The sequence below is a fragment of the Bos indicus x Bos taurus genome, chromosome 5 (assembly GCF_003369695.1).
Source record: "Bos indicus x Bos taurus breed Angus x Brahman F1 hybrid chromosome 5, Bos_hybrid_MaternalHap_v2.0, whole genome shotgun sequence".
Classification (NCBI taxonomy): Eukaryota; Metazoa; Chordata; class Mammalia; order Artiodactyla; family Bovidae; genus Bos; species Bos indicus x Bos taurus.
In genome coordinates, this window is record NC_040080.1 from 82500059 (window position 1) to 82572147 (window position 72089).

The following is a 72089-nucleotide window of genomic DNA, read 5'->3' on the forward strand; positions in this document are numbered from 1 at the left end:
GGAAACCCAAAGGTAGAGGTCATGCCTCAAGAGGCCCTTAGTCCCACATATCAAATCCCATCAGTGAGAATGAGCAGCAGGTCACTAGCATGGGTAATACAGTCAGAAGCTGGGGCGATCCAGGATAGAAAGGAAGGAAGTGGGCAGGTGACATAGATAATGAGCAATGAGAGGTACTAGAGTGAATCTGGTACATTTCATCAGATGTGGTTATGAGACTAAATGAAACTCTATGGGATCTGTAATTTACAACCTGTTGTAATTTTATGGGCTTTTAATTTTACATCTCCTCAAGGTGTCCACTAGAAATATTTCTTTTATGCTATTTTCTTATACCCAAGTTAGAGATTGGGGTGTGTGACAGCAATATTATACCCTATTGAAATGCATTGAATATTATTATGCATGGCTCTGAATATTGGTGGTGTGCTGTAGTAAAGATATGTAAAGGAAGATGTGTGAAAATGAACAGAAGGTCAGTATGCCAGTTTGAAATGGTCTATCAGTTTAATTTAAAAAAATCAACATGATATACTTTCTGCTTAATATTGAAAATATGTTGTTTTCATTATGATAGTTACCATTGTTATTGGTTTGTTGTTTTTGAATCCATAGAATCTGTTAATGGTGGTGGTTGTTGCTTATTATTGTTCAGTCATTGAGTTGTGTCCAAATCTTTGCGACCCCATGAACTGCAGCACGTCAGGATTCCCTGTCCTTCACTCTCTCCCGGATTTTGCTCAAACTCATGTCCATTGAATAAGTGATACCATCCAGCCATTTCATTTTATGTTGCCCCCTTCTCTTGCGCTCAGTCTTTCCCAGCATCAGAGTCTTTTCCAATCAGTTGGCTCTGTGTATCAGGTGGCCAAAGTATTCAGCTTCAGCATCAGTCCTTCCAATGAGTATTCAGGGTTTATTTCCTTTAGGATTGACTAGTTTGATCTTGTTGTCCAAGGAGCTCTCAAGAGTCTTTTCCAGTACCACAATTCAAAGGCATCAATTCTTCCTTGTTCAGCTTTCTTTATGGTCAAACTCTTACATCCATACATGACTACTGGCAAAACCATAGCTTTGACTAGATGGAACTTTATCAGCAAAGTGATGTCTCTGCTTTTTAATATGCTGTCTAGGTTTGTCACAGCTTTTCTTCCAAGGAGCAAGCGTCTTTTAATTTCGTGGCTGCAGTTACCATCCACAGTGATTTTGGAGCCCAAGAAAATGAAATTTGACACTGTTTTCACTTTTCCCCCCATCTATTTGTCATCAAGTGATGGGACCGGATACCATGATCTTAGTTTTTTGAATGTTGAGTTTTAATTTTCCTCTTTCATCTTCATCAAGAGGCTCCTTCATTGCTCTGCACTTTCTGCAACTAAGGTGGTATCATCTACATATCTGAGGTGGTTGATATTTCTCCCAGCAATCTTGACTCCAGCTTGTGAGTCATCCAGCCCAGCATTTCATATGATGTGCTCTGCATATAAGTTAAATAAGCAGGGTGACAACATACAGCCTTGACATAGTGTTTTCCCAATTTCCAGCCAGTCTGTTGTTCCATGTCCAGTTCTAACTATTGCTTCTGGTCCTGCATACAGATTTCTCAGGAGGCAGGTAAGGTGGTCTGGTATTCCTATCTCTTTAAGAATATTCCACAGTTTGTTGTGATCAACACAGTCAAAGGCTTTAGCGTAGTCATTGAATCAGAAGTAGATTTTTTTTGGAATTCTCTTGCTTTTTCTATGATCCTACTGATGTTGATGGTAGTGGAATGCTATTATAAATAGAAATCCAAGATAGGCGCTACCAATATATCTCTTCCTCCCAGACCTGCTGGGCAAGGATTTCAGTGAGGAATGGCACTGACCTCTCACTCACTCACTCTGTCATTCCTTGCTCTCCAGGCTTGCTCAGGGATTTCACTGTTGGAAACCCTCCACTTACTCTTCTTCCCTTCTTCCCTATTCCCTAATAGTCCTAACTCCTCTCTGAGCTCAAGCTTTTCATTAGAAATTTTCAAAGACAAAAGGTTGGGAATTAGCATTCCTTTCACACCAAGCACTGTATCTCATTCTGAAGTAAAAAGACATTTCCAAATAAATCTTACCTATTTTTAAAAGCAGATCATATAAATAGCTATAAAGAACATGGTGTATTAGTCTAGATTGAGTTAATATATTTTCTTAAGTAAAGAGTTATACGAAAGTTTCAATTAGTTATTCAGAGTTATAAAGGCCACCTCAAATGATGAATAAGAGAACTGTCAACAATAATATAAAAAGCAAATAGTGATTTAGAGTAAGTATAGGAGGTAGGTCCCAGTGTGTGTTGTTTTTCATAAAAGAGAAAAAAATAGATGGAGTTTTGTAAACCAAGGAGTAGAGATTAAAGCATTTTATCTAATGTAGTAATGGAAGCTCCTTAGAAGAACCAAGGCTAGAAACCACTGAGTGGTTTTCTTAGAAAAGTGGGAGTGGGAGTGCCAAGGGGAGAGAGATTTTTTCTTTTAACTGGTACAATTCTGTACTCTGATTTTTTTAACTTATTGTGTAAAGTCTTTCTTTTATTATAAAAACAGTTTAAAATAAGTGGATAGACAAATGCACATAGCATAAAGATATCAATTATAATGACAGGAATGAATATTTAAGAAATTAAAAGTACTAAAGATGGAAAGTGAATACATTCATAATTTCTTCAGCTAAAGAGGAAATCAAAACTAAATGTATTGTACTCTTCAGAAGTGACAAACACATCTTTGCATAGAGCAGCTGTACTGTGCCGTTACTGGTTATATTACCGCATTGCTATTGCTATTGCTAAGTCACTTCAGTCATGTCTGACTCTGTGTGATCCCACAGACGGCAGCCCACCAGGTTCCCCTGTCCCTGGGATTCTCCAGGCAAGAACACTGGAGTGGGTTGCCATTTCCTTCTCCAATGCATGAAAATGAAAAGTGAAAGTGAAGTCGCTCAGTTGTGTCCGACCCTCAGTGACCCCATGGACTGCAGCCTTCCAGGCTCCTCCATCCATGGGATTTTCCAGGCAAGAGTACTAGAGTAAATAGCTCTATTCACTAGTTAATGGGCATCTGAATTGTTTTTAGTTTGAGGCTAATACAAACATCTTATTTATTTACTTATGTAAATGTCCTAACCTACATAATATATGATTTTCATTCTACCTCAAGGACTTCAACATTTCTTATGATGGGGGTTTGCACGTGTGCTAAGTTGCTTCAGTTGTGTCCAACTCTTTGCAACCCTATGAACCAGAGCCCACCAGTTTCCTCTGTCCACAGGATTCTCTAGGGAAGAATGCTGGAGAGGATTGCCATGCAATCCCCAAGGAATCTTCCTGACCCAGGGACTGAACCTGGTTCTCTTATGTCTCTCCTACATTGACAGGTGGGTTCTTTACCACTAGTGCCAACTGGGAAGCCCCATGATAGGGGTTTGCTGCTGCTGCTGCTGCTAAGTCGCTTCAGTCATGTCCGACTCTGTGCGACCCCATTGATGGCAGCCCACCAGGCTCCTCTGTCCATGGGATTTCCCAGGCAAGAACACTGGAGTGGGTTGCCATTTCCTTCTCCAATGCATGAAAGTAAAAAGTGAAAGTGAAGTCACTCATTCATATCTGACTCTTAGTGACCCCATGGACTGCAGCCTACCAGGCTCCTCCATCCATGGGACTTTCCTGGCAAGAGTACTGTAGTGGGGTGCCATTGCCTTCTCCTAATAGGGGTTTATTAGTCATCAAACCCATTTTTCAAGCTTTTGGATGTCTGACAGAGACATTATTTAACCTTCATGTTTGAAAGACATTTTCACAAGATACACAATGCTAGGTTGGCAGTTGCTTGCTCTTAGTTCTTTCAAGGTATTTATCAACTGTTTTCTTCTTTGCATTGTTGCCAGTGAGAAATCTTCTGAACTCCTTATCTAGGTCCCTCTGTGTATAATATGTCCTGTTTTTTCTCTGACCACTTTTAAGGTGTTCTATTTATCACAGTTCTGGATTAACTAATTATGATATACATTGGTGTAGTTTTGTATTCCTTTTGTATTTTTGTATTCCTACAACTTTTGTATTCCTACAAATATTCTTGAACTTTGTTCAGGAAATCAGATAATTTCTATTACTGTATGTTCATGTTCACTAATGTTTTCTTCTTCAGTGTCTAGCTTGTTATTCATTACATTCAGTGTATTATTCACATCAAACATAGTTGTTTAAATCTTTAGAAGTTTGAATTGTGTCTTTTGTATATCTTCTATGTCTTGACTTAACTTTTGAATGTATGGAATAGAGTTATATTTGTTGTTATTGTCCATGCTAAAGCCTTTTATTATGTGGATCACAACAAACTGTGGAAAGTTCTTAAATAAATGGGAGTATCAGACCACCTTACTTGCCTCCTGAGAAATCTGTATGCAGGTCAAGAAGCAACAGTTAGAACAGGACATGGAACAACAGACTGGTTCCAAATTGGGAAAGGAGTATGTCAACACTGTATATTGTCACCCTACTTATTTAATTTCTATGCAGAGTATGTCATGTGAAATGCCAGACTGGATGAAGCACAAGCTGAAATCAAGATTGATATGAGAGATCAATAATCTCAGATATGTTGATGACACCACCCTTATGGCAGAAAGCAAAGAAGAACTAAAGAGCCTTTTGATGAAAGTGAAAGAAGAGAGTGAAAAAGCTGGCTTAAACTTAATATTCAAAAAACTAAGATCATGGCATCCGGTCCCATCACGTTATGGCAAATAGATGGGGAAACAATGGAAACAGTGACAGACTTTACTTTCTTGGGCTCCAGAATCACTGCAAATGGTAACTACAGCCTGAAATTAAAAGATGCTCCTTGGAAGAAAGACTACGACAAACCTAGACAGAATATTAAAAAGCAGAGACAGTGCTTTGCTGACAAAGGTCTGTTCGGGCACAGTGCTTATAGTCAAACCTATGGTTTTTCCAGTAGTCACGTATGGATATTGAGAGACCATAAAGAAAGCTGAGAGCTGAAGAATTGATGCTCTTGAACTGTGGTGTTGGAGAAGACTCTTGAGAGTCCCTTGGACTGCAAGGAGATAAAACCATTCAATCCTGAAGGAAATCAACCCTGAATATTCACTGGAAGGACTGATGCTGAAGCTGAAGCTCCAATACTTTGGCCACCTGATGTAAAGAACTGACTTATTGGAAAAGACCCTGATGCTGGGAAAGATTGAAGTCAGGAAGAGAAGGGGACGACAGAGGATGAGATGGTTAGATGGCATCACCACTTAATGGACATGAGTTTGAGCAAGCTTTGGCAGTTGGTGATGGACAGGAAAGCCTTGTGTGCTGCAGTCCATGGGGTCACAAAGAGTCAGACATGACTGAGCACTGAACTAAATTGTTATTGTTCTTGTCTGCTAACTCTATATGTAGGTCAGGTATTGTTGATATCAACTCTTCTCTTCGTCATGGGTTACATTTTCCTGCTTCTTCCCATGCCTGATCATTTTTGATTGGTTGCCAGATATTGTGGAATTTAGATCCTTGAAGGCTGGATATTCTTGTAAACCTTTCAGTTCAGTTAAGTTCAGTGGCTCAGTCATGTCCAACTCTTTGAGATTCCATGAATTGCAGCACACCAGGCCTCCCTGTCCATCACAACTCCCAGAGTTCACTCAAACTCACATCCGTCGAGTTGGTGATGCCATCCAGCCATCTCATCCTCTGTCGTCCCCTTCTCCTGCCCCCAATCCCTCCCAGCATCAGAGTCTTTTCCAATGAGTCAACTCTTCACATGAGGTTGCCAAAGTATTGGAGTTTCAGCTTTAGCATCATTCCTTCCAAAGAAATCCCAGGGCTGATCTCCTTCAGAATGGACTGGTTGGATCTCCTTGCAGTTCAAGGGACTCTCAAGAGTCTTCTCCAACACCACAGTTCAAAAGCATCAATTCTTTGGTGCTCAACTTTCTTCACAGTCCAACTCTCACATCCATACATGACCACTGGAAAAACCATAGCCTTGACTAGACGAACCTTTGTTGGCAAAGTAATGTCTCTGCTTTTGAATATGCTAACTAGGTTGGTCATAACTTTCCTTCCAAGGAGTAAGTGTCTTTTAATTTCATGGCTGCAATCACCATCTGCTCTTTTAAATATCTCTTCTATGTTTTGACTTAATTTTTTGAACATAACTTTTAAAATATTTTCATGTACCCATTCTAACATCTGTATCAGTTCCCAGTGAGTTTTCTGATGTTTTTTTTCCCCTCCTTAGGAGTCATACTTTCCCTTATTATGAGTCACATTTTTCTGCTGTGTTGCATGCCAGGGAATTATTTATTGGATTCCAAACATTATATTTTTTACCTTTGTGTACTAGATACTTTTGTAGACCTATCATTTTGGGCTTTGATCTGGGGTGTTATTAGGTTACTTGTAATCAGTTAGTATTCATGGGTTTTGTTTTTGAGCATCATTAGGTATGACCAGAGCACTGTTTAATCTAGGGCTAGATATTTCTCACAGCTGATGCGAGTCCCTTCTGAGTACTCAATCACTGGCAAAAATAATGTATTTCAGTCTAACTAATGGGAACAGAAACTTTTTCTTGCCCTGGGTGATGCTGGGTAGTGTTTCCTCTAATCCTTTGGGTAGTACTTTTCCTGGCCTCAAGTTTTTTTTTCTTTCCCATGAATTTGCCCTGATTAGTATGGTACTGACTCAAGGTGACCTCTGGAGATCTCTGGAGTTCCTTCCTGTACAACTCTCTTCTCTCCAGGACTCTGAACACCTTGGTCTCCATGGACTATTTATTTTGTTTTCTCAAGTCAGATAGTCCACCAGCCTCTGCCTAGTGTTATGCATTTTTCTGTTCCACTTCTTGAAATCTTTCTCAGGGAAGTAAGTTAGTGCAATCACAGTGCTCCCCTCTTTTGTTTTCCATCTCTGCCCCAATGTCCAGTGTCTTGACAACTGCTGTTTCAGTTTTTTTTTTTTTTAATTTTAGGCAAGAGGGTGCATCCAGTTCTTTTTAATTCATTTTGGTCAGAAGTGGAAGATAATAAATTCATTTTAAAGTGTTAATTTTAGGAAATATTTCAAGAAAAATGTCCTGAAATAATAAGGTAGCAAAAGAAGTATGTGATCTTGCAACTGGACACTAAATTATTCTAGACTGGGTCTACTGTCAGATATTTACTTTTATGAAGATAGAGACTTCATATAATTTTCAAGCTTTCCCCAAAATGATCTGTAACAACTGTAATAACTGTTGAAGTATGAATAATACACCTGTGTATTATTTGAGTATACTAAATGTAAAAACAACTTACATAAGAATCAAAATATCTAGATTGAAAAATCAAGCCTGATTAGTTTCAGGCATCTTATTTAAAGCATCAATCTCTTTTAGATATATTTCTTTTATAATTTCCTTTAACACATTGTCTTTGATTTATAAAATTTGCTGATAACACTAGAAATGAAACACATTTATTAATTTGACATCACTTTAGGGTATTTCAGGACATTTTTAATATATATGAAATGGAAAATAGTATGAGGCATGCCCTATAGCTTGTTAAGTGTATATACCGTGAACTGAGTTTTGATCTTTAATAATGGGCTATGTGAATTTGGGGCTTCCCTGGTGGCTCAGTTGGTAAAGAATCTGCCTGCACTGTGGGAACCTGGGTTCAATCGCTGGGTTGGAAAGATCCCTTGGAGAAGGGAAAGGCTACCCATTTCAATATTCTGGCCTGGAGAATCCCCATGGACTGTATAGTCCATGGGGTCATAAAGAGTTGGACACGACTGAGTGACTTTCCCTTTTATTTGAATTTAGTTGTAAAATTTACATGTTTTTTTTTTGTTTGTTTGTTTCATATATTTTGTGCAAAATGTATGGATAAGATACAATAAGATATCAATTAAAGTGATACATTATACATCAAGAATTATAAAGTAATTTCAGTTTGAAATCAGCTTGGCTTGAAACATTTCTGATTTAGTACCTATAAAGTGTTTAGAACAGGTTCTGGAATGTAAGAGTTCAATAGAGGGTAGAAAATGATTTCCTCCTGCTTGATTATTTTTTGAGATGTGTATGTTGAAGTGTAACTACAGTAATGAAGTAATGATACTGCTTCTGTAAGTTACTGGATCCTTGCATTCATTTACCACTAATCAGTGTTTGACTTCAGATGAGACCAGGGTGAGCCACATGTCAGTGTGGAGGCTTTTTGTCTCGTTCACTCCTTGTTGATAGTTTTTCATTTTAATTCCTGTTCCTGTGGTAGAGCTTTCACTCCCAACTGACGCTGAGTGAGGAAGAATATTAAGATAAGTTGCTGTTAGCAAAGAGGGAAGTAGAGAATAGATATGTAAGGAAGGAAGGACATTTCTACAGAGGAGACAGGGGAGCCGTATAGAATCAAGACTCATTTCTTGTAATATTCACTTTGCCAGAGATTTCTCAGGGGAAATACTTTACCTGGAAATACAGTTAGGAGACAGAGAACCCATGGAATTTTAAAGCTGGAATAAACCTTGAAGTCTGCCAGATAAAAGTAATTTAAACCCGTGAGAGTAGTGATTACAAGAATTGTAGTGGAACAATTAGTGTAAGAAGCTAGCAATCCAAGAACAGCCCCATTTGTTGAGCCCATACTATATGAAAGTTTATTTGCTATGTTTATGTTATAATTACAGTATTTTTTTCAATTTTTAAAAGTTGAAGTATAGTTGATTTACAATGTTGTGTTAGTTTCAGGTGTACAGCACAGTGATTCAATTCTATCTCATCATTGTGGTGCTCAGTCCTGTCTAACTCTTTGCCATCCCATGGACTGTAGCCCACCAGGTTCCTCTGTCCATGTAATTTTCCAGGCAAGAATACTGGAGTGGGTTGCCATTTCCTCTTCCAGGGGATCTTCCCAATCCAGGGGTTGAACCCACCTATGAAAAAATGCTCAACATCACTAATTATTGAAATGAAAATCAAAACTACAATGAAGTATTACCTCATTCTGCTCAGAATGGCCATCATTTTAAAAAATCTGCAAAATAATAAATGCTGGAGAGGGTGTGGAGAAAAAGGAACTTCCTTACACTGTTGTGGGAATAGAAACTGGTGAAGCTACTATGAAGAACAATATGGAGTTTACTTCAAAAGCTAAAAATAGAGTTACCATTTGATATTACAATCCCACTCCTGGGCATATTCCAGAGAAGGCTCTAATTTGAAAAGATACATGCACCTCAGTTTTCATAGCAACGCTATTTTACAAGACATGGATGCAGCCTAAGTGTCCATTGACAGATGATGGATAAAGAAGATGTGGTGTATAAATATACACAATTGAATATTATTCAACAATAAAAAGGAATGAAATATTAGTAACACCATTTACAGCAACATGGATGGAACTAAAGATTATCATGCAAAGTGGAGTAAGCCAGACAGAGAAAGACAATTATCACATGTTATCACTTATATGTGGAACTTTAAAAAGAGATACAAATGAACTTATTTACAAAACATAAATAGATCCACAGACATAGAAAACAAGCTTATGGTTACCAAAGGGAGATGGGGGATGGCTAAATTAGCAGGTTGGATTTAACATATACACATTACTATATATAAAATAGATAACCAACAAAGGACTACTGTAGAGCAAACTGGATTATTTTTTCAAATTAATTCTTCTTTTTTTTGGTAAAGTTGATCCTATATAATAGGTAATATAGTCATTATTTGACACGAATAATGTTCTATTTCTTTTCAGATACAGCATATCAGTGTTTCCCCAAAATTGTGTTTTCTACAATCAATAGCATTGTCAAAAGGGAATCATTGAAAAGTTATCACCTTTCTGCAATTTTTGGACAGTTGTGGGGCTATAGATTCTTCTTTATACTGAACTTAGTTATCTCTCTGCTATATTCATCCATTGTAGTTCAGTATTTTTTGGAATGAAACAGAATAATCCTCATCCATTTCAGGTTTCGAAGATAGCTGTGTAACCCTCATTACCCTTTAAGTTTTCATTATATGACATGCTCCCTCTCCCCTCAAAATCCTGATTATCTTTCTAGATATAGAACTGATTGCCATCGTCTATCTTGAAAATAGAGAGAAGGAAGAAACATTAAATGTGTTTCATATCATTAAAGTACTTATGAAATATTGATTTTTCCCCCCAATGCTTATTGTGTATTGTTATGCCCAAGAGGTGTGACAAGTTAAGAGCTACAAAAGAGGAATTCTAAAAAGTAAAATCAGTTTAAGGGGCCTGATGAATTCTAAGTGGCAGTGAAAATTTGGCAACATGTGCTGCCCAGACATAAATGTCCCAGTAATAAAGGACAGATGTCAGTGAACTAACTCATTCAAAAATTATTTTATTCATCCATTTAGTCTTGAAATATTTCTCAAAATGTGTTCTGGGGCCCATTCTGCTGAGAAAAGCTTTCTGTTGTTAGGTAAACTCTACACACTATGTTGCCCCTTGAGATTCTCTGTAATAATTTTCACCTAAAAGATTCTGGTCAATCCTACAGGAAACTCCTTTAACATTGTTTCAATCAGCTTTTCCAAACTTTGTTTTGCTATGGAAAATTTTGTGTGTAAATTCATTGCCTTTTTTTGCTGCACATATTTGGTAAAACACTGACTTAAAACACTGAACCACAGAGTTGACTGGACTTTGTATTCCAAAAATTTCAATGTGACTATAGCCATTTTAAATGAAAAATGGTTCTTATTGAAAGATTGGCATCTGAACTTGAGTCCTATTTCCGCAGAAGATTTATCACAAAACCCCATGAGAAGGGAACTGAGAGGTCTATGTAAGAGAGGAAACCAGTAAAGTGTGGCAGCATGTGATTTGGGGGGAAATTCATGAAAGAGCTAGCAGACAGGAATATCATAAAACTGGCAAGAATCCTGGGTGATTTTTGGTTGTATTCTGTGTATTTTCTTTAATTAGGACAGTATTTCTTAAACAATCATCCATCACATAAGATGTGGTATACTGTAAGTCCCCTACATATGAACCTTTAAGTTGTGAACTTTCAAAGATGCGAATGTGTGTTCACATGTCCAATCATGTCAGTCCAATCATGCAGCTTGCCCTCTGTCTCCTATTGCTGACGATCCTTCAGCTCTACCATCTCCCACCTCCTCTCCCTTCTCCGCTCATTAACTCCTCTTTCCTGTTCACTCGATACCAGTCCCTGTGTGCCAGCTGTTGTACTGTACTTTTCAGGGTACTGTACTGTGAGATTAAAAATGTTGTCTTTATTTTTTGTATTTTTTTTTAATGTATTGCTTGTGTGAAAAGTATTATAAACCTATTATAGTACAGTACTATACAGCTAATTGTGTTAGTTGGGTACCTAGGCTAACTTTGTTTGACTTATAAACAAATTGGACTTAAGAACATGCTCTTGGAATGGAATTTGTTCCTACAGAGGGAATTTACTGTAAATATACAATAGGATATTACTCAGCCATAAAAAGAATGAAATAATATAATTTGCAGCAACATGGGTAGACTTAGAGATAATCATACTAAGTGAAGTAAGCCAGACAGAGACAAATATATTGCATAACTTATATGTGGAGTTAAAAAAAAAGACACAAATGGGCTTATTCACAAAACAGAAGTAGATCCACAGACATAGAAAACAAATTTATGGTTACCAAAGGGAAAAGAATGGGAGGGGAAAATTGTGTGTGTTAGTCACTCAGTTGTGTCTGACTCTTTGTGACTCCATGGACTGTAGCCCACTAGGCTCCTCTGTCCATGGAATTCTCCAGGCAAGAACACTGGAGTGGGTTGCCATTTCCTTCTCCAGGGGATCTTCCTGACCGAGGGGTCAAACCCAGGTCTCCTGAACTGCAGGCAAGTTCTTTACCATTTGAGCCATGAGGGAAGCCCCAGGGCAAAATTAGGAGATTGGATTAACATATACATTGGAGAAGGAAATGGCTACCCACTTCAGTATTCTTGTCTGGGAAATCCCATGTACAGAAGAGACTGGTGGACTACAGTCCATGGGGTTGCAGAGTTGGACTGCTGCTGCTGCTACTAAGTCACTTCAGTCGTGTCCAACTCTGTGTGACCCCAGAGATGGCAGCTCACCAGGGTCCCCCATCCCTGGGATTCTCCAGGCAAGAACACTGGAGTGGGTTGCCATTTCCTTCTCCAATGCATGAAAGTGAAAAGTGAAAGTGAAGCTGCTCAGTCGTGTCCGACCCTCAGTGACCCCATGGGCTGCAGCCTTCCAGGCTCCTCTGTCCATGGGATTTTCCAGGCAAGAGTACTGGAGTGGGGTGCTATTGCCTTCTCATGACTGAGCAACTAACACTTTCACTTCCAGTGGTCATGTATCGATGTGAGAGTTGGACTGTGAAGAAAGCTGAGCATCGAAGAATTGATGCTTTTAAACTGTGGTGTTGGAAAAGACTCTTGAGAGTCCCTTGGACTGCAAGTAGATCCAACCAGTCCACTCTAAAGGAGATCAGCCCTGGGTGTTCTTTGGAAGGACTGATGCTAAAGCTGAAACTCCAGTACTTTGGCCACCTCTTGGGAAGAGTTGACTCATTGGAAAAGACTCTGATGCTGGGAGGGATTGGGGGCAGGAGGAGAAGGGGACAACAGAGGATGAGATGGCTGGATGGCATCACTGACTCGATGGACGTGAGTCTCAGTGAACTCTGGGAGTTGGTGATGGACAGGGAGACCTGACGTGTTGTGATTAATGGGGTTGCAAAGAGTCGGACACGACTGAGCAACTGAACTGAACTGATAATATAAAATAGATAACCACCAAGGACCTATTGTATAGCACAGGAAACTATGCTCAATATTATATCATAACCGATAAGGGAAAAGAATGTGGAAAAAAATATATATGTATGTATAACTGAATCACTTTACTGTATACCTGAAACTAATCAACTGTATTTCAATTAAAAAAAACACAAAACCAAAAAAACAAAACAAAAACAAAAACCCACCCAAAACCAATCAGTCATCATGAATGTATTTGATAAAGTTAGAGCATTTACATAAATTATTTAAAGGATAGGAAGCTCAGTGGTAAAGAATCTACCTGCCAGTGCAGGAGAAGCAAGAGACTAGAGTTCCATCCCTGGATTAGGAAGATCCCCTGGAGAAGGAAATGACAACCCACTCCAGTATTCTTGCCTGCAAAATTCCATGGACAGAGGAGCCTGGTGGGCTACAGTCCATGGGGTTGGACATAACTGAGCACACACACATATCTACAAGTGATATAATTGGAGACAAAACTGTTACACCAAAGAGCTTATAATTTAACCACAGAGAAAACATGTATATCCACGAAATAATCAGATAATGATATAAGGAATTATGTAACTAGTTGTTGAGCTGAGTAGCTTAAGTTATAAATACCCTGGAGTGGAAAGAAGGAGGTTATCCCGGTGAATGGAGTTAGAGAAGGTTTTCAATTTTTAAGAACTCCTCAGAAAGGAGTTTTAATTTGTTTTGGTAACCATTTTTGCAAGAGAATAACCATGGAATTTTTTTCTGCTTAAAGAAAGAGGTATTTATTGTTGTGAAAGTGAAAGTTGCTCAGTCGTGTCTGACTCTTTGTGACCCCATGGACTATACAGTCCGTGGAATTCTCTAGGCTAGAATACTGGAGTGGGTAGCCTTTCCCTTCTCCAGGACATCTTCCCAACTCAGGGATAGAACCCAGGTCTCCCGCATTGCAGGCAGATTCTTTACCAGCTGAGCCACAAGGGAAGCCCATTTATTGCTGTAGTTCATATAAATTTCTCTTGGTGAGGCTTCAGTGGGAATAGAGAAAGGGCATCTCTGAATAAAAGAACAGCATTGCTATTAGAACATCTTCAGGAAAAGATCATTGTAATTCTCTCTTGTTATCAGAGGGCTTTACAAAACCTATAGATCTGTACACAGACAATATACAGATTTGCAATTCAGTGATAGCATTTGAAATGTGAGATGACTTCAGAGAACAGCTGGGAAAACGCGAAGAATTATGATAAGAAATAAGTAAAAGCCAAGGTGGAATCTAACAAAGGCAATTTGGTGAAAGAATCAGAAAGAAAAGAGCTAACAGGACATATGTATTTAAGTAATAAAAGAAGATAGAAAAAAAGACACATAGGAAGCAGGTCCATGGGATAAGTGGATGGCTGAGATTAACATATGGACACCAGACAGCAGGATGGATCAGAAGAGAGGAACAGCCACCTGGGATATATATAGCAGTAGATAAGAAGGAATGGAAATATTGGATGGGGGATTTGCTTCCTCTTTTGGAAAGACGGGAGGGGGGCAGGGAAAAAGAACTACTACATTAATTTAAAAATTACATACTTCCCACTTTCTCAAAAGGATTGTGTAATTTGTAAATACTAAAGCACACCTTTAAAAAAACACTGGCATCACTTTCCATGTTATTTTTAAACACCTTTTCATTCATTAGACACAATTAAGCTATTAAGTCCTCTGTTTTAACTATGCAGAGCACAGTTCTCACAGCTAGGAGTTGACTGAGGTTTAGAGACATCATGAACAATTCTGAACTTGCACAAAATATAATTGGCCAATTTGGAGACATTGTTTTGCACAGTATTATATGTCTCATACATTTTTCATATAGAAGCAATGCATTTTATGAGACACACAATAAGCATATGGATGTACATGCCTTCTCAGGAGGCTAAGAAGAACAGTAGAGGGGATGGGCGACCAGGAACTGAGCTGAGCCTGGGGACAAGATTTGTGAGCTCTGAAACGTGACAAGCTTGGAAAAGACTATTCTAGGCAAGCTTTCTAAGGTACTTAAAATGCTAATTATATCTGGTGCCTTCCATTTTTTCCTTGCTATAATTTCTTTACTGGTTTTAATTAAGTGCTTTTAATGTCTGTTAGGAAGGTGGAGGAACCAGGAGGGTGAGAATTTGCTCAACCAGACAAGTTTCGCCCTGCCCGCACTCATTTCTTGCCCCATCCAATCTGCACCTCTGTTAATCTTTCATATGATTACCTACATTTCTACTAATTGATGGCTTTTAAAATTCATTTCTTTTGCTAATTCTACAAATTAAGGTTCTACCTAAATTAAGGTTCTTAAATCCAAATCAATATCCTCTTTTGACTGCGTATTAGAGTAAATGGGTAATACTCTTGTTGATTGATGTGAGGATATTCAACATTACTGATGAAGCTTGAAAGTGTCTTTGTAAAGAATGCCTACGAAGTGCTGAACTGTGGTACAAAAGGCCCCGTGGAGGATGAGCTTCTATTTGTACAGACAGCCTTGGATCTGGAGTGCAGAAGGAGGACATGGCTCCATCCAGTTGTTTTGGCTGAGTCACCACTTCCTGACCACAGTGTTTGGTACAAGCACCCTTGTAATTACTTGAGAAGTACATCTGAAAATTTAAAGCTGAACATACACATTATAGCATTTAATATGTACAGGCCACTTATCTTTAAAAAGAAGAAAGTGTTTAATTTTTTTCTTCACACAATCACCCAATATAACTTGGCTACCTACTGCATGAAAAGCAGTAGAATTGAATGTATAAACAGATGGAATGAGAGCACCTCCAGAAGCTGACATTCTAATAGGGAAGAGAGATCATGTATAGAAATAACCATCTGAGACATTCATTCATTTATTTTTCATTAAGCTTTTATTAGCCGACTACTCTGTGTCAGGAAATATGCTAGGGGATAAGAATATGAAGATGAGAACACAGTATTTGTTCCCAAAAGATTGGGTAACTGGGACAGGGCCCAGATATGTAGATGAACGATTGGAACAATGCATAATTGCTATTATATATTTATATAAAGAAGTGCTAAACTCTGCAAAGAAGAGTCAGTCCTGGCACCCTGGAAATAAAGAGAATCTTCTCAGGGTGGTTTGGCTCTCTCTTTCCAGTTTTGCAAATAATTCCACTTCCTTTTCTGCTACAGCAAGTTTCAGTTGGATTTCTGTAATTTACAGTCAAAAGAATCCTGTAAAATTTTGAGTCAGACAGAGTCTGGTGAGTGTATCGTTGCAAAAGTGTTTGGACAGATACCAAGGAGGCATGGCAGGATACATATTTTGTCTTTTTACCAGAAAGATGACTTCATTTACATTTAAATTACCTTCTTGTACATATACAATCTTTTTCCCTATTTTTTTTATTTGAATTTGTTTCTAGTATTTTACTGTGTTTTTTTTTTTTTTTTTTTTGCAGTGGTTTCCGTGCCCCACCGCCCTCCTATTTTGCTATTTTTTACTGGACGGATTACATTTTCATCATTATCTGCTTTCTCTTTACTTATCTGGAAGTTAAACATTCTATTTCTGTTCTTTTTGTAGCTAGCATTAAATTTTTTAACATCAAGTGTTAAGTAAAAAACTAGTCTGTATCTCTACCCTTCTCTCCAATATAGGTACTTTATCATTAGTTATTATTGCCTTTTGGATTCCAAATAATTGTTTGGCATTGTTTTTACCCCTTTCCCGTTATTTTATTAATAATATTACTATTATTATAATAACAACCTATGCTTGTGTAAGTTTACTAAAGGCTTTAGATTTTTGTTGCTTGGTAAATTATCTTTAACCTATAATTTTCTTTTGGGATTATTTTATTTATTTTAAAATACATATATTCTTTGCCAGCTATTTCAGGTATCTGGTACATAAAGATCACTAGTCTTCATCTGGAAAAATCTTTATTTTGACCTCATATTTGAAAGTTTAGTTTGTACAACATTCGGGATGACAGTTGGACTGGATATCACCCTTTCGTCTAAGCAGACTCACTCTCCACTATTCGACATCATTCTCACTGATCAAGAAGCTGAGCTATAGAAACTGAATCAATATCTCTGACTTCAAATTGGTTAAAGCAATGGATGGGTCTGGCATTGGAGTCTCTCATTGGAGGGAGGAGGAGGATGATTGGATATTTATTTCCTCCACTCTTCTCTGATGGAGTTACTATAGGTTGACTGCTTCCCTTGACCAAAGGCCAAAGCTACCATTAGGTGAACTTCCCCACCAACTTTCTACAGGTTCCAATAATTGCTTTTCTCCCTATTTCTTCAGGTTTAAGAGGTGTATAATTTCCAGATGTTATTAAGCCTAAGCCTGTGATGCTATAACATTCCTTGATGTTTTTTTCTAAATCCTACCCTTACTTTTGTAGCTAGTTCCTTCACTGAAATTTCTTCAATTATTGAGTTGAATTATGTCACTTTTCCTGGTTATAATTGTTATTTTTCCATTAACATTAAAGTTTATTTTTCATTATCTTCTAGGTTCTATTATGGTCGGTGAGAATTCTGCTACTGCGCTAACTATGGTTCCTTTTTTGGTTATCGGTCTTTCTTCTCTGGTCACTATTAAGATTTTTGTTGTATTGGGGAGATCAAGATGGCAGAGTAAGAGGGTATGGAGTTCATCTCCCCCCAAAAAAACTTTAAAAATACATCTATATGTGGAGAAATTCTCACAGAAAACTAACTGGAAATTGGCAGAAGGACTCCTATACAGCCAAAACTGTAAGAAAGAAACACATGTAAGTGGGTAGGATGGGAAGAAGAGTATTAGGTCAGGACATGTGCCCCTGGGAGGAAACCAAGAAAAAAAAATGAGATTGCACAAGTAGATACTTGCCATGGAGAGAGAGAGTAGAGCCACAAACTGGGCATCCAGGTCCTAAGGTCCCATGTGTAGGAGACAAGCCCCCTTGTCTGATGGCAGAACCACTGGGACAGATGAAAAGGCTAGAGAAGCCTAGACTCCACTCAAGAGGAAAGCCTGGGCTCTATCTTGCCCCCAAACAGGGCAGAGAGAAATCTTACCTAGCAACTGCTGTCTTCCTAAGCTCCCCAGTATGGGATGAGTAAATGTCATGGCCTTGCTCACCCCATGCCACAACTTGGCACTGGATCTAGGATGGCCAGGACTTAGGAAAAGAATCAACCTAGTAATTCAGAAGTGATCTGTGGGGCTGGGGTGTGGTCTAGATGGAGTGGCAGTGGCCACTGTTGGTGTTCACTCAAACAATGCCTCAGAAGCAGCCCAGACTCTGATGGTAGTGCAGCTGCTTGAATTCCACAACCACCATGCCATGTTCTCTAGTCCCAGCAAAGCAGACGCTTCAGCCCTGCCTAATCCACACCACAGTCTAACTTTAGATCTGAAGTGACCACGACAGAGGAAAAGATGCAAAGTGGGCTGCATCTGAGCAGAGCTACACATGCCTACAAAGACAGTGCATTGGACCTCTGTAAGTGTATGAGTCCCACTTGCTTCAGCATTCCCCTCCTTTAGGGCAAATGCCTCAGTGTGGGGAGAAGGAAAAGCACACACTTAAAGGGAATAGAGTCAACTGAACACAACCTTTAGGGCTTCCACTCCAGCAACTTGTGAGCAGATTGTGCCCCTGATAGGGTGGCACCTCATACTCTGTGCAGGCTCTAGTTTCTCCATCATAAGCCATACCTCCTACCAAGGTGATAGCAGCCAGCACACCCTGAGAAAGAATGTGACTGGCATCTACATCAAACCCAGCCCTCCCACCAAAGAAATGGGATACATGCAGTCTACATAGGGACATTGCCACTTAAGAACACCCCTTTAAGACCACAAATTCACTGTTCATGGGAACATGGCGTGGTGGTTGTGGAATTCAAGCAGCTGCACTACCATCAGAGTCTGGGCTGCTTCTGAGGCATTGTTTGAGTGAACACCAACACCTAGACCACACACCACTGCCACTCCATCTAGACCACACCCCAGCCCCACAGATCACTTCTGAATTACTAGGTTGATTCTTTCCCTAAGTCCTGGCCATCCTAGATCCAGTGCCAAGTTGTGGCATGGGGTGAGCAAGGCTGTGGCATTTACTCAGCCCATGCTGGGGAGCTTAGGAAGACACCTAAGTTCTTCATCTAAATTCAGACAGACAAAGACAGTTAAGTAAAATGAAAAGGCAAAGGAACTACTTTCAATTGTAAGAGCAGGAGAAAACTCCTGGGAAAAAATGCCTACCAGACAATGAATTCAAAATATTGGGAGTAAAATTGCTAATTGAATTAGGAAAAGAACTGATCTAAGCACAGAACAAAGCTAGTGGAGGTGATGGAATTCCAATTGAGCTATTTCAAATCCTGAAAGATGATGCTGTGAAAGTGCTGCACTCAATATGCCAGCAAATTTGGAAAACTCAGCAGTGGCCACAGGACTGGAAAAGGTCAGTTTTCATTCCAATCCCAAAGAATGCTCAAACTACTGCACAATTGCACTCATCTCACACACTAGTAAAGTAATGCTCAAAATTCTCCAAGCCAGGCTTCAGCAATATGTGAACCGTGAACTTCCTGATGTTCAAGCCGGTTTTAGAAAAGGCGGAGGAACCAGTGATCAAACTGCCAACATCCACTGGATCATCAAAAAAGCAAGAGAGTTCCAGAAAAACATCTATTTCTGCTTTATTGACTATGCCAAAGCCTTTGACTGTATGGATCATAATAAACTGTGGAAAATTCTGAAAGAGATGGGAATACCAGAGCACCTGAGCTGCCTCTTGAGAAACCTATATGCAGGTCAGGAAGCAACAGTTAGAACTGGACATGGAACAACAGACTGGTTCCAAATAGGAAAAGGAGTACATCAAGGCTGTATATTGGCACCCTGCTTATTTAACTTTTATGCAGAGTACATCATGAGAAACGCTGAACTGGAAGAAACACAAGCTGGAATCAAGATTGCCGGGAGAAATATCAATAACCATGTTTATGCAGATGACACCACCCTTATGGCAGAAAGTGAAGAGGAACTAAAAAGCCTCTTGATGAAAGTGAAAGAGGAGAGTGAAAAAGTTGGTTTAAAGCTCAACATTCAGAAAACGAAGATCATGGCATCTGGTCCCATCACTTCATGGGAAATAGATGAGGAAACAGTGGAAACCATGTCAGACTTCATTTTTTGGGCTCCAAAATCACTGCAGATGGTGACTGCAGCCATGAAATTAAAAGACGCTTACTTCTTGGAAGGAAAATTATGACCAACCTAGATAGCATATTGAAAAGCAGAGACATTACTTTGCCAACAAAAGTTCATCTAGTCAAGGCTATGGTTTTTCTTGCATCATGTATGGATGTGAGAGTTACACTGTGAAGAAAGCTGAGGGCCAAAGAATTGATGCTTTTGAACTGTGGTGTTGGAGAAGATGTTTGAGAATCCCTTGGACTGCAAGTAGATCTAACCAGTCCATTCTAAAGGAGATCATCCCTGGGTATTATTTGGAAGGAATGATGCTAAAGCTGAAACTCCAGTACTTTGGCCACCTCATGCGAAGAGTTGACTCATTGGAGAAGACTCTGATGCTGGGAGGGATTAGGAGCAGGAGGAGAAGGGGACGACAGAGGATGAGATGGCTGGATGGCATCACTGACTCGATGGATGTGAGTTTGAGTGAACTCCGGGAGATGGTGATGGACAGGGAGGCCTGGTGTGCTGCAGTCCATGGGGTCGCAAAGAGTCGGACATGACTGAGCGACTGAACTGAACTGAAGCACAAGTCATTTTGATGAGGAGCTAGAGAATATAGAGAAGACTCAGTCAAAAACAAATATCCAGACTAAGTGATAGACTAAATGACACAGAAGAAGGTGTTAGAGATCTGGAAAATAGAATAATGGAAATCATCCAATCAGAATAGCAGACAGAAACATGAATAACAAAAATAAGCAATATAAGGGATCTATGGGATAACATAAGACAGGACAACATTCACGTTGTAGAAGCCAAAGGAGAAGAGTGAAAGAATGAGATAAAAATATATTTGAAGAAGTTATGGCTGAAAACTTCCCACGCCTAAATAAGGAAACAGATATCCAGATAAAGGAAGCAGATAGGGTCCCAAACAAGATAAATAGAAAAGGCCTCACACCAATATATATCATAATTAAAATGACCAAAGTTAAATCTAAAGAGAGAATTCTAAAGGTAGAAAAGAAAAAAACAAAGAATCATATATACATGGGAATCCTCATAAGGCTGCCAACTGATTTCTCTGCAGAATCCTTGCAAGCAAGAAGGGAGTGGCATAATATATTCAAAGTCTTAAAAGGGAAAAAAAAGCAACCTAGGATACTCTACCCAGCAAGATAATCATTTAGAACAGAATTTCTGAGAGAAGCAAAACTAAAAGAAGTCAGCAGTAGTAAACTTACCCTAAAAGAAATGTTAAAGGGTCTTATGTAAGTGGAAAGGAAGTAAGAATCTATAGGAAAGAGAAACTCCCAATAGGAACAGATAATGTATAATAAGGGGTGTGTGTGTGTGTGTGTGTGTGTGTGTGTGTATTAGTCAGTTGTGTTCACTTTTTGTGGTCCCATGGACTGTAGCCCATCAGGCTCCTCTGTCCATGGAATTCTTTAGGCAAGAATACTGAGTGGGTAGCCATTCCCTTCTCCAGGGGATCTTCCCCACCCAGGAATTGAGTCTGGGGCCCCTGCATTACAGGTGGATTCTTACCATCTGAGCCACCAGGGAAATCCATAGTAAGGGTTGAAGATCACTTAAATAATCCACATAGATTAAAAGATAAAAAGTGTAAAAGCAGCTATAACTACAATAACTAGTAAAAGGATAAGCATGAGGTGTAAAATATGACATCAAAAAAACAAAATGTGGAGGAGGGGAGTAAAATATGGAATATTTTAGAATGTTTTTGAACTAAATGACTATCAGTTTAAATAAAGTAGATAAAACTATGGATCAACCTATATGAACCCATTCTTCTCAAACTATTCCAAAACATTGAAGAGGGAATACTCCCAAGTTTATTTAACAAGACTGTCATTACTCTGATACCAGAAATAGACAAAGACACTACCAGAAATGAAATAACAGGCCAATATTTTATAAATAAGCAATAGATGCAAAAGTCCTCAATAAAATATTAGCAAACTGAATCCAACAATATATAAAAAGCATCATACACCACTATTAAGTTGGATTTACTCCAGGGTCATAAGAATGTTTCAACAAACTCAAATCAATGTAATGCTGATCTACCACTTTAACAAAACGAAAAATAAAAATCATAATCATCTCATGGTAGTTCTATTTTTAGTTTTTGAAAGACCTCCATACTGTTTTCTACAGTGGCTGCACCAATTTACATTCCCTCCAGCAGTGAACGAAGGTTCCCTTTCCTTCCACATCCTTGCCAACATTTGTTATTTGTGTTCTTTTTGATGATACCCATTCTGATAGGTGTGAGGTGATATCCACTGTGGTTTTGATTTGTATTTCTCTGATGATTAGTAGTATTGAATATAGTTTCATGTGCCTGTTGGCCATCTGTATTTTTCTTTGAAAAAATGTTTGTTCCGTTCTTCTGCCCATTTTAAAATCAGATTCTTTGTTTTATTGATGTTGAGTTACATGAACTATTTATGGATGTTGTATATTAATCCCTTATTGATTGTTTCACTTGAAAATATCTTTTTTCCCCATTTACTAGGTTGTCTTTTCATTTTGTTGATAGTTTACTTTGCTGTGCAAAAGCTTTAATTAGGTCTCATTTGTTTATTTTTTCTCTTCTTTTCTTTACTTTAGGAGACACTCAAAAAATATATTGCTGCAGTTTATGTAAAAGAGCATTTTGCCTATGTTTTCCTCAAGGAGTTTTATGGTTTCCAACCTTGCATTTATGTCTGCAATCCATTTTGAGTTTGTTTTTGTATATGGTGTTACATATACATATATTCTAATTTCATTCTTTGTTTACATGTAGTGATTCAGTTTTCCTAGCATCACTAATTAAAGAGATTGTCTTTTCTCTGTTGTATATTCTTGCCTTCTTTGTCATAGATTAATTGAGTGTGTGGATTTATTTTTGGACTCTATCCTGTTCCATTGATCTATGTGTCTGTTTTTTGTGCCAATACCATACTATTTTGATTGCTGTAGCTTTGTAGTATAGTCTGAAGTCAGACCATGTGCATTCCCAAGTCTGTTCTTCTTTCTCAAGATTGCTTTGACTATTTGTAAGCCTTTGTGTTTCCATACAAAATTTAAAATTATTTGTCCTAGTCTTATGAAAAATGCCTTTGGTATTTTGATAAGGATTGTATTGAATCTGTAAATTGCCTTGAGTGATATGGTCATTTTAACAATATTGATTCTTCCAATCCAAGAACATAGTATATCTTTCCATCTATTTATGTTGTCTTTAATTTTTTTCATCTTATAGTTTTCAGAGTGCAGGTTTTTACCTCCTGAGGTAGATTTATTCGTAGTTATTTCTTTTTGATTTGATGTTAAATGGAATTGTTTCCTTAATTTCTCTTTCTGATACTTTGTTGTTAGTGTATAGAAATGCAACAGACTTTATATATTAATTTTATATCCTACAATTTACTGAATTCATTGATAAGCTCTAGTAGTTTTCTGGTGGTATCTTTAGGATTTCTAATGTAAAATATCTTGTCTTCTGCAAACAGTTTTACTTTTCCTTTTCTATTTGTATTCCTGTTATTTCTTTCCCTCTGATTACAGTGGCTAGGACTTCCAAACCTATGTTGAATAAAAGTGGCAAGAGGAAGGAGGTTTCCTTCAAATGCAATTAATTTGAGAATCTAGGCCCTACCTATCAAGCTGTAATACTGTTTTGTTTCAGGCAAAGGGATGACAGAGCTGTTTCTTTTATACAGGATAAGACCCTAGAGCCAACTACCTCTGAATGGCTGAAGAAATATTTGTAGTTCTTATGCAAACTAAAAGGTGCTTTCTTCTTTACCTAAACAATATCTCTCTCCTCTACTGTCCTTAGGGCTTCCCAGATGGTGCTAGTGGTAAAGAATCTGCCTACCAATGTAGCAAACATAAGAGATATGGGTTCGATCCCTGGATTGGGAAGATTCTCTGGAGGAAGACATGGCAATCCACTCCAGTATTCTTGCCTGGAGAATAGCAAGGACAGAGTAATCTGGTGGACTACAGTCCATAGGGTTGCAGAGATTCAGACACGACTGAAGCAGTGGATATTCATTCATTCTACCATCATTTGCCTTGTGAATTCTAGCTGCTTGGACCTCTGTGGACAATCAACTCTGTCTCCTCAACTCAGGGCAGCTCTGGGACTCAGCCTGGTTTCCTCCCTTGTCCCTGTACTGCAACCCGGAAAGGCTCCCAAGGCCGCAGTTTGGGACAATCATAGGGTCTCTTCTCACAAATCACTCCCATGTGTTGCCTGATGCCCAATGCCTTAAGAGTCAAACTTTTAATTTTTTAAACTTATTTGGCCTGTTACTTTAGGAATATTTCCATCAATGTTGCATCTCTTTCCTTCCTACCTTGATCCTTGTAATTTATGAGGAATCTACGTAGTTTGCATTTGAATAACATCAGTATACTTTAGTTCCACTTTTTTATTTGACTCTAATTTGACACTATTTTCCCATAGTCAAAAAATTTTAATCAAGTTAATAGTAAGCAGTTAAAGTGCAATTACATGAAAAGTCCTATATTTTATGTGTTTAAATTGTTTTTCATTGTCTTTACTTGTAAGGTGTTGAAGCAGGAGCCCACTCCTGACTCTTCTTTCTGGTAGAATAAACTACACACTGTTCTGAGAGTGCCAGTTTGATGCTTTTATGGTTTGTCCAAATAAACTTACCAGCAGTTGTGGTCTTATTGTTGGAGGGTCATTGGTTGTACAGAGAAGCCAAGGAAGCCATGCTGGTAGCGCCATGCTTCTTTTCACATCCCATGATATGGTTTTGCCATTTATTTCGATAGAGTGTATGACCCCTCAGTGATGGTCAAAAAACTGTTTATTGTCTTCAGAGTATTTATTTCCGTATTTGTCTTCCCCACTATGTACCAGTCCTCACATCATTTGCCCTGAGGAAAATTCATATGTTGCTGCTGAGGTCGCCATGGCCTCTGACCTGCTGCAGCCTGCATTTAGGGCTCACAGGAGCTCTGTCATGTCCTATGGGGCCAGCTTCCAGGGTGCACCACACAAAAACCCATTTGGGGAAGCCACCAGGTTATGTCTTCTTTTGTAAGAATTAGAAGTTGGGTTTTATGCATTTAAAACTAATTCTTTTCATTGTCATAATAAAAATTTAATTTAGGAAACACATTAGGATGAATATACAAATGTATATTTTATAGCAAAATTCTAAAACTTAGAATGAGCAGAGCAGGGAAGCAGAACCTTCTGGAAAATGAAGCACATTTTGACAAAGCACATTCTGACAATTCTTATTCTTTCTGGCTATGTTTACTTTACAAAATAGCATTCAAACAGCAAATACTTCAGTTTTAATGAAGTCTCAAACGGGACAACTCTGACTTGGGTTTCAGTTTAGTTCAGTTCAGTCGCTCAGTCATGTCTGACTCTTTGCGACCCCATGGACAACAGCATGCCAGGCTTCTCTGTCCATCACCAACTCCCAGAGTTCACTGAGACTCACGTCCATCGAGTCAGTGATGCCATCCAACCATTTCATCCTCTGTTGTCCCCTTCTCCTCCTGCCTTCAATCTTTCTCAACATCAGGGTCTTTTCCAGTGAGTCAGTTCTTGGCATCACGTAGCCAAAGTATTGGAGTTTCACCTTCAGCAGATTTAATTATATGAAAAAAACTGCTGAAAATTAATAGAGTTTGAAATTTTTGAAATACACTGTCCTGGGCTACTGGTAATTGTAATGACAATTGTTTTTCAGTTGTAGAACCAAAAGTTTATATGAAAAATATGCTATTAGAACTGAGGGAAAAAATCAAGAACACTGAGATACCATGAGGACCAGGAAATTGTTTTATATCCCCTGCTGCTGCTGCTGCTAAGTCGCTTCAGTTGTGTCCGACTCTGTGCGACCCCATAGATGGCAGCCCACCAGGCTCCGCCATCCCTGGGATTCTCCAGGCAAGAACACTGGAGTGGGTTGCCATTTCCTTCTCCAGTGCATGAAAGTGAAAAGTGAAAGTGAAGTCGTTCGGTCATGTCTGACTCTTAGCGACCCCATGGACTGCAGCCTACCAGGCTCCTCTGTCAGCAGGTTTGGCAAAATGTCTTGTAGATTATTAGACTCAAATACTTATGAAATAAAGAATGAATGGAAGAATGAAGTCTGATTCCTTGAAGGCAGGGACCGTGCTTGTCTTGTTCACTGTTAAACTTAGAATAGTTAGTTTTGGGTCTGGCACATTGTATTCAATAAACATTTTATTGACTGGGTTAATGAGTGAATTAAAATTACATGGCCTACAGCTAATATCATTATGTGCAAATTTGAAAATATATTTTCAATTTTGGGAATTTCCTTATATAATTGAGAAGTTATACTAAAAAAAATGGGAGACAATCTGAGTCAATGATATACTGGTTAGAGGAATTTACGTATCTCTTCCAGTCTAGTGATGAAAGAATTTATGTTGCAAATAAGAGTTCTGTTGCAAAAGCTGGGAATGCAAGAGTTCTTGTGTTGAAGATCCCTTTTTTTTCCATTTCTGTTTGAAGTACATTCCATGGAGAAGAAATGGAAAGACAAAAATGCCAAGAAAGCAGACACAGGAATTTAAAGAGAAAGGAAAATTAGTCAGCAGCCCTGCACCACAAATCACTACTCAAAACAATGAAGACTCATGAGATCCAGAGAAAAGATGATGCAAATCCAAGGGTAGACCTCAGGGAACAGATGGGGGCTAGTTCGAACATTTCCCTGCCTTTCTCCCTTCCTCTCTCCCTCTCCCTTTATAAGACTTTTTTCACAAACTCCTTGTTCATTATGAGTAAAAATGACCAGTTTTGTTCGAGCCCCTCAAAACTAGTTGTGGTGTAAAATGATCATGCTGTCAAGTCACTGTGGAGGCCCAGCTAACGTCCATGGATGAAAATGCCAGGAGAGAGCAGGCCAGGTCAATAGCACTTCAGTTAGCTGCATTTCTGTTAGTTTTAGTCCTATATGGGTGTATGAGAGGCTATATTAGCCTCCCATCAGGAAGCAACTGCCACAAAACAAGACTGCCTAACACGAGAAATGCTAATGTTATAACTGGATCATTTCAGTCTTATTCACTGATGTTAGACTCCAGCTATTGATGGAGGTACCTCTAGGTAGTTAGGCTAAAACACACACACACAACTGCCCCTAGGTCATTCCCCCTCCTCCCTCCCCTGCCCGGGATGTTGGAGAATCTGTGTCAGCTTGAAACACAGCAGTAGCATCCCCTCTCTTTTCCATTTGGACCCCAAGCAAACAGTAAGACCTAGTTTGTGGGGACTTTGCCATTCCTCCACTGAGCAAAAGACAATTTCCTCTGTGTTGCAACTTTCTATTTGGCTAGAGGATAGAAGGGTTGGCAGGACTAGAGCTGGCTACTAAAAGCAGGCACAGTGAAACCTCACAATGATTTGCCTCTTTTTCAGCTTGGCACATCATGTTAGGAGCTGGAATAGAGACACATTTGTAATAAATTGCAGTTGGGAGAGGGGCAGTGGTGCTTCTGTAGAAGTCTTGTGTTTTTATCCCCTCCCCCTCTTTGGGTAACATAGTTATGAGCCTCACTTTTGTTTTTCATATTTTAAATTCAGCCTGTACTGAACTTGCCACAGAAATAGATCTGCGCTGACACTCCCACACTCAAGCTGCCGGCTCTGCGTCACAGGTTTGACATGGCTTGAGCCAACCCAGAAACTAGAAAGTTGAAGTGGCGTGAAAGATGTAGTTGCTTGAAGAGATTCTCTTCTGGGTTGGAAAACCTGGATCGTATTTCATTTCCATCCCGAAAGTCTTACAAACCTTTAACATCGACACTAGGCTCATCACAGTGATTGCCCACACTTACAAGGTCATACAGGGAATTGCTTTATGACACAGGCTTTTTTTTTTTTTTTTTGCCTAAGTGAAAGGGTACAGCAGGACTCTTTCTCACTTGGACAAGCTCTCCTGCAGATGCCTGATGCCTGGAAGTCAGATTAATGGAACTGCTGGGTGAGGGCCAGCCGACAGAGTGGGAGGTCAGCATCAAGGAGGCCTAGAGGGAGGCAGCAGGAGGTCCTGGCAGGAGACGTGGACAGAGCATTAGAGGTGGAAGTTGGAAAGGCAGCCCATGATGTCAGGGACCCTTGCCAGAGGGGACCTCACTCCAGGGCTGAAAACCAGAGCAAATCTTCAACTCTTGAAGGAGTCCAAAGATGGAGTGGGAAGAAGGAGAGCCTAGAGCTCTATCCCTACAGACTCGTCATATCAGCCAGCATTTATGGAGCAACAGAGGCAGGCACTGGGCTGCAATGTTCTGTACACCCGTCACTGCTCTTGTCATAATGCATGTCATCTGTTTATTCACTCGCGTGCATGTCACAGGATAGCGAGTTCCTGGAGAGAAAGGTTTGTATATGCCTTGATTACTGAACAGGGTACCTGGCATATAAACCTTTGGTAAATGTTTGTTGATTGAGTGAGTGAGCGTACATTTTTCAACAACCCTGTGAGGTATCATTATTCCCATTTCCTGTGAGTGTCAGAGAGATGATGAGACAGGAGAGGCCCCAGATTCTGCAGGTACTATGTGGGAAATTTTTCAGATCGGAAGTTCTGGGGATGGTGAAGGTGGAAACAGCACTAGGGCTGACTTAGTATAAAATCCCTGAGCCACTAAGATTCTGCCAATCCCACTCCCTGGGCCCACCCTCCCTCCCTGCCCATCCGTGCCAATGCCATAAGGGTAAAGTTGCCAGACAGAATCTAGGACACCCGGTTCATTTGAATTTTAGATAAACAACAAATAATCTTTAGTATAATTATGTCCCAGATATTGTATGGATGTACTTAGATTTAAAAAGTATTCATCGTTTATTTGAAATTCAAATGTAACTGGCATTCTGTGCTTTTATTTGCCAAATTTGGCAACCCTAGGTGGTCGTTGATTTTTCAGGGTGCAGGTGAGAATCAGGAGGTAGGTTAACCCACCTCAGCATCGGGGTGCTCCGTGGGGAGAAGGAGTGCTAGAACCACTGGGTTCTGATTTATCAGCAGTCCGAGTGCCCTTTTGTTACCTTCTCAGAAGGGGAGCCCACTGGGTGCTGCTTTTCTTCCCCCGATCCCTGCTCCCCGTGCATCTTGCTGTCATATTTCCCAAGAAAGCATGTGGCTGGGCTAGTTTGTCTCTGTTCAGTATGGATCACCTGCTACAGAACAGGTGCTCAGTAAATATTTCTTGAATGAATGAACAAATCAGTTTTAAAATGTGTCACCTCCCAAGTGGTTGATTTCCTTTCTTCCAGCCTGTCCACAGCCAACTTTGGCTGCATATTCTCAGGTTTAATTGGCTGTGGCTGAAGTATCAGGGCCGTAAATTAGGGTCTCAGTGCAATAGCACAAGAGTATTTTTCTGAAAGAGACCCCTGGGCTACTTTCTCAGTAGGGATCTGTAGGTGTGGTAGGCAATCTGATATTTCATCCTGTCAGTAGGCATGGCTCATCATGGAACTTGACCTGTGCAGTCAGCCTGTCTGAGAAGCATGGCTTGTCCAGGATGCCAGCCTTAGAGCATGAACAACCAATAAGATCTAGCACATCAATGTCAAGGTGATTATATAATTTATTATCTAAATTGAGATACTTGATGAAGTAAGGAGAATGAATGATTAAATTCATAGTCCCGCAAGACACTTATGTCTTGTGCCATAAGACAAATGGCATAAATTCAAACTGGGATATACTGTGAATAATAAACATCCCCTGGGGTCCCCTGTACACTGTGATCTCCAAATGCCACTCTTTGGGCACAGTAACCAAATTACCTGATTAGCTGCATATATGCCCTGAACTGTTCTTCCTTGAGGCTTTTTCTCAAGAAAGTTTATCAAGAGAGACTCTACGAGTCTGTTTTCCTCACATATCTGACTTATATAATACTTTGCTGAGTATATTTCTGTCTCCATCACAGATTAGAGTCTCTTAAAGATGATGGTCCATGCCATTTACCTTTATATACCAGCACATGGCACAGTTCCCGGCACCTGGAAAGTATACTTGGATCAACAGTATAGGCTGTTATGATGGTGCAGTAATAAACCACCCCCACCCTCAAATTTTGGTGGCTTGTAAGAAAAAGAGTTTTTATTTTTTGCACCACATATCCAGAGTTGGTCAGCTTGGGCGCTGTCCCACCTCCTGTTTAATCTGGAACCTAGACAAATGAGCATTTTTAAAATCTGGAATGTGGCAGGTCTCATGGAAGAGAGAAGAGAGATGTTGAGTCACAAGCTGGGTCTTAAAGCTTCTGCTCAGAGGGAGAGTTACCTTCACTTGCTTTCCATTGCAAAGCCAGTGAGGCAGCCAAGTCTGCTTCAGTGAGGAAAGGAAATAGAATTCTCTCACAAGGAAGAGCAGCACATGTTTTGAACAATAGTACCAAATCTCCCGTACACCCAGGATATGTGAACGGAATTCAGTTTAACATCATTATTTAACTCTATACTCCAGACTTTGCAGACATGAAGAAGGGGTGAAGTGGGATGTGATGGGGATGGGGTAGGGGAAAAGTACACTTCGTGTGCATCCCGTGAGAGGCCCAGCCTGTCTGCTCACCTTCCTGCTTTCTTTTAAGGCACATTTGCACCAGGGAGGAACAAGGAAAGCTTCAGTTCTAGACTTTTCCTTCCTCATCGAAAAGGATTCTTCTTCTTCCCTGGGTCATGGCTGGGAAGAGAGTCTAGCCATTCTAAAAGGTTCAAAGAATAGTAACTCTGATTTCAAACCATGCCAGCTCTGGGGTTAAATGAATTACCTCAATTATTTGACACCTATCAGCTACCAAGTACCAGGTACCAGACACTGTCTAGGGGCTCACAAAGGTTTCAGTAATGTCAAGATTCTTGCCTTCAGGAAGCATGCACTCCAGTAGAGGAACAAGACACGCACAACTAATTCTAGGTGAGGTGGCATATGTCAAGCCCTCAAAGCTTGGAATTCCTGTGTCCCAGCCCACTTGAGTCTGATTGTGAGTCCTGGCCAGACTGGGTTTAACCAGACATACCAGGTGCCGATGGAGTCCCAGTGGTTATTAAAGTGAATCCTGTTTCTTCAGAAAGCCTTTCTCAACTAAGGTAGAGGACGTTGATAATTCCTACCAGACTCAACTTGACCCCCTTGCTCTCCCTCCTGTGATGTGCACCTTGAATATAATTATCAAGATATTTAATTGATTTATTGTGTAATATTTGAGTGCACCATGACCCCTGTGATCCAACCCCCAAAATACAATTATACAAATTCAGTTGGATTTTTCTTGGTGATACCACAGTCTAGGGGAGAGCATTCTATTCTGAGGAGCTAATTAGACAAGAAAGGAAAGGAAAGGAGAGCCCTTAGGACCCACCCTGGGCAGACCTCAGGCATTCTCACCAGTGACAGTCCTGTTCTAGGCCATCCTAAAGACCACAACATTGCTTCACAGAGAGTCAGTTAGCTCCTAGGTGAGCTGTTTCATCATCCATGTCTCATTAAGTGGTTTTGAGAAATTTAGAATTAGCCAAGTTCCCAGGATGGGCTTCTAGGTGGCTCAGTGGTAAAGAAACTGCATGCCAATGTGGTAGATACAGGTTTGATCCCTGGGTCAGGAAGATCCCCTGGAGAAGGACATGGCAGCCCACTCCAGTATTCTTGCCTAGGAAATCCCTCAGACAGAAGAACCTGGAGAGCTATAGTTCATGGAGTTGCAGATCAGACAAGACTTAGCAACTAAACAACAACAACAACAAGGTCTCAAGACACAGGTCTTAAAATGATCAGATTTTAACTATACCCTCAAGCCTGGTAGGCTACAGTCCATGGGGTCGCTAAGAGTCGGACACGACTGATGTGACTTAGCAGCAGCAGCAGCAAGCATACTTCTCAACAGATTCTAGAGTTTTGATCCATTGATGTTCTGATTCCACATTGATATCTCAGACTTATTTTACCCATGAAAAACTGAAGTTCAGGGAGATTTAAACAAATTTTCCTAAGGTCATATATTGTCCAACTGAAACATTCTCCAATTCTAAGATGTTGGACCTATATATGAACTGGAATACATTAGGACATTTGATGGCAAGAAAGACAGGGCCAGTTTTTCTGAGTTTCACATTTGTGTTGATGTCTCTTTTTATATATTTTTCAGTTTATAAGAGTCATACTAAATAACTCTGGAGAGCATGTGCTGCCTGTTTCACAATAGTACTGATTCTTTAAAAGTCAGGTTTCTGAGTCATGTTGAATTATTCACACAAACAAAACCTGACAAATGGAATAATAGGGACAAACACAGTGACATCATGTGTCTCTTCTATAAAAGGCTAGAGAGAGGCCCAGAAAGGAAGTTTCTGCAGAAATTAGGGCAAAATTGAATACTGAGCTTCACCCAGTTACAACGACTGATAAAGAAGAATCATGTCTGGTGAACTCAACGAAAGTGGAGTATTATCATTAATAAGCAACAAACTGCTGTTGGTATGGAATTTAACTACTTAGTTAAAAGTAAACTGTATCGTGAACTCCACTTTACTGGCTCCATGAACATCCTCATATATGTGAGGTTCATTTCTGGATCCTCCTGCCTTTTCTCCAGGAGTCAAAATAGTCCTTGTTTTTCAGGGACAATTCTTATTCATATGTTTCTTGATCCCTCATGGTTGGAAATAGCTCCCCTCAGCTTTATTGCCTCTGATGGGGATTTGAATAGGCATCCTTTATAGGCTTCATAAGATTCTAGCCAAGCATATATTATAATTATCATCATGTTTTATTTCCTCTGCTATATAATAAGCCACCTGAAGGCAGGGATTGTGTCTTTTCTCCACTGTGTCCTCACAAGGCCTAACACCATGCCAAGTACATATCCCATATCCTCCAAATGTTTTTGCTCTAAGGGAAACTGAATTACATGTTAACTGATAGGGCAGGGTTGGGAGAAAGCCTGAAAAACAGTCTGCTGATAAAGGAAACAAAAGAAATTCTGAACATTTTAAACATCAGACTTAAGATAGGGTAACAATTGCTTTTCAATCTTGGAGAAGATTTTCTCTTCTGTTCATAGTGTATTTTCTATGATATAATTATTTTATATGATCAAAAATGAGTTAACTACATTGTGTTTTAGGCTTAAAAGAAAGTATGTTTCCTTAGGGAAATAGCAAAAAGACTGAAATATTACTTTCTTTCTTTTCTATGCTTATACGATCCTAAATAACACAAAGGCCACCTTAATGACTGGTGTTAGAAAGTTGACTTTTAAAAAATCTTCATAAAATGTTATATTATTATTGAAGTTCCCTGTACAGGGTTGATAGCCCATCTACCCTGTTTGTCTTTTAAAAATTCTCCATATTGTGTGGTGGAATAGAGGGCCAGACCCTGTGGGAAACACTGGCATATTTTATGAGTAGACAAGGCTGAGGCCAGCCAGCCTAGAGTGAGAAAAAGGTTAAAGGGACAAAGGCCAGTCCCTGGCCCACTGTCAGCCTGGCGGCCCTGATCAAGAGCAAGCAGATACAGGACAAGCTCTCCACAGAAGATTCCTTCAGTGGATGAATCACCCTAGTTTAGAGTGACATTTTCTGTGGTCAATTGTGTATATTTGGCTTGTGTTAATAAAGAGTTGATACAGACATTTGAGATGTATTGATGCTCTAGGGTAGTGTGTGTGTGTATTATAAAGAACCAACAAGGGGGAATGGATAAAGGAGATGATATTTGCTGAGCACCTTCCATGTTTTAGGTAATGTACCTTACCTAAATAATGATAACAATGATGGGTCTTCCCAAGTGGCAGTGTGGTAAAGAATCTGCCTGCCAATGCAGGAAATGCAGTAGACACCAGAGACATGGGTTCAATCCCTGGGTGGGAAAGTTTCCCTGGAGTATGAAATGGCAACCCACTTCAGTATTCTTGCCTGGAAAATTCCATGGAGAGAAGAGCCTGATGGGCTACAGTCCATGGGGTTGCAAAGAGTCAGACATGACTGTGCACAACACATAAAAACAGCAATGATGGATGATGATAGCAAAAATAATTTTATTTTTAATAAGTTCTTGCTCTGTCCGCACATTTAGCTTTTAATTCTTCCAGCAAACTTTAAACGTACTCTGTCTGCTTTACAGAGGAATAAAGAAGCTGGTGATTTTAAGTAACTTGTTCAAGGTCTCGATTAGTACCTAAGCCAGAATTTGGTTTGGTTGCAGGGTCAGCCCTTATCTCAGTCTAGCTCAAGGAACAAAAGAGCGTTTTACTTTATTATTTTTTTTTAATTTATTTTAGAATATGTCAGACAAAAAATTGTGAGGCGAGTACAGAGTTCCCTTATACATAACACTTACTTTCACTTGTTAACATAATTGTATAGTTTCTTGGTCATAATTAAAAATAATTGTTAACATATTGAATAGTTTTTGTCATAATGAAAAAGTTCATATTTATACATTATTGTGAACTAAGCTCTATTGCTCATTCAGATTTCCTTGGTTTTAATTCAGAGTCTTTTTTCTATTCCAGGATCCCAGCCAGGATACTATATGAAATTTAGTGATCTTGTCTCCTGGTGCTCATCTTAGCTGTGATAGTTTCACAGACTTCCCTTGTTTTTGCTGGCCTTGACAGTTTTCAGGCATACTGGTCAGGTATTTTGTAGATGGTCCCTCAACCAAGGCTTGCCAGTGGTTTTCTCATACTTTGACTGGGGTTATATGTTTGGGGAGGAGGAACACAGACATAAAGCATTGTCATTATTACATCATGCCAAGGTTATGTGCTATCAATATGACTTTTCACTGTTGATGTTGACTTTGATTGCCTGGCAGAGGTAATGTTGTCGGGTTTCCCCACTTTAAAATTACTCATAACAAATTTTTGTTGTTGTTGAAATAATTCAGAGAAACCTCACAAAGTGAATTCTAGCTGGGTCCTCAGGAATTGAAAATTGTCAGGAAGCTACTGATATTTTCTCTTTGGGACTATAGGCTCTCCCATTCCCTTTACTCTGAGTGTTTTCTTCATTCTCTCTTTCTGTCTCTGTTTTTTTTTACTAACTGATGATAGATTCCTGATGCTCAATAACTGCGTTTTCTGATTTCACTCTTCTCGCTCTGCTTTTTGACTTGGCTGCTGGCAACCTGCCCCATGAACCTCTCACCTTTTCCTGGTCAGGGACCTGCTAAGCATGTGTCTCACCTGCTTCTAGTTTATTTTCCCCATTGCAGCTCCTGGTGCCAGTCACTGTCACAAGCACTTGTCCCTGAACTAATTTGATCATTAAACCAACACTGAGGCGGGACTTCCCTGGTAGTCCAGTGGATAGGACTTGGCACTTCCACTGTCCAAGCGCTGGATCCGGTCCTTGCTTGGGGAACTAAGATCTTGCAAGCTATGCTGTATGGTCAAAAAAAGAAAAAAAGAAAACAACTCTGTGAAGTAAGTAGAATATCTCCGTTTTATAGATGATGAAATTGGGATCCAGAGAAGGTTAAGAAACTTTCCTAAATTTTTGTAAGTGAAAGACTTGGCCTTGAAGCCAAATTTTTCAGATTCCAAACCCAGTGCTTGAACGTCTAAAAGGAGTTTAACTGGGACTGTATAGAATTGTACTTGCCCTAGATTAGCCAGCTAGTAAGTGGTGGAGCTGGGCTCAGACCCTGGTTTCTGCAGGCTGAAGTCCACCACACCAGCTTGTCTTCCAAAATACTGCGGTGTGTAGATTACCCAGATGCATTTCATTATTTTAGGCCTGTTCTGAAAAAGTGAAAATAAAGATGTAAAATCTAATACCCAGCCATCAGACTAAATCAGCTCAGCTCTGGGCTTTAAAAGTCTCTGGCATTCATCTGAGTGAGTACTCAATCAGATAAAGCAACTGTAGATCTGGACCTTGTGATTAAAATATGCATTAGGAAGTTTGCAAGACTAGTATATACAAACAGAAAGAAAAATAAACAATGAAAACATAGAAACTTCACTATTTACAATAGGGAAGACATTGAAGCAACTTGTGTCCATTAGCAGATGAATAAATAAAAAAATAATATATATATTATATATTTATATTTATTTATATATTTATATATTATATATTAATATATATATAAAATAAATAAATAAAAAAAGATATGGTATTGTTGTGTATATATATACTCAGCAATAAAAAAGAATGAAGTATTGCCATTTCCAGGAATATGGATGGACCTAGAGACTATCATACTAAGTGAAGTAAGAGAGAAAGATAGATAATGTGTGATAACTTATATGTGGAATCTAAAAAAAAATGATACAAAGAAACTTATTTACAAAGCAAACTCACAGACATAGAAAACAAACTTATGGTTACCAAAAGGGAATAGAAGAGGGATAAATTAGGAGTATGAACTTAATAGTACCATATATAAGATAGATAAATAACAAGGATTTACTGTATAGCACAAAGAACTATATTCAATATCTTGTAATAAACTATAATGGGGAAAAATCACAAAAAAGAATATAGATATATACATATCTATTTGTACAAAATCACTTTGTTTACTTGAAATTAACACAATATTGTTAATCAGCTATAATTTAATTTAAAAAGTACTAAAGCTTTCATAGTTGGCAAACGTGCTGTTTTGTGGATCTTAATTTGTATGTGAAAGTAAAAGTCATTCAGTCATGTCTGACTCTTGGCAACACCATGAACAATACAGTCCATGGAATTCTCCAGGTCAGACTACTAGAGTGGGTAGCCTTTCCCTTCTCCAGGAGATCTTCCAAACCCAGGGACAGAACCCAGGTCTCCCGCATTGCAGGCCGATTCTTTACCAGCTGAGCCACAAGAGAAGCCCCTTGTATGTAATTTGTATGTACATTGGTGCAAATGCTGGGAGCCATGCATGTTGAAGGTTTTCCCTGTTACTCTTGCTATCCTGGAGTACTGAGCAATTGCCATGGTCTTGAACTTGCAGGAAATAGCTCCACTTAATCTTGACTTTTCTTAATGTATCAGTGGATGTAGTAATGACAAAGTAGTTAGTAGTGAAGGTGAAAGATGATGGCAGCTTAGGCTAGGTGGTACTAGAAGAGGCAGAGGAAAAGAATAAGTAGTTTTTAAGATACTTAATGTGCATTCAAAGATGTGGAAGTTGTCAAGAATTATGCATGGGTAGTAGTGTCATCTACTGAGATAAGGACACTAGAAAGAGCATATTTGGTTGGCATGGGGTGGGGCAAATCATGACTATTTATTAGATGTCCAAAGGGAGATGGATATATGGCTAGAATTCAGGGAGAGTTCTGGGCTAGAAAGACGTATTTTGTGTCATTTACATACAGGTAAGTAAAACTATGGGTATTGTTTAAAGCTCCTATAAAATGAATGAAAAGATAAGAGGGCCTAATGACTAGATAATGATTAATTTGCAAAGGAGAAAAATAAGTAGTAGGCTAATAATTGCAGACAACCTGGAAAAAATCCAGGTGAATGAATATGAGAACTGGAAATAGTCCAGTGCTAGGAATGAGACTGTTTCAATAAGAGAGACAAGTTATAGATAAACAGACTGTAGAATCATTAGTTAATTCATCAATTAATCAAACAAGACCAAAATTTCTTCTGTGTCAAACAATAGTTAAAAAACTGAGACTACCAAGGCTATTACAGCCCCCAAAGCTTAGTTCTTTGACACAGCTACAGATACTCAGTTACTGAGTTGAGTCCGAAGCTGGTTGTGAATTATCTGTTACTCTACTTCTGATTTCTTCTTTCTATTATTTTTGTCATTTCTTTGCATTTAGCACTTCCATCAAGGACTAGGCAGGAATAGAGAAAGAAAGTTATAGTAAAAACACTAGTTTTTTTCCCCTAATGCTGGCACATAATTGATGGTATAAGAATAAAATCCTAAGAACAATTGCACTTCTAAAATTTTTTTTATTGTTGTCCTTGAATCTCATTACTTAGACTAGACTACAAAGTGTCTAACTCTATATATCTTTCCAACCAGGATCTTTCAATGTTTCAAAGCAATTCAAGTGACTATAATGCATCAAAAAAAAAAAAAAAAGCAAAGAAGCTATTATCAAGGAGACAATATACACTTGACAAGTATTTAATATTTCAATGTCTTTTAAATGCATATCCATGTAAATATTAAAAAGGTAATAAAATGTGCAGTTAAATATAGGATCATATAAAACAGTATCCTACTAGCAAAGGTAGTTTTTTCCCCTCTTTGTTGATTGTTATCCCAGAGGAGGAAGAGTCTTCGTATGACAACTCCAGTGTCGCACTGGAATGGGATAATGTAAAAACTCAGAATAGCTTGAAAATGCTTTCAATTAGAGACAAAACAGGATTAATTTTGTGAGAGTCCTTTGTTACACAGAAACTTCTTATAATCTTTGTATCCTGATTGATATAGACTAAACATTATTTAGGATAAAGGTTTTTGGACTATTGTATCTTTTGATATGAAATGACATTATGCAATAGAAAGGCAATCGTTTTGATGGTGAACATATCATTTTAACCAAATATTTGGTTTGGCTGTTTCATACCGGAAACAGAGCCATGTCTGGCCTTAGGAGCCATGGAAGAGGCACACACCTCTCTTTTGAGATTTAAGCTTTCTCCAAAAGTTCTGTGCTTCATAACATCTCAGTCCTTGACTCCCACCTCAATCAGCCATTGTGCTAACCATTCCCATTACTCACTCTTGAATAAAAGCACTGATGTGTAAATGCTATCTTGGAATGATAAGATATAAAATAATTTGTTTAAGATAAGTCATTTCATTTCCTCTTGGGATTAAAACATTTGGGTATCAGAAACAGCCAATTAAACACTCAGTACCTTGTTAACTATCTTGTGAGATATGAAATAGTATATTTTTTTCATGTCCTCACACAACTTACATTCTTATTTTAAGCCATACTGAATAGAAAATGAGCTTGGCATTCATCTTAACACTGTGAAGATAAGAAAATAGTAAAATCTAGAAAAAGTGTGTTCTAATGACCAAAAGAGATCCAAAGCTTGATCTAGTTATTTTAATGATCTTTCAATGGAAAAAAAAACCCAGCCATGTCTTTTAGGCAGGAGCTTCAATATTCCACTTCATTTTAATTTTTTAAAATCTCATTTCTTCAAGTAACTCACAAAGAAGTTACCTTTTATATAAGGAGTAAGAAGAAGAACAAAATTTCTGGGTTCTTGTATGCTTGATGATATTCTTCTTTTCTTTTTTTTAATTAATTTTTTTTATTGAAGGATAATTGCTTTACAGAATTTTGTTGTTTTCTGTCAAATCTCAACATGAATCAGTCATAGGTATATATAAATCCCCTCTGTTTTGAGGCTTCCCTGGTGGCTCAGAGGATAAAGTGTTTGCCTGCAAAGCAGGAGACCCGGATTCGACCCCTGGGTTGGAAAGATCCCCTGGAGAAGGAAATGGCAACCCACTCCAGTATTCTTGCCTGGAGAATCCCGTGGACAGAGGGGCCTGGCAGCTACAGTCCACGGGGTCACAAAGAGTCGGACACGACTGAGCGACTTCACACACACATGTATTTATTTGCTGGCTGTGCGGGGTTTTGTTGTGGTGCACAGGCTTCTTTAGTTGTGGCATGCAGACTTAGTTGCCTTGTGGCATGTGGGATCTTAGTTCCCCAAGCAGGGATTGAACTCATGTCTCCTGCATTGGAAGGCATATTCTTAACCACTGAACCACCAGGGAAGTCCCAATGTCTCACTTTAATGGCTCATGAAGTTACCATTCCTTGTATTTAGGTATATTGCTCTTTGTTCTCTAGCTGCTGCTGCTGCTAAGTCACTTCAGTCATGTCCGACTCTGTGCGACCCCATAGATGCAGCCCACCAGGCTCCCCCGTCCCTGGGATTCTCCAGGCAAGAACACTGCAGTGGGTTACCATTTCCTTCTCCAATGCATGAAAGTGAAAAGTGAAAGTGAAGTCGCTCAGTCATGTCTGACTCTTCGAGACCCCATGGACTGCAGCCTACCAGGCTCCTCCATCCATGGGATTTTCCAGGCAAGAGTACTGGAGTGGGGTGCCATTGCCTTCTCCCTTGTTCTCTAGATCATTCACTTATTTTTCATATTTCACTTATTTATATCCATTTCTCCATCTCAAAAATTGACTCCTGGGTGGGATAGACTGTGGAACTTTGCTCATTTCACTACTTATCACATCTCAGGATACTCCCACCAATAGTCTCCATCAGTCTTGACCATAACTGAAGGGTCAGGACTCTGTACATGAACACACAGGCCTCCCTGTGGAGGCAGAGGCTGAAAGGTGCCCGCTTGACAAATAATGTGATTCCCTGTGTTCCTGGATCAGAGAGTCTACTTCTGCCAACCTAGTCGAGCTCTGAACTCTGGTCAACAAGGATCTTCTTTTAACTTTTTCCCCTCCTCCCCCAGTCTTGCTGCTCCGGACCATCTGCGCTGTAGCTCGTTATCCTGCAGAGAACCACTTCCCAGCATGGGACTGACACCTGTCTGCAAGATTGATTCCTAAATGTTCTGCACATTGTCTTTGTGGATGGCTGTGGTCACTAACTGAAAGTTAGACAATAAGCAAGTCAGGACATGTCAAGGGTATTTGGAAAAAAGGACAGTTAAAGAAAAATTACTTGGGTGGAAGATAAAAGTCCAATATGTTTTCATTTAATTTGGCTGAGATAGTATGGTATTAAATTATCCAATCATCCATATTCATTGCCAAAGAGTCATTTTTGTGGTAGCTAAATCTAAAAGAAATCTGTAATAAATAGACATCCATAAATAAAATCAGCTGCCTTGTAATTTTTATTGGCTTCAATGAGAGGATAACATAAATAATATTTTGTTTCTATCATAACACAGTTATTAAGTCAGGATAGCCAAATGTTATTGTAGTTCCTCCTAATTATATAATTGCCATTATGTAAACTGATTTCCTTTCTTCTGGTTAAAGAAGAGACTGTTTTATACAGTTCAACAATGTCACTGGTTAATAAAACACTATTTGTATCATTCAGGATTCATCCATCATCTTATACTCACAAAATTTTACTCAACATTATCATTACCTCTCTATGGAAGGTAAGAATTTTACATTTGCAGTAAAACATAGTCTTGCCTTATTCTTAGAGTGAATTTTTCTTAAGAACTAATTTCAATACCAAATAATTAACCAAGGTTCTTTCCGGTTAGAAAAGATGTTGGAATGTATAGTGTTTTTTTTTTTTTTTTACGGAGTATGTATTTCTGACAGTTTCTTAACCTGCAGTAGAAGTCTTGACCTGCTTTAGAAAGTCTGTTATCTTGAATTGGGTTAAATTTGAGATATTTCAGATATTTGAGATATCTCAAGCCATATGTAATGAAATAGGCAGAACAGATAATGTTTTTGAAATAATAACTTTCCTGTAATCCGTGTTCACAATGCTTTGTAGGAAAGATGATGAATTTCATTCTCTATTTCTTGGACATGGCTTGAAAGGCAATTGGCTTCAGTGGAGTGAGAAATTCTGACCCTGTGATGCTGGGCAAGTCAGTATATTTGAGCTTCAGCTCTCTCCCTGCAAAGTGAGACGTTAAATGGAATGTTCTTTGACTTCCCTTTAAATTATATAGAAATTGTAAAAAGCTGATTAAGCTGGGTTCTATGAAACAGATGATAGAGAGAAAGGCAGCAAAACAGCAGAGGAAGAAAACCCAAAAAGTGGAGAACATGTGGGATGATGTGAGGGTGGCTCTTCGTGGCTAGCAGCCTGGCTCTCGTTCCTCCCTCTGTTTCCGATAGCTTTCTCCACGATACCTTGAATGATCTCACACCACAAGGAAAGTCTGGGTGTGTGTTGAAAAGGAAGGCAGTGAGTTTTACTGGTTGAAAATGACAGGCTTAGTCTGAAATTCATTAGTTCCTTAGTTCAGTTCAGTTCACTTGCTCAGTCGTGTCCAACTCTTTTCGACCCCATGAACTGCAGCACACCAGGCCTCCCTGTCCATCACCAACTCCCGGAGTCCACCCAAACCCATGTCCATTGAGTCAGTGATGCCATCCAACCATCTCATCCCCTGTCATCCCCTTCTCCTCCTGCCCTCAATCTTTCCCAGCACCAAGGTCTTTTGAAAAAAGTCAGTCACCTCTTCACATCAGGTGGCCAAAGTATTGGAGTTTCAGCTTCAACATCAGTCCTTCCAATGAACACCCAGGACTGATTTCCTTTAGGAAGGACTGGTTGGATCTCCTTGCAGTCCAAGGGACTCTCAAGAGTCTTCTCCAACACAACAGTTCAAAAGCATCAATTCTTCTGTGCTCAGCTTTCTTCATAGTCCAACTCTCACATCCATACATGACTATTGGAAAAACCATAGCCTTGCTTAGAAGGACCTTTGTTCACAAAGTTTCTTAAGTGATAGTTAAAATAGTGGAACATTAGGTCAGAGGGGCAGTAGTTAAAAACAGACAAAAATGACTGCTAATCCCAAATGCCCCATAATGTCATTTGAGGCAAAAATTTCCAGAATTAACAAAACGTTTAGTTATATCATTTGTGTGGTCAATGTATGTCACACCCCTAAAACATATGCTTCTCCTTAAAATGCTACTCAGAGAATGTTTTTTCTGTTCTAAATTTGATTCCTAGGTATTCTTTGACTGTGTGCATGTATGTGTGCATGCACGTGTGTGTTTATTTTTTTATAAAGTCACCTGGAAGCCTATAATGGCCCCAAAGAAGTCTGCCTGTGGGCTGAAGCACATCTCATTTCCTCCAGGTCTGTGCTTGTTACAGTACACTGTGGTGGTCTGTCTTCTTTTCACTGCCCAACAAGAAAAGTCCCTTGAGGACACAAATTCCATCTTATGTTTTCCCAGAACTCAAACTGCCTATGGCTTCTGAGCCAGTGGATCAGGCATGGTGCTAGGGTGGTGATGGGTAGATGGAAGTCCAAACGTAGATGCTTATGGTTCAGTGGGGGTCTCTGGAGTGAAAAATGTCTATGATGTCAATATATGGCAATAAATCCTAAATTTATATGTGACCCAGGGGACAATAGGTCATAAATTATTTGGTTGTAAAGGCAGAAGGAGGAGAGAGTGTGGTCACCGAGTAACTTGACTTATAATCACTGAATATTTGACTTTTCCTATTACCACTAGATACTGCTGAAACTAGAGATAAGAAATGCTGAATTAGAGAATCAGTTCCCTTGTTTCCAGTGAGGTGATGATGTTTCATAGTTCCACACAGGTGCAACTTGTAGTCAGGATTTAAAACATTCAACAGTAGGCAATAGCCCCACCTTGCTCCCAGTTCCAACCATGTGCCTGATACTCCAGAGGGGGAGGAGATAAATGCAGGGCTCACCTCCAAATTCTGTCCACTCAGCCTGTTCTCTAGGTCTGGAAATGCTTCCCTCCACTTTTCTGTCTGATGATTTCCCACACATCTGTGATAGGTTAAAGATGGCTGCTAATCCTCTCATTGAGAGATGGAGTCTGTATCCCTTCACTTTGAATCTGGTTTGACTCTGTGACTACTTGACTGATAGACTGTGATGATCCTAAGCCTCGGAGACTGGCAGCTTCCACTTCCTATCTCTTGGAATGTGGGCTCTGGAGGAAACTAGCTGTCACGTGATAGGTCTGGCTCCCCTGAGACTGCCATGCCTGTGAGAAGCCCATGCCCTGTGGAGAGGCCATCGAGGGTGAGATGTCATGTGAAGAAAGGGAGAGGCCAAGGGACACTGAGGTACCAGGGAGACAAGGGAGGGAGCCTCATGTAGTGGATGCTCTGCCCTAGCTGCGTCAACTAACACCCATGGGTGAGAGATGAACCACTCACCTGAGCTCTTCTTGAATTCCTGACCAGCAAAGTCATGAGCAAAATAAGATGAGTGCTTTAAGGCAGTAGGTTTTTGTGTAGTTTGTTACATAGTACTAAACACCTGAAACAATATCCTTCAAGATCATGGGCAGTAAGTGTCATATTTGGGGGACAGATTTAATCTCCCCCAACTTCTCCCATGTTCCTCTGTCCAAAGCAGTCATAGCAGTCACTTTTGGTTGACTGTCTCCTGTGATTTAGGCACAGTACTTGGCCTTTTACATACATTTTCTCACTGATCTTGCAAAACAAATCTATAAAAAAGATATTCTCATTACATTGACCAGGAGGTTGGAGCTGGGAATTACCCAAGATTATTGAAGATCCCACAGGGAAACACTGAAGAATTGGAATCTGACCCTGGTTCTGTCTGACTCTTTCCACAGCAGAACCCTGTATCCATTCTAGCCTTAGTCTTTGTAGATTATGATGATCTCCTTTTGAATCGTTCTCCATGTGCCACACTGCAAGGGAGAGTTTTCTGTTCACTGTGATGCTCTCGAGCATCAAGCACTATCTCAGGCTCAATCAGTCTCCCTTGAATGAGTGAACAGCCTGCAGAATAATTTCTAGAAAATCAGCACAAGGCTGTATTCATGTGAAAGAGATAGTTGCCTTCCAGGGGAAAGGGAACAACTCTTAGCCATACTTAGAAGCCCAGGTTCTGCGGTCCCTACTGATTCCATTTTGAGAATATTGGCAATGGTAGCATTCAGTGTGTAGCCACGAGCCTGGGCTATCTTTACCTGAATCTTCAACACATAGTACTACATCAGCATATTAACAGCGAACGAATATTATTGTATGTAGTTGCTGTGAGAAAACCTGTCTAATAGAGGAGCTTGCTCTAAATAATGGAGAGAACACAGTCACCTCTGCAGGAGAGTCTCCTATCTTTCACAGCTAAAGCTATGGGAGTTGAGAATGCAAAAGTGAGGCTTACTTAAAAGCAGGGAGACAGATAAGCAGCCTTAGACAAGGCAGCACATGTCAGATTGGGATAAGAAGTCACAGAGATGGGACTTTCTGATTTCCTGGTGCTCTCACCCATATTTAGTATGGACAAGAATTTTCCCTGAGTCTCCTAAATCTTGTTCTTGCTGACATTGTTCTCCCTTTGACACTTTATTGGGTACATTCCATGAGCATTTACCCAACAGGAAATATATAGCAAAGAACATTTAAGAGAAAGCGGCACCGCCCGATTTCTTTGTGAAAGCAGAATTGATGCAAGGGATTTCCAAGTAGAGTGAGGCAAATAAAATGCCAGCTTAGAGCTTAAATCCTGCCAGAAGACTAGAAATAACTTACACAATGTGACCTTTTCCCAAGCATGCTTGTGTAAGGGAAGAGCTACAGTGAGAAGAGAGGAAACTGTCTGCAAGAGAGATTAGACCTTGAGGTGTCTCTTGTGTCTTGATACCCCCGGGTACAGTTGGAGACTCTTGAATCATTTAGGAGAGGGTAGAGACTTTGTTAATTTTGTCCTATATTGAAAGAGAGAAATGAATTCCCATTATAGTTTCCTTTACATTTTCTTAATGGATTTGATAAAAAGAGACAGATTTTGTAATGGATTGGATTTTGATTAGCTTTCTGTCCCATTCTCTGAGTACACTGGAATTTAATTAAAAAAAAGAAAAACACCTTAATCTTATTGGGGTCAAGCAGCTGTAATCTTGTGGGTTTGGGGATGTGCACACACCCTTTTGCTGGCTGTGCAAGGGTCTGTGTTCTTGTCAGTAACACATCAGTATTGTCTGCTGGGTAAGGAATATGTTTGAAACTCAAGAGGAAAACATGGAACATCCACTGCTTGTATTATATTTCTTTCTTCACATGTCTGTCATTTTTGTTAGAACATTCAGTGAAATTAGGTCAGTTATGGTTTTAGTTAGCAATGCAGATCTTGTGTTGTACACAAATCATATGATGTTTCTAATTATCTCTGCTTTTTAACGTTGATCTGAAACCAAATCCTTAACTATGCATGGCTTAGAGGTGTTTCCCTCTCCCCCTTTCCTTTTTGCTTTGACTTCTTTCTGGGGCAAATATGAAACTTAATCTTGCAATAGCAAGACACAATATTCTTGGCTTTATAGGCAGTTGAAAGCCCAGGGTTAAGAGGGAAAGAAATGGATAATTAGTGTATAGTTGTAGATGGAGATTTTTGGAATAATTAATTGCATGATCCACTACTCTATTTCTAAGGGGTACTGTAATGCTTATCTGAATTTTCTAGGTACACCAAAGAGCCTTTGGAAGTCTCAGTGGTCTTCCTTAGGCCAAGAGCTCTAGATTTTCTGGCTCTTGAGCTGTGCTCAGTTTTCAAGGGTACGGAAGCTTTTGAAAAGTGTTTCTGCTGGTCTCAAAATGTGAGCTTCTATGCGGTGGCAGAGGGAGGGGAACCTGGGAAATGCAACAGGACCTGTAAGGAGACACTACATTGCTTTGTTTTTTTTAACTGAGTACAAGTGGGAACAGTGTCACAAAGGGTTTTCAAAAACACCTCTCTGTTGAGTTTTAAAAACAGGATTGATTCTCTTCAGTCTAGTTTATCAGATGCTAGGACAATCCAACTGTGCAGATGTGCCTCAAGGCAGAGACCAAATGAACTCCAAATGCTTTCAGATCTGCAATTCTGTAAAGAGACAGGAAAACCCTCAGTGTTGCTTAGCCCTCTGGGGCTGGTCCTTGGTCACAGCCTTTAAGGGTTTTAGGCATGATTTGCGGCAACATGGATGGATTTGGAGGGCACTATGCTAAGTGCAAGGAGATCCAACCAGTCCATTCTGAAGGAGATCAGCCCTGGGATTTCTTTGGAAGGAATGATGCTAAAGCTGAAACTCCAGTACTTTGGCCACCTCATGTGAAGGGTTGACTCATTGGAAAAGACTCTGATGCTGGGAAGGATTGGGGGCAGGAGGAAAAGGGGACAACAGAGGATGAGATGGCTGGATGGCATCGCTGACTCGATGGACGTGAGTCTGAGTGAACTCCGGGAGTTGGTGATGGACAGGGAGGCCTGGCGTGCTGCGATTCATGGGGTTGCAAAAAGTCGGACACGACTGAGCGACTGATCTGATCTGATCTGATGCTAAGTGAGGTAAATCAGACAGAGAAAAACAAATACTGTACAATATCATTTATATATGGAATCTAAAAAGGTACAACAAACTAGTGAATAAAAAGAAAAGGAAGCAGATTCACAGATATAGAGAACATAGAGAAAAAGCTATTGACTCCCAGTGGGGAGAAGAAAGGGGGGTGGGCAAGATAGGGGCAAGGGATTTTAAAAAAGAAAAGGTTCTTATGGGGTTGTAGGAAATCATGTGTGAAATTTTTGAACATTGTAAAGCACTGTAGAATTTTTAAATAAATAAATAAATGTAAATGTCTTAGGCATGGAAGATTCTTGGAAACCTAAGGCTTGAGAGAAGCTGTGAGTGAGGAAAAGAGAGTCAGTTTCACTTGCTTTTCCTTTCCTTCTTTAATGTGTACAAGACAGCAAAAGAGACACTGATGTATAGAATAGTCTTATGGACTCTGTTGCAGAGGGAGAGGGTGGGAAGATTCGGGAGAATGGCATTGAAACATGTATAATCTCATGTATGAAACGGGTTGCCAGTCCAGGTTCGATGCACGAAACTGGATGCTTGGGGCTAGTGCACTCGGACGACCCAGAGGCATGGTATGGGGAGGGAGGAGGGAGGAGGGTTCAGGATGGGGAACACATGTATACCTGTGGCAGATTCATTTTGATATTTGGCAAAACTAATACATTTTGTAAAGTTTAAAAATAAAATAAAATTAAAAAAAAAAAACATATTTGTTAAGTACCTACTAGGTACTAGGACCTGTGATAAGCTGTGGGAATTAAAAAAAAAAGAGTAGGTGATGGCCCTTGCCTTCAAGGAGCCCAGAGTGTGATGGAGGAGGCATAAGATGTGAAGGAATCATTACTATATGATTCTGGCAGAGGAACTGTAGTGAACTGAGCTGTGTTCCATAGAAAGCTAGGTTCAAGCCCTCACTCCTGCTGCCTGGAATGCAAACTTATTTGGAAATAGAGTCTTTGCACATGTAGCTAAGTTAAAGGTCTTGAGGTAAGATCACCCTGGACTAAGACTGGGCCCTGAATTATCGACTGGTGTCCTTATAAGAGAAATGAGAGGAGCACTTGAGATGCAGAGACACACAGGGAGAATGCCAGGTGATTACTGAAGCAGAGATTGGATTTAAACAACATCAGCCCAAGGGTGGGGCTTCCCTGGTGGCTCAGATGGTGAAGGATCTACTTGCAATGTGGGAGACCTGGGTTCGATCCCTGGGCTGGGAAGACCCCCTAGGTCTCCCAGACCTCCTAGAGGAGGGCGTAGCAACCCATTTTAGTATTCTTGCTGGAGAATTCCAGGGACAGAGGTGCCTGGTGGGCTACAGTCTGTGGGGTTGAAAGACTGAGCGATAACTGTGGCTTTGTAGTAGAGCCTGAAGTCAGGTAGGTTGATTCCTCCAGTTCCATTCTTCTTTCTCAAGATCGCTTTGGCTATTCGAGGTTTTTTGTATTTCCATACAAATTGTGAAATTATTTGTTCTAGCTCTGTGAAGAATACTGTTGGTAGCTTGATAGGGATTGCGTTGAATCTATAAATTGCTTTGGGTAGTATACTCATTTTCACTATATTGATTCTTCCAATCCATGAACATGGTATATTTCTCCATCTATTAGTGTCCTCTTTGATTTCTTTCACCAGTGTTTTATAGTTTTCTATATATAGGTCTTTAGTTTCTTTAGGTAGATATATTCCTAAGTATTTTATTCTTTCCGTTGCAATGGTGAATGGAATTGTTTCCTTAATTTCTCTTTCTGTTTTCTCATTATTAGTGTATAGGAATGCAAGGGATTTCTGTGTGTTGATTTTATATCCTGCAACTTTACTGTAGTCATTGATTATTTCTAGTAATTTTCTGGTGGACTCTTTAGGGTTTTCTATGTAGAGGATCATGTCATCTGCAAATAGTGAGAGTTTTACTTCTTCTTTTCCAATTTGGATTCCTTTGATTTCTTTTTCTGCTCTGATTGCTGTGGCCAAAACTTCCAAAACTATGTTGAATAGTAATGGTGAAAGTGGGCCACTTTCTAACACCATACACAAAAATAAACTCAAAATGGATTAAAGATCTAAACGTAAGACCAGAAACTATAAAACTCCTAGAGGAGAACATAGGCAAAACACTCTCCGACATACATCACAGCAGGATCCTCTATGACCCACCTCCCAGAATATTGGAAATAAAAACAAAAATAAACAAATGGGACCTAATTAACCTTAAAAGCTTCTGCACATCAAAGGAAACTATTAGCAAGGTGAAAAGACAGCCTTCAGAATGGGAGAAAATAATAGCAAATGAAGCAACCGACAAACAACTAATCTCAAAAATATACAAGCAACTCCTACAGCTCAACTCCAGAAAAATAAACGACCCAATCAAAAAATGGGCCAAAGAACTAAATAGACATTTCTCCAAAAAAGACATACAGATGGCTAACAAACACATGAAAAGATGGTCAACATCACTCATTATCAGAGAAATGCAAATCAAAACCACTATGAGGTACCATTTCACACCAGTCAGAATGGCTGCGATCCAAAAGTCTACAAATAATAAATGCTGGAGAGGGTGTGGAGAAAAGGGAACCCTCTTACACTGTTGGTGGGAATGCAAACTAGTACAGCCACTATGGAGAACAGTGTGGAGATTCCTTAAAAAACTGGAAATAGAACTGCCTTATGATCCAGCAACCCCACTGCTGGGCATACACACTGAGGAAACCAGAAGGGAAAGAGACACGTGTACCCCAATGTTCATCGCAGCACTGTTTATAATAGCCAAGACATGGAAGCAACCTAGATGTCCATCAGCAGATGAATGGATAAGAAAGCTGTGGTACATATACACAATGGAGTATTACTCAGCCATTAAAAAGAATACATTTGAATCAGTTCTAACGAGGTGGATGAAACTGGAGCCTATTATACAGAGTGAAGTAAGCCAGAAGGAAAAACATAAATACAGTATTCTAACGCATATATATGGAATTTAGAAAGATGGTAACAATAACCCTGTGTACGAGACAGCAAAAGAGACACTGATGTATAGAACAGTCTTATGGACTCTGTGGGAGAGGGAGAGGGTGGGAAGATTTGGGAGAATGACATTGTAACATGTAAAATATCATGTAAGAAACTAGTTGCCAGTCCAGGTTCGATCCACGATACTGGATGCTTGGGGCTAGTGCACTGGGACGACCCAGAGGGATGGTATGGGGAGGGAGGAGGGAGGAGGGTTCAGGATGGGGAACACATGTATACCTGTGGTGGATTCATTTTGATATTTGTCAAAACTAATACAATTATGTAAAGTTTAAAAATAAAATAAAATTAAAAAAAAAAAAAAAAAGAAAGACTGAGCGATAAGCACAGCACAGCTGAAGGGTGCCATGGTTTCCAACAACCAGGAGAAGCCAGGAAAAGGTGAGGAAGGATCACGTCTCAGAGCCTCCATGGGGAGTCAACCCTGGCGCACTCTTGATTTTGAACTTCTGGGCTCCAGAGTTGTGACAGAATACATTTCTGTTGTTTTCAACCCTGTGTATGCTAATTTGTTATGACCGCCTTAGGAAATGATTACAGATATGTTTAAAAGAAGAATCAGAGAACAGTTGTGTCTAAAAGCTCAGGGAGGGCTTCTCAGAGATGTACCAACTTAAGCAGAATCTTGAAAGGAGATCAGTTCACCAGTTGCTCAGTGGGGTAAAAGACATTATAGGCAGAGGGAGCCTTACAGCGAGTTCAATGTTAACAAATGTGTCTTCAGAAAATGCTATATCATCAGTGTAGCTGGAGCACAGGGAGTGATGTGGGGAATGAGAAACAATAAGAAAAATGAGCAAAATTGTGACGGTTTTATATGGCACATTAGAGAACTAGACTTTCTCTGGGGATTTGTCCTCAATTTCTCTGTCATAATACAATGTGCCTGTGAGATACATTGTGAGTAATTTACTATGAATAATAAAATGCTGAAGTTTTCTAAAATAATTAGTTTTGTTTTCAACTAGTGGGATTTGAAATTATCCAGGTAAATAAGCCATCCTTGCTCGTATTTTGATGTATTTCTTCACTGGGAGGGAAAGGGGCAGAGCTGTGACAAGTATTTAGACAACCGTGTATAACTGGTACCACTGATGAATGTGAACACCTGTTGTGTGTGTGGCAGAAAAGAATCTCACTGCTTTGGATGGTAGAAATCCAACAGAGACTTTGAAGTAGAACAGTGAGAACATGATTTTGACTTCTCAGGATAACTTTGAAGGTGATGCTGAGAAGGGGAAAGAAATGGAAAGATGTTTGTTCTGGAGAGCTGGTGGTAGTAGTCATGACCAGGATCAGTAGAAATCATGATCTTAGTGGCTTTGGGGATGGTAAAATGAGACGGGCAGTTTTTAAGAGATCTTTCTGAGATAGAAATTACTAGTCTATGACTTGGAGAAGGAAATGGCAACCCACTCCAGTGTTCTTGCCTGGAGAATCCCAGGGACGGGCGAGCCTGGTGGGCTGATGTCTATGGGGTCGCACAGAGTCGGACACGACTGAAGTGACTTAGCACTTCAGTCTATGACTACGGGTCACACAGAGTCGGACACGACTGAAGCGACTTAGCAGCAGCAGCAGTAGATGTTGATGTCATTGATTGAATTAGAGAATATGGTGTGGGGGGTAGGAGTAAGGTTTTGAGAGAGGATAATGAGTTGAAATTGGTCATATTTGATTTGAAATCCAGAAAGAGGTGTCTGAAATCTTCCAAAGTATAGGTTACTGGGTATCACCACCCATGGTGGAGTCTGATACCTTGATGGGGAACTCTCCATTGAAGGACAATTGTCTAAAGTATGCAGAAGACAGCCAAGAACAAAATTTGCAGGGAAAGGTCATAATAAGAAACAAGGGTGAGGTGAGTCAATGAAGGGTCATTGGCTTCACCAATGAGCCAATGGCTCATATATACATATGGGTCAGAGGAGAACAAAAATGAAGGCTCTCTTGAAAATCAAGGAAGATCTGGTATACTAGCTTTCTAAGGCAGCCATAAAAATTACCACAAGCTTGCCTTAAAACAAAAATTTATTCACTCACAGTTCTGAAGACAAGAAATCTGAAATCAAGAGCCCAGTAGACTCATACTCTTACTGAAGCAGGGGAATCTTTGCTTTCCTCTTCCAGGATGTGGTGGCTCCTGGTGTTTCTTGGCTTGGGCAGCACAACTCCAGCCTCAGCTTTTCTCTTCACATGACCTTCATCCTTTTGCTTCTGTGTCTCAATCTCCCTCTTCTTTTCATTATAAGGATACCACCAATCTGAATTAAAAACCCATTCTAAATCTAGGATGCTCTCATGTTGAGATCTTTCATTTAATTGCATCTGCAAAGACTCCATTTCCAAATAAGTTTACATTCCCAGCTACTGGAGGTTGGGACTAGGATACAGGTTTCTGTGAAACACAGTTCACTACAGAAGTCATACCAAATGTCAGAGGAAGGAAGATTGGACATTAGATTGACAAGAAGAAAGTTATTGATGACTTGAATCAGAGCAATTCCAGGAGAGGAATTTCAAGCTGCTTGTTCAGCTCATGACTTAGTAGATCTACAGGTAATGATGGGTATAGCTTTCCCTCTAGAAGAAGGCAACATCAGTACTTCAGCAGGCAAAATCATCTAGTTTACAAATGATCTAGCAGAGGACCAGAAAGGTTAGGTCATTTGCCCAAGGTCATATCACTGGAGTTCAGCCTAGATTTTCATCTTCCAGAGCTCTGCTCAGATTTATTTACTTTTGGAAAATATAGAAATCTCCCCATAAAAGTAAAAATCATTCATAAGCCTGTAACTTTAGAAAATAACCTGATGGAGGGCTAGAGAGGTTAGTTATTCTACTTTGGGATCAAAGGGAGGTAGGGTAGTCAACTGTTTCCTGTTGGCTCAGGCCTGGAAGGGTTCCTGGGACATGACTTTAGTGATAAGGCAGGGAAAATCCTTCAGCAAACTGAGACAACTTGATTACTGTAGTTAGAGGAGGGAATTATTATAGGGAACCAACAAGACCTGTGATTCAGGGACAGGGTGGTAGCACAGATGCAGAATAGCCAGTGATTAGCCAGGGCCTAGCGGAGAAGGCAATGGCACCCCACTCCAGTACTCTTGCCTGGAAAATCCCATGGACGGGGGAGCCTGGTAGGCTTCAGTCCATGGGGTCGAGAAGAGTCAGACACGACTGAGTGACTTCACTTTCACTTTTCACTTTCATGCATTGGAGAAGGAGGTGGCAACCCACTCCAGTGTTCTTGCCTGGAGAACCCCAGGGACAGGGGACCCTGGTGGGCTGCCATCCATGGGGTCGCACAGAGTCGGACATGACTGAAGTGACTTAGCAGCAGCAGCAGCAGCAGAGAGAGAGTGGGGCTTCTCTGGCAGCTCAGTGGTAAAGCATTCGTCTGCCAATGCAGGAGATGTGGGTTCAATCCCTGGGTCAGGAAGATCCTCTGGAGGAGAAAATGGCTACCCACTACAGTATTCTTGCCTGGGGAATCTCATGGACAGAGGAGTCTGGTGGGTTGCAGTCTATGAGGTTGCAAAGAGTTGGACACGACTTAGTGAGTAAACACCAATAATGAGCAGAGAGGGGGCTGGATATAGGGGAGGTGGAGAGAAGGAGGTGGAAAAACTTAGGAAATCAATATCTCATCCTCTCCCTCCTCCCAGTCTCCAAACTGCTGACTTAACTGGAAAGTTGAGAGGCACAGGCTTATATTCCATCAAGATCATTCTCTTGGACACTCAGAAGTACAGGAAAGGGCTGAGAATGAACCTGAAGAAACAAACAGTCGATAATCATTAGAAGCATTTATGATGTGCTGGATATTGTGTTTGAGATTTTAACAAAAAGTATCTCCTTTAAGAATGGTATGGAGATTCCTTAAAAAACTGAAAACAGAGCTATATTATGGCCCTACAATCCCACCCCTGGGGGTATATCCAGAGGAAACCATGATTCAAAAAAATACACATACCCCAGTGTTCATTGCAGCACTATGTACAACAGCCAGGACACGGACAGAACCTAAATATCCATCGGCAGATGAATGGATAAAGATGTGCTTCATATGTACAATGGAATATTACTTAGCTTAAAAAAAATATAATATCATTTGCAGCAACATGGATGCAACTAGAGATTATCTTACTAAGAGAAATGAGCCAAAGACAAGTATCAGATGCTATCACTTATAGGTGAAATCTAAAACAAGAGATACAAATGATCTTATATACATAACAGAAGTGGACCCACAAACATAGAAACAAACTTACAGTTACCAAAGACCTAGAATAAAGGAGGGATAAACCAGGAGTTTGGAATTAACATATACACACTAATGTATATGTGTGTATAGGAGAAAATAGGAGAAGGAAATGGCAACCCACTCCAGTATGCTTGCCTGGGAAATCCCATGGACAGAGGAGCCTGATGGGTTACAGTCCATGGGTTTGCAAAGAGTTGGACAAAGCTTAGTGACTAAACAACAATGACAAGTACTTACTGTATAGCACAGGGAACTATACTCAATACTTTATAATAACCTATAAAGGAAAACATTTAAAAAGAATATATTTATATAAACAGCATCACTTTGCTGTATGCCTGAAACTAGCACCACATTTTAAGCTAACTATCCTTGAGAAATCTGTATGCAGGTCAGGAAGCAACAGTTAGAACTGGTCATGGAACAACAGACTGGTTCCAAATAGGAAAAGGAATACATCAAGGCTGTATATTGTCACCCTGTTTATTTAACTTCTATGCAGAGTACATCATGAGAAACGCTGGACTGAAAGAAACACAAGCTGGAATCAAGATTGCCGGGAGAAATATCAATCACCTCAGATACGCAGATGACGCCACCCTTATGGCAGAAAGTGAAGAGGAACTCAAAAGCCTCTCGATGAAGGTGAAAGTGGAGAGTGAAAAAGTTGGCTTAAAGCTCAACATTCAGAAAACGAAGATGATGGCATCTGGTCCCATCACTTCATGGGAAATAGATGGGGAAAGACTGGAAACAGTGTCAGACTTTATTTTTGGGGGCTCCCAAATCACTGCAGATGGTGACTGCAGCCATGAAATTAAAAGACGCTTACTCCTTGGAAGGAAAGTTATGACCAACCTAGATAGCATATTGAAAAGCAGAGACATTACTTTGCCAACAAAGATTCGTCTAGTCAAGGCTATGGTTTTTCCTGTGGTCGTGTATGGATGTGAGAGTTGGACTGTGAAGAAGGCTGAGCGCCAAAGAATTGATGCTTTTGAACTGTGGTGTTGGAGAAGTCTCTTGAGAGTCCCTTGGACTGCAAGGAGATCCAGCCAGTCCATTCTGAAGGAGATCAGCCCTGGGATTTCTTTGGAAGGAATGATGCTAAAGCTGAAACTCCAGTACTTTGGCCACCTCATGCGAAGAGTTGACTCATTGGAAAAGACTCTGATGCTGGGAGGGATTGGGGGCAGGAGGAGAAGGGGATGACAGAGGATGAGATGGCTGGATGGCATTACTGACTCGATGGACATGAGTTTGAGTGAACTCCGGGTGATGGAGACGGAGGCCTGGCGTGCTGCGATTCATGGGGTTGCAAAGAGTCAGACACGACTGAGTGACTGATCTGATCTGATCTGATCTGATGCTTTAAAAATATTATGTCCTTTAATCTTCAAAAGTACTTTGAGAGGTAGAGATCATTTAAGCCCAGCATTCACAGATGATGGAGTTTATGCTTAGAGGAGTAAAGTAACTTTATTGTTGAATGCTTTTGTATGTCAGGCCACAAAGCAGTGCCTCAGTTTCTTCCTTTAAAGCACATAATCATCCTAGTTACACATAATTCCTTGGGAACTTCCAAATCTATATACATTTGTAGCTACAAACAATGACAATTTCTAGAGTTAGTTTTACTTATTTTTCTCTTCACTCTTACATAAAGAATTTAAATTATGTTAATACAGACAATCATAAAAAGTCAAGCAGGCAAAAAATGTAAACTTGAAAAAGTCAGATCAGATCAGATCAGATCAGTCGCTCAGTCGTGTCTGACTCTTTGCGACCCCATGAATCACAGCACGCCAGGCCTCCCTGTCCATCACCAACTCCCGGAGTTCACTCAGACTCACGTCCAAAATATCACTAGGGTTGCGAAGCATAATCAGTTGCTGTAACTGGGATGAAAACTTGACCTGAATTTCTTGGTGGTCAAAATGAGAAGGTAAACAGGGGCAGTCACATAGTTCTTATTGTTCACAAACAACAAAAATGAACAGCTGCTATGAGATAAATACTGTTCCAAGTGCTTACATGTCTATCCCATATGACCCCCCACAACAACCCTTATTGCAGTTGAGGAGAAAGAGGTATTGAGAGGTTAGTAGTTTATCTACAAGCATATAGCTAGTAATTGGTGGAGCTAGGTTTCACACCCAGACCATCTGACTATACCCCTATACTGTGAGGGACAGAGGGGCCTGGTGTGCTGCAGTCTATGGGGTCACAGAGCTGGACATGACTGGGCGACTAAACAACAACAACAACAAAGTTGTTTCTAAAGGTTGTTTCTCTGTCCTCGAGAGAAAGAAAAACTTTTCAAATACTTGGTTCTATGTTTTCTAATGTGGGACATTTACCCACAGAGAAGCCTAAAAGAAGTAGTGGATCAAGGTCTTAATGATCCTTCTTTGCTGAAAATGGAAGATTTACCAAAAATGCTAGTCAGTAGTAGAATCCTTCCTGAAATGAAGACAATCGGATCTATACTTGGGTAATTGTATCTATGTAGTAGTCATTGTTAGTCCCATTAACTGTTTCCATGTTCATGCAATACCTTGCTTTTTTCTTACACACAATACAAAATATAAGCCATGTGTGCATGTGCTATAATGCTAGTGAGGAGGATGAAGGGAGACAGAAGAGAGGACTGATTCTTTATAAAAATGCACACCAATGCAAGGAAATTGAGTTACCAGAGTCTGGAAGAGGAATCGTTATGGACTGAAAAACTTCCATGGTAAGAGCCAATTGGTGTAGATATCGAATAAACACATGGCTCTTAGTAACACTTTGTCATGACTTATTTCATGTTATGTTGAAAAGTCTTTGATCCACGAACAAATGTCCTATGATCTGTTCCAAGGCGTTTTGTCCTTAGGATTTTTTAGTATAATCAAGATTACTGAGCTTTGGAGAAACACACATTTTGACCAATATATTTTTCATATCATATGCATAGGATTTAGTAAGTCTTAGATCTATGGACCCTTGGTGGGCCCACAAGTGGCTTGCAAACAAATAAAAGAATTTACAGTGCAGTCCCCATTATGTGGCTTGGGTTAAAAATATCTGGCATTGGGAGACTTTTGACTGCTTGTTTGGGAACCCATTGTCAGTCTTCTGTATGATTACATATTCATTCATATTAGGCATTTACTTCAGACATTAGTCAGGATGGTTGCAGTTTTGATTTATTGATTTTGATTTATGGATCATTTTGGTTTTGGAGAGGCCATTTATTCTATTCTTGCTACATGCATATCAGATAAATGTGCTATCTTAGAAGGTAAAAGACCCAGGGCATGTGAACAGCTTGGTGGGAGCAGGGAAGGGGGCTGGCACAGACAGGCTGTTGACTGCCAGGAATATTTAGGCTAAAAATATATGAGGTAGAGGCAAGGACATGGCTGTGCATCGTATTTTTAATGTACTGATACTTTGGCTTTAGTTTTGTGACTGAAGTTAAATGTGGGAGGATCTTGTGGGTGTGTGTTTCTGTTTCTATGTGAAAAAAATTTATTTGGTGGTGCTATGAAATTTTGATTTCTTCAATCAGGTTCACAGCCATTCTCATGGTCTCAAGCCACAAACATTACCTCATAAATGGCACCATGGAAATCTGTCAACAAAATTCGACCTACTGAAATCAGGTCTTGGAATAGCAGCTGCTGGTGCTCTGGCTCAAAAAGCAGGTGTGAGACCACCTACGGTACCAGCTCAGAAAGCTTCCTGTCAGTATGAAACCAGCGTGGGCTTCCTCCAAGGTGCCAAATCATGCAGCAGATAGCATAGCAACATGAAGATAAAATGTTAATATAATTTACTTTTCATAAGCACTTGGGTTGGTGCCAGAGAAACAAATTAATTATAAAACAACTGCTCAAACCAAAGCACTCAGCCTGAAGCTAATGTACAAGGGTCTGCTTCCGAACATTTCTGTTTTTCTGTTTATGGAGTACCAGGCTGTGAGAATCTTTGTGGATGGAGGTAGGGAGGAGACAGGTTGGTTTAATCTGTTGTAGGACAGCACTTTACGTCTGTTTTTACAAGAAAGAACATGTAATATAAGATGTACGTGTGTGTGCTAAAGGGTGGGGAGTGGAGGTGGGACTGATTAAGAGTGGAAAGCTGAGAGGGCTGTCAAATGCAGAGGGGGCTCCTCAGTCAGGGAGGTCCAAGGTTTTATTGCCTGAGAACTGTATAACTCACTGCCAAGGCTCCACCCTCATTGTGCAAATGAAAGCTGCAAAAGCAAAGGACAAGTGGAGAAATCATTAGGAAATCTTGCCTACAACGCAGAAACAGCATGGGTGCTCCCTGCTATCTTTCATGGACAGCCCCCCACCCTTGCAGTTCTGAGAGACAAGCAGCATTGAGTTCACTGTGCCGGAAAAGCAAACATTTTGCAAACTCTTTCAAAATCTTGAAAATTTGGTTTGCCTTTGCTTCTACCCAGAACTGTTTGGAAGATCATTATATTTTTAAACCATCTCATGCTTTCAATAGCAATTTATCTAAAAGCTTTCTGGTTAATTTTATAGTTTATTAAAAGTCTAAAGTTTTATAATACAAGTAAGCGTAGGCTGAGATTGAGTGTTGGAGAAAGGAACAATCTGGCTGACCATACTGCAGGAAGCTGGAGGCAGAAAGGAAGCAAGACGCTGTCTTGTCTACGAAATTCATCTTGATGTGAAGCATGACTGGATTTGAGAGGACCACATATACTCTAAGTAGGGCTGTCTATGGCAACCAACGCATAGTGTGCCGTGGCCTAAGAGTGTCTATTGTGGTGTTCACTCACTGCAATTTATTTTCCATGAAATTGGTATTTGTGAATAAAATGTAACAGTTCAGTACCAAGGCAGCAACAATTACACTGAATAATATCGGATCCCATTAGGTTTATTCTCTTTGGAAACCCGGCATCCTCTGATTAAGGGGGGCAAATCCAGCAAGGCATACAAGGTACACAATGACTATACCATTCTTAGTTCAGTGTTAGCTCTTATTTGAGTTGCCTGGGCCCAGATATGAGAGAGATTATTGTGATTAAAAAATTAAAATCTGAAGAAATATTTTAAGACTCTACTTCTATACAGACAGACCTTTGGAATGACCCAATAAAACAGAAGGAAAAAAAAAAAAAGATATCCTTCTGCATAAGTGCTGGACAGTCCTCTTCCTCAGATATTCAAATTTTTAACTTAATAATTTTTTAGAGCAGTTTTAGTTTTATTGCAAAACTGAGCAGAAAGTACAGAGTTTCCTATACAATGCCTGGCCTGCCACACATGCAGCCTCCCACACTCGATAGTGTCCCTCACCAGAGGGTACATCTGATACAATGGTTGAACCCACACTGACCCATCATTATCAATCAAAGTCCGTAGTTTATGTTAGGGATCATTCTTGGTGCTGTAAATTCTGAGGGTTTAGGCAAATCTATGATGACATAAATCCACTATTGTATCCTACAGAATCGTTTTACTGACCTAAAATACTCCAATACTTTGGCCTGATGCTAAGAACTGACTCATTGGAAAAGACCCTGATGCTGGGAAAGATTGAGGGCAGGAGAAGGGGACGACCGAGGATGAGATGGTTGGATGGCATCACTGACTTGATGGACATGAGTTTGAGCAAGCTCCGGGAGTTGGTGATGGACAGGGAAGCCTGGCGTGCTGCAGTCCACGGGGTTGCAAAGAGTCAGACACGACTGAGTGACTGAACTGAAAATACTCTGTGTTCTACCTTTTCATTCCTCCCCCTCTTACCACCCCCCCCTCAACTACCAATGTTTTTACTGTCTCCATAAGTCATACAGTGCTTTTCCATAAGGTCATATAGTTGGAATCATACAATGTATAGTCTTTTTAGGGTGTCTTCTTTCACTAAGAAATATGGTTTTATGGTTTCTCTGTGTCTTTTCACAGCTGGATAGCTCATTTCTTTTTAATGCTGAATAATATTCTATTGTCTGGATGCAGGTATTCAATTTCAAGTAAAGCATTCTGCTGAAATGGAAGAAACAGTAGTGGTTTGTGCATTGTGGGACAAAAAGGGACTTAAATAAACAGCTACCTGCCCCAGTGATAGTTGAATGAATTAGGCCACATCATTTTTCTTGGTAAAACAGGACTGAGTTTTCCATTACAGAGTATGTCCTCCATTCTGGGAATTTCCTCATTGTCACGAGGGAATCCCTTTCTACTGGGTTCTCTAAATATTTGGAATATGTTTGGTAGTGAGGACGGAACTTACTATTCAGCCACAGCATACTGGATTTTCTGTACACATAGACTGAATTTTTTGGTAGAGAGAAAGCTTCCCATTGAAAGAAAATTTCTGGAAGTCAGCCCTCATCACGTGAGGAATTTGCCTGCCATTCACAAGGCATTGGGCTTTGGCATACTGGGTGCTGTTTTGCCATAAAGGACAGTTCTATGCTATTTAATTTTAGCTTTTTTTCTTTTGTTGGTAAACAACAGCATTTTATTTCTCCTTTAGAATTAATAGTGAGAGAAGAATAGTAGCTTCACATGAAAGGCAAAACAGACATAAAAGTGATGCTTAATGTTTGTATGAGGGTGTTCAGTTTGGGGATGCTTAAAAGAATCATATAGGCATGGTGTGTAGTGGAGCAGATTAGGGAGACTTTTCCAATTCTTCTGGATTTAGTAGAGTGGGCTTTGAACATTTTCCAGTTTGGTGCTGGATGTCACGAGAAGACACATGGGTTGTACAGTTTGTTAATGATGTGTTGTTAGCATTTAGTGAGTACTGACATGGACGAGCTGGTGCTGCTGACTCAATGCAGTAAACATTTGACTCATCCTGACAGAGCCTCTTTTCATGATGAAGGGCACCACCTGGCAGAGGATGTGCCAAAGACTGATTTATAGTCCCTACAGCATGGACACCAACGAATTCTGGATTCTCTCACACTGCCTGCCGCGTTCACAATGCCAGAATGGGCATCAGCCTGTTCCATCCCATCACCTTCAGCCCTGGAGGGCTTTTACGCTGATGTTTGATGCAATGCCCTGCCTTCCAAATTCTCAGCCCCTCAATTCTTTTGTTTTGAAATGAAAGATAGCATTTTATTTCAAAGTTGACTTCCATTAGGCATTATAACCAGGATGTGTAGAAATTCCCAGAATAGATTCTGAAAAATGTTCTTTATAAACGTGAAGAGAATCAAGGGTCAGTAAACAGTCCCATTGAATTAAGACAGATTAAGCTCTCACCACATGCCAGGCACTGGGTTAGGGACTGAGGCTGTATAGATGAATAAACCATTACCCCTAAGCTTGAGGAGTTGTCAGTAAGTGTGTGAAAAGTCCTTATCAGAAAATGATGATAGTACAGCCTGATATGAGCAGCAGTATACATATCAACACTAGGGTAATTAACTTTGTGTGGGGACCAGTACACGGTGTGTGTCATGGAAGACTCCATTTGGCTGGAGGAAAGGAGGTGGAAAGGGGCATTTTAGGCAGAAATAATTGCATGTCTTAGGCACAGAGGTATAGTATGTTACAGTAATAGAAGTTTACAGTTTATTGTTTCTGGAGCATGAAGATGAGAAGGTGAATGTAGGACAGTTGAGTGGCTGGAGAGTCAAGTAAAAGCCATATCGGGAAGCACTTTTTAGGCCATTAAGGAGCTTGTGTTTATCTTGCAGATAATAGGGAAGCACTAAAGGATTTAATCAGAAGGGTGACTTGGTTGTCCTTATAATTTAGAGAGATACTTGTGAGACTTTTAGAGGTGATTTAGAAGAGGACAAGATTGGACAGAGGGAGACCAATTAGGAAACTATCACTCATATTTCAGACACCTTTCATAACTAAGAAGATTGAAGACAGGATGAAACAGAGATGACAGAGACAGATGGGAAACGGGAAGAATTTGGAGATATGGCTGAAGGCGGAGCGGCGAGAGGGGGTTCTGGATGACCCACAAATTTCTGTCATGGGGGAGTAGTCATCGCCACAGTGAAGCCACAAAGGATGGAGAGAATACATGAGGGGAAGCAGGATTTTTGAGTTGTATAATGGAGCGGTGACTGAGAACGCACAAGGAATAAAATGTTTGGAGCTAGGCACTCTGCATCTGGGGGTGTTGTGGGACAACAGGTGAAGAACTGTAGTAGGTAGTGGAGATGTGAGCATATGATCATATTGGCATATTTCACAGGGACTCTCAGCTCTAGATGCTTTGTTCATCGACAAAAAAATCTGCTAAATCTTAGGTGTGATGTTACTTGTCAGGTGTTCAGCTTGGCAGGGTTCTTATTCCTAAGATATCAAAATTTTCATTTCAGTTTTTATTTCATGTGCTTATAGTTAAGACACATATCTGTCCTTGTTCTTATTCTTTACTTTTCCCTTTTGCGGTGGAGAATATTAGTAACTCTCTACTTTGAATCAAGTAGAGATATGCTCCCCTATCTAATACCCAGCTTCATCTTATGCCTCTTTTTCTCTCATCTTGTCCTAGTCACCACAATAAATGCAACACCTATCCTGTGTTATCCAATTCTTACAGTAACTCACTGCAAGAAATGCCTTATAGTTCCACTCTGAAGATAAACGAAGAGGCGAAGATGACTCAAATGAATGTCCATTGACAAACAGGAGCTGGAATTTGGGCCTGATTAATTTCAATGCTTATACTCAACCACTAGACACATATTTTTCATGATTTATTTAAACAAGTCAAAGAAATTTTTTGAAGTATTCTGGAGCATTCATCTAACATTCTGTAGAGTTGAAAAAATGAACAAAGGAATACAATTTAACATAGCCCTAACCCTTTTTTAATACCTCATTTAGTAAAAGGGACTTTCTATGACATACTGGAAATCTTTCATCATTTGAGCTGGTTCAAGACAATGTTTCTACTTATACAAATGAGTCAAGAGCCTCATTTTGAGGTTGTTTAGCTGGAAACATCTTCATTTGCTAACCTTACTATTGGAGTGCCAAAGAAAGGCAATGGCTTGCACATGTAAGCACGTGAGATAGGGGATTTGGAAGCCCTGAGTCTAGTCAAGCTCTTGCTCTGTGTGCCTTTAAGCAAGTCACTTTGCCCTTGTGGGCCACAGATCCTTTTCCATGAAATGAGAGGTTTATATTAGATCAGTAATTTCCAAACTTTTTGAAGCAACAGCTTTCTTCCTTCTGATGACAGGTGAAAAGGAAGTCCAATATGATAGGTTAAAGACAAGATGCGTGGTTTAAAAAGAAGGATGGTGTGTGTAGATTCCCAACCATCCCTCATATAAACTTCTGGTTTTGATGACTGAGAAAGGGAAAAAAATTAAAATGTGTTTAGGTTGGCTGCCATAAATCATATCTTCCGTCTTTGATTATAAAGTAACGATCAAAAAATAACCAATAGCAGACAGTGCTCCCAAAATGGAAAAAAAAAAAGAAGAGACAGAAATCCCTGATGTGGGAGGCAATACAGGTTCTGGGGTCAGAGTGAGGTCCCACTCCAGCTCTGCTACTCACTAGCTGTGACTTTGGAAGTAAATTGGCCTGTCGAAACCTCACTTTTCTCCTCTTTAAAATAGGGTTATGAATAGGCTCTATTTCATAGCAACATGGTGAAGAATGATTAGGGTATTTTTGTAAGATGATTAGGACAGTGCCTGACACATAATAAGGACTCAATAGATGTTAACTGCTATTAGCGTCATTCTTTTAAACTATTAAAAGCATTTTAGTGCAGTGTTTGGCACCAAGTGTTTGACAAATGATCATTGATATGATGAAAGGATGACAGTGACCATGATCAAAAAGAAAAAAAAAATCAACTCCAGATTACAGATTTAAATGTCCAAAAACAAACAAACCAACCAAAAACACTTTAAAATATTTAGTAGAAATTCTAGGTAAATCTGCTTTAGAGCTTAATGTGGAGAAAAATGATAGATTATCACCCTAAATGTCAAAAACAAAGTTTTCAAATCCTTAGTAGAAAATATAAGTGAATATGTTTTAGACCTTAAGACTTGAGGAAAATACTCAGCATCATTAGTGATCAAGGAAATACAAATCAGTATTTCACCTAGTGACAACGTTATGCTCAAATGGAAAACTCAAATTTAAACTTTATACTCAAATTACTCAATTCAACTCAACTCAACTCAACTCAATTATACTCAAACTTTATACTCAAATTTAGTATCTAGTAATACCAACACAACTGGGTGTACATATTGTTGGTATAATCAGTGCAACCACTTGGGAAAGCAGCTTGCTAGTAACTCCTAACGTTGAACATACACTGAGTCCCAGTGATTCATTTCTAGATTAAAAAAATACAAAGGATGAAGATGTGCAACATCACAGCTATCCATCTGCAGGCCCTGAGGAAACTCCTCAGAGTCCAGCTTGAAAACAGTTAAATTGGATGATCTCTAATAGTGATTTTAGTATTGCCTGGAAAGACCTTGATCAAAGCTTTCGTGGTATTTCATTTTCTAAAAGTTTCAGGCATTATCAACAGATAATAAACGGCATATATTTAAAGTGTGCAATTTGATGACACTTGACCTATAATCACACACATGAAAACATCACTACAATCAAGATAACGAGCACATCTGTCACCCTTAAGACTTTCATGAGAGCCTACCTATACTTTGCCACATTGCCAAGCAACCACTGACCTGGTTTTGCCACCATGGGGTAGTTTGCATTACTGAAGTTTTATATAATTGGATTAATAGAAAACATATTCTTTTATGCTTGGCTTCTTTCACTCAGCATAGTTAAGATTCATCCATGGAGTGTCTATTTGTAGTTCCTTTTTTGTTGCTGAGTGATATTCCATTTTATGAATATACCAGTTTACTTATCCATTCATTTTGGTGGACAGCTTGAATATTTCCAGTTTTTGGCTATTAAAATGAATATTTTATAGCATATTAAAATAAATCTGCTATAAACATTCATGCGGAGGTCTTTGTATGGGGATATATTTTCTTTTCTCTTGGATAAATACCTGGAGTGGAATGGTTGGGTCATATGGTGGGTGTGTTTAATGTTCTATGAAATTGTCACAGTGAGTGTACAATTTTGCTTTCCAACTGGCAATTGAGAGAGTTGCCATTCCTCTGTTGAGAGAGTTGCAGTTGCTCCTTTAAGCACTTGCTATGGTCAGACTTACTAATTTTAGTCATTCTACCCAATGTGTAGTACTGTTTCATCATGGCATTTTTATATTTTCTTAGTAACTCTTAAAGTAGAGCATCTTTTTAGGAGCTTATTTGCTATATACAAAACTTCTCCTGTGAAGTGTCTGTTCAAATAGTGCCTATTTAAAAAAATTGGATTCCTTTTTTACCATCAGGTTTTGAGAGTTATTTGTGTATTCTTGGCATAAATTATTTGCATGATTTGCAAATATTTTTTCCATTCTGTGGCTTGTTTTTTATTTCCCTAACAGTATCTTTAAAAGAGCAGACTTTAATTTTGATGAAGTTGAATTTGTCAACATTTTCTTTTACAGAAGTGCTTTTAATGTTGTATGTTTAGCGCTATAAATTTCCCTATGAATCCTGCTTCATGCCACAAATATTGATATGTCCTCATTTTCATTCAGTTGACAATACTTTTGATTTCCCTTTTGATTTCTTCTATAACCTACTGGCTATTTGGAAATGTATTAGTTTCTTAATGGTTGAGAGTTTTTCATATAATTTTTTGTTATTGATTTCAAATTTTTTTCCATTATGGTCAGAGAATACATTTTGTATTAATTAAAATTTATTCATTGATTGAGACATCTTATGGTCCAGAAGATAATCTATCTTAGAAAATTTTCCTAGGCACTTAAAGAGAATTTATATACTGATGCTGTTTTGTGGAGTGCTTTGTAAACATCTGCCTGGAATGCGGGACACCCGGGTTCGATCCCTGGGTTGGGAAGATCCCCTGGAGAAGGAAAATGGCACCCCACTCCAGTACTCTTGCCTGGAGAATCCCATGGACGGAGGAGCCTGGTAGGCTACAGTCCATGGGGTCGCAAAGAGTCAGACACGACTGAGCGACTTCATTTTTTGTAAACATCAATTAGATCAAATTTGTTCTGTCTACTTGTTTTTATCAATTACTGAGAGATATGTATTGAAATCTCTCCAATCACCAATCTATTTCTCACTGAAATTCTATCGGTTTTTGTTTCATGCTGCTGCTAAGTCGCTTCAGTCGTGTCCGACTCTGTGTGACCCCATAGACGGCAGCCCACCAGGCTCCCCAGGCTCCCCCGTCCCTGGGATTCTCCAGGCAATAACACTGGAATGGGTTGCCATTTCCTTCTCCAGTGCGTGAAAGTGAAAAGTGAAAGGGAAGTCGCTGAGTTGTGTCCGACTCTTCGCGACCCCATGGACTGTAGCCTGCCAGGCTCCTCCGTCCATGGGATTTTCCAGGCAAGAGTACTAGAGTGGGGTGCCATGGCCTTCTCCAGTTTCATGCTGAAGCTCTGCTATTAGATGTTTAAATATTTATTATGAAGCAACTTCTTTACAAGTAATATTCTTTGCTCTGAAATCTTTCTATTGATTTGAGATAGCATTTTCCAATCTTTTATTTTTAACCTGTATGTGTCTTTATATTGAAAGTACATTTCTTATATGGACATAAAATTGGGTCCTGCTTTTTATCTAATTTGATAGTTTTTGTCCTTTAATTGAGATAGTGAGACCATTTGTATTTAATGCAATTATTAATATGATTAGGTCTACATCTTTTTTCTTGTTTCATTTGTTCTTTGTTTCCTTTGTCTTTCTTTTCTGCATTTTGAATTAACTGAAAATTTTTAAGGTTCCATTTTATATCATTTGCTATCTTATTAGCTATGCCTCCTACCAGGAGGACTGGGAGATGACAGACCTCAAAGTAACTCAGAGTAAGATGAGAGAAAAATGATGTAAGTGATAAAGGAAATTATATTCTAAGGCTTTAACTGAGGAAACTAATCATTTAGGGTGTGTGTGTGTGTGTTTGCCTAGTAGAATTCCATTACATTTCCAAAGTTGCCCTTTCCAAGTGGGCAAAAAGTAAAGAAACACTTTGTATGAAATAACTATCTTATAAAAATTTTTTAGAAAATATTTTTTAATATTATAGACTAATAATGTTATTAAAAACTAATTTTGTGTTAGACATTTTACAATAGTATCAGGAAGTAAAAAAGACCGATTCTGCCCCCTCCCCCCAAACAGAAAACAACTTTTACTGTTCCCTTGCCCTCGGAGAAGGAAATGGCAACCCACACCAGCATTCTTGCCTGGGAAATCCCATGGACAGAGGAGCCTGGCGGGTTAGAGTCCATGGGGTCGAAAAGAATCAGACACTACTTAGTGACTAAGCAACAACAACAAAAGCAGTCAATTAAAAAACTCTTTTCAAATTTTGCACTTGTTAAAATTTTGTTTTGACTTCCTATTTTTTGCCTCTTGTTCTGTATAGGCAAGTTCCCGCCATCTATGGCCATCTTTGCAAAGAGGGAACTTCTCTAAAAGCTTTTTATTTAATATGGCTAAATAAAATACTAATGATCTTTAAGCAGGGAGGAGTCCAAAGTCACCACATGAAGAATAATTCATAATAGTTTTTTAAGCAGCAACCTTCTCCTTTTCTTGCTAAACTCGTCAGAGTCTGGCGGTTTGGTTTTTGCAATGAATCAGAATGTGTGTGCCAGGCCATTTGCACCATCTGCTACAGGAGCGTCACGGGAGAGAGGACTGTGGACCCCTGGTGGGTTGACGTTGAAATGTCAGCTCGAGGGTAAACACCACCTCCCGTGATGAAAGGCCAAGAAAGCGTAAAGCCTGGGAGGAGAAGCTTCCTGGTCGCAGCAAAAGAAAGAGGCACATCTGTTTCTGAATTGGGAAGAATATATGTGTGCATGAGTGAATGTGTGCATTTTCAACATTGGTGACTTTCAGAATCTTAAAGACAGGGTGATACTACATTCTTGGGAAAGGTAAGACTATCAGATAACATTACATATGCAAGTACTGGTAAAGGCAGTTGATGCTATTTGTAGAAAGAACTGTAAAACCTGGTCTGTGGATAGCTTGAGTGAGATTTCCCAACTGCCTCCTTTGGGAGTACAGCCATAATCATAGACTCAGAAAAGCTCTTTTAATTCTCCTCATGGCAATTTTCATCCACTACACTCAACTTTGGTTTCTCTTTTGTTAAGGAATTATTCTATATCCCCCCCAGTTTTTAAGGTGATTAAAACATCCAGTGTTTGAAACCATCTATGAAGTGCTTAAGGATTTTGGTTTTGAGTAACACAAAGCACCTGGGCATGATGGGAAAGGAGTTATAAGTCATTTTCCAATTATGGACTCTTGAATTGGGTTCTCTATAGTAATAGTTCCTGTAAAAATAAAATCAACTCTCTTCTGCGTGCATTTAACCAGCTTACATGTACACATACATGATCATGTATGCACACACACACACAACACACACACATACACATCCTTTCCTTCTTCCTGGTGATACACAATGAGTAAAGATCATCAACACACCTGTAGGAGTTTAAGGTCCAAAAGTCAATAGTGGGGGCAGCTTTCAAGATCAGGTCCTCCAGCCACAAGGATCCTAGGTAATTTTACTCCACCATGCTGCATTGTAAGATCTTTGTACATTAGTTCCGACTTGCTCCATTATTACAGAAGAAAGGTCAAGGGAGTTTGGGTAGTAGAGGGTAGTTGACCTCGTTGGCATCAATTTCAAAAGTTTGACCACATTCTAAGCATTTCTAACTTCTTATAAGAGTAAATTTACTGCAATTAACATAAATGTAAACCATTTTTTTCCTGACTGCTGGGCAGTTATAATTTTGGTATACATCTAAAATTCTTATATCCAATTTTTCCACTTCTACTGTCTCATCATTCTTCATTTTGCATCTATTTTCTCTGTCCCTATGTTAGTGCAGGCTCTTAGAATTTTTCAAATGGAACTTTGTAGTTTCCTGATAGGCTTTCTGTCTTCTGCTCTTTACTATGGCAGAGGAGATCCTCTATGATGTGACCTCTTATATCTTGCTTCCTCCCCGGCATGCTGAACTACCTGCTGTTTGCTGAATGTTATGTACAAGACTGTTTTGCATTCCTGAATGCTCTTCTCTTCTCTGCTTCAAGTCTCTTATCTGAGCTGCCCTATGAACTCTCTCCTAAGACTCAGATTAAAAGTCTCCACTTTCATGAAGCCTTTACTTATTGTTCTGGGCTTCCTTCTCCTTGTTCTTTTAGTACCTTGATTACCCTAATCACATGGCTCTAGTGATTTTTTATATCATCCTGGCTGCACTGAGTCCTTCCAAGGCAGTGACTAAGTTATATTCATATCTGTAGCTCTCAAACAAGCACAGTGCTTTGCACATAAAGGTGCTTAATGAGAATTTTTTGATGTTGTTCCTGAAAGCCTCCTGAAATCTTCTGGAATTATTGTCAGTGTTTGGGGAGAGGTATTATTATCTGTGGTGTGTCTTTAGGGAAGGAATTTGAACGCGACTGGGAGCTACTGAAAGGAACCTGACAAATTATCTACTTTATGAACATAACTAAATGTCTTGGATTTGGCACAATTTTTCAGCTCTGATGCTCAGGAAATCAGGGGCTTAAATATATGCAGATGATTCCAGACTTTAACTGTTGCCCAGAGAGCTCTCTGGAGGAAACACCATACCCAGAGTACCTATTAAATGTGCTGCTTGCATACGTGCCAGGGCCCCCAAATCCTCCCCCTCCCCACATTTGCAAAGAATGAATGGTACCTAGATGCCTAAGCAACAACCTGGGAATTATTCATAACACTGCTCTCCCTTTTGCTCCCACATTCAATAATCACCAACTCCCACCAATTCTCCCTCATTTATAATGTTGCAAATTTGTCTTCTTTGTTCCAGGATCATAGCTCTCCATCAGGGGTCCCCATTTTGCTCTTCTCCATAACTGAAAACAGCTCTGGTTTATTTTGTCTCCTCCCATCATCTGTTCTCTACAATGCAAATTGGGATTTTTTTTTTTTCCTGAAAAGCAAATCTGATCATGCATTGGCCCTGCATAAAGCTGTCTGTCTTTCCATCACCTTCAGAATCGACCCTTCATTCTGATTTGCCTGCTTCCTTCTCTAGCTGAGCTCCACTCACTGCCCAGTCCCCCCAGCCCTGTGCTTTAGCCATACTGAATTACTTGCTTTTTTCCCCCAAAGTTACATTTTTTTGCCTTCAGGTTTTTGAACATAATGTTTTCTTTTTCTAGAACCTCCCGCCTACCTCCTCATTCCCACCTTCAACTTCCTACTCATCTTTCAGTTCTTAACTTAAACATGATCTCTTTTGGAAGAATGTCTTTATTCTCCGAGCCAACTGCTCCTCCTAAGTGACCCACAAAAACATCTATTATGATTCTTACCACCAGCATTGGGGGTGATCTAATTTGTGTTTATCTCTCTCACTGGACTGTGACTTCCACTGGTACAAGGCTAGATCTTATTCACGATTATAATCCTAGGTTCTGACACAGTGTCTGGACACAGAAGTTGCTCAAGAAATGTTTGTTAACTGAACAAATAATGGTCAATACATAGCTACATAAATACACTGGGTAATTTGCAACTACTCTGAAGATCTACTCAGATAGAACTCTTCCTAACTCATACAGTATTGACATTTGTTTGAACTCAGATACCTTGAGCATTTAAAAATACTTACCTACTTCATTCAGATCTTTATCTGTTTACTTACAAAGGGTGAAAAAGTCAGTCTAGTCTAATTAGCAGTGAAAAGGGTCTGGAGTGTGTAGCTTGACCTTCCGGTACACATGAAGGGCATGTATTGTCTTGGTCACTGCCAATTAAAATAATGGTAAAGAAGTGAAAATAGGAGAGACTTTGTATATCTTCTTATGGCTTGAGCAAATTATGAATTTAAGACAAAGGAGATTATTTAATTAGGAAGTATTTTGACCTTAAATCATAAAAAGTCTGAGAAAAGTTTGCACAGATAGAGAAATAATACCAACCTTCTTGCCTTAGGTTACTGCTGAGGACAAAATTTGCATATTCCAATTCCTGTATGGATGACCTCATTCAAAGGTGTTGAAAGTCAGTGATCATTATCTACTCTCATCACCTTTGCTTAGTTTCAAGTCTAGGTATAATTCATGAAACTTCTCTGGAAAAACCAGGAAGATTAGTAAAGAAGAAACCACACTCATACACACACACACACACACACACACATACAGATACACATACACACACACATACACATTGAGTTGAATTACCTTCAACAGTCTGTTGTATGGATACTTTTTTAAGTTCAAAAAAGTTAAATAATCTATTTGAAAAAAATTCATATCCACAGTCGACTTACAGAAGTCAATTTTTAAAATGTAGGAAAATGTTTATAATCCCATAAATTTTCAAGGTTTTGATAGCAGATAAAAGAGACTTTGATGGTGGAAATCCCAGGAAAACATCACTGATCGGTTTGATAATTGTTGTCAGCCAGCTTGGTTCGTTATTTCTTCAGTATATTTCCTATCAATTTACTTATACCATGACTTGTTTAGTGCTCCTCGTTCATTCATTCAATACTTACTGAACACATAGGAAGTGCCAGGTTATCTCTGGTGTATAAAGTC

At 39.5% G+C, this 72089-nt stretch overlaps 1 pseudogene; it reads right to left on the bottom strand.

The window, feature by feature from the left end:
- Positions 1-24620: 24620 nt before the first annotated feature.
- LOC113893543 lies at positions 24621-52476 on the bottom strand (annotated as a pseudogene).
- Positions 52477-72089: the final 19613 nt, after the last annotated feature.